Source organism: Hippoglossus stenolepis, chromosome 6 (assembly GCF_022539355.2).
Source record: "Hippoglossus stenolepis isolate QCI-W04-F060 chromosome 6, HSTE1.2, whole genome shotgun sequence".
In the NCBI taxonomy this organism is placed as follows: domain Eukaryota; kingdom Metazoa; phylum Chordata; class Actinopteri; order Pleuronectiformes; family Pleuronectidae; genus Hippoglossus; species Hippoglossus stenolepis.
Window position 1 is genome coordinate 2859656 of NC_061488.1, and position 53507 is coordinate 2913162.

A 53507-nucleotide genomic window follows, 5' to 3' on the forward strand; every position below is an offset into this window, starting at 1 on the left:
AATAACCAGAAAAGTCAAACAGAGGTTGTTGAAATGCAGGAATATTCAAATGTCACATGATCATGTGATCTTATGGTGAAATCTCCTGACAAATTACATTTGACAATTTAAAAAAAAAACCCAATAATATCATATTTGTCAGTGGATTTTACGCTTAATGTGGATTTTGGTCATGATGAAGATACTGAAGGTGTAAAAAAACATCTTGTTCTTCCCAATACCATTTTATAACGATATGGTTAAATGAATGAAGGTTTTGAACTTTGATCACAGCCTTATTGATTTACCACATAAACAAACACAGTGAAACCAAGCAGTAAAAGTTCCCTCGTTACAGGAACTGGATTCATCAACTGAAATAACAAGAGAACATCTGGTAATATACAAATTTATTCAAACAGCCGTTCAAATTTCAACAGTATTCGGTAAGATTTACTGAGGAGCTTTTAATCTGAAAGCTCCCAGAGAATACAGTAGAAAAGAGTTTATATATATTTATATAGTAATATCACAGATTTTTAAAAAAATATATGCATAGCCAGAGAGAAGACCCACGGAACCCCCGGCAGGAAAATGTCCTTGGCTTTGTGAGCACGGCTGCACACGCACACGACGTGACCCTTTGACCTGCAGCCTACGTGCAAGAGCAGGACGCCAGACAACCTGACCACACCCATGCAAATAAATGCATCCACTGCACCCCCCACACACACAACCACACGACACAGATATCAAGCTCCTTCCACTTGTCACGTACTCTGAAGTTATTTCATCGTCAGCAGAAGTGCTTGATAAAATCATAACGTTTGACCCATGGAAGCGCACGCACACACACACACACACACACACACATCGATCAGGTGCACAGACAGAAACGCTGCAGCAGCGCCGACATGATTTGAAGATTATCAGCGTGTAAACATCGGAGGAGTAGATTGCATCGTGGGAAAGATTAGTGCTGGTAGACGGTCGGGGATTCTGGCAAAAAAAAAACGAAAAGTGATTTTCTTCAAGAAAGGTGCAATCGTGGAAAATGGTCATGTTCAAAATGTACAACCCAGATAAGTTTACAGAAATACATGCACAGAAAAACATACCTGTAACGTAGAAGTTTTTCTAGAATATATTCATCTCATATCTTTACCGTCAGATGTTATTCAACCCATAAAAGTACCATGAACGATAAAATAATCTGGGTTATTTCCAAAGGAATAAATTATAAGGTGATATATATACACAAAAAAAACAAGATATTTACATTTAAGTTTCAAGAGGCCAATTCATTTGCTTTACATGCTGTTTATGGTCAGATGTGGTTTTGTCCCTGCAGGCTGGAGGAAGTTATGACCAGAAACATAAACAACATGTATCTCCAGTGTACGACTGCAAATCTTCATATTCAGAAACGTCAGAAATGAAAAAGGAGGCGTGAAAGAAGTTTTTAATTTCAATCCTCGAAGAAAAAACAAAATGAAACCACGCTGGAGAGCCAGCCGGTGCCGTGGACTTTCTGCAGACACGTCCCGGAATTTTCGTTGCAAGAAATGTTCAGAGTAGTAAAATACAATTAGTACAAAAGAGATTCTCATTGGCACAAAAAAAAAAAATCCTTGCAGCAAAACTCTTTGTGATCAGTAGCAAAAGTCACGTTTAGAAAATAGAGACGCAGCCTCGGCCTCTTCTTTGTGTCGAGCCGTTGGCTTGTTGGTCACAGCGACAGAAGGAATTTACCCGATTGGCGAGTTAGACGGGAATCAAGCGCGTCCGCCTCGGTCACAATCTCACAGCAGTCGAAGGATCTCCAACAACAACATTATCAAAAAAATAATCCTGGAAAATCTATTGTACATCCCAAACATCCCAAAGTGGCAAAACTGGAAGACGACAGCTCTAATTCATCCCATAAAATAATCCTGTAGCGGAGCCTCCAGCAGGACACTTGCATCCAAAGTCAGTTCGGCCCGTCTCTCAGTCTCTCGTGGCCGCCGCCATTCGCCAGTGTTGAAACCGGTGAAACTACAAGATCAGTCAGGTTCAGGTGATCATCAACTTACACACACACACACACACAGGAGAAGGTAGAAAGAGCTGCTCGGTTGTATAGAGTTGATTGACAAACAATGCACTGTATAAGAAAATCTAAATAATACCACAGTTTAGTCCCTTCCTTTGAAAACAGCCCCTCCTTTAGGTGACGTGCGGCGATGCAGGAAGTGAACGATGCTGATTGTTTGATAGATTGTTCCCTGACGTCTGTCGGCCTTCTGCACACACACACGTACACACTCACACATACAGTATTTGTCCATGCACTCCAAAGCAGATGCACATGCTCGGTTTTGCACATGCATGACACATGCACTCGTCCGTGTTGGGCCCCGGTTACAGGTTCTCCCCCGGCTGGTACTGAGGCTCCGTGGAGGTGAAGTAATCCTCCAGGAAGCCCTGCAGGTACTCGAAGGTGGGCCTCTCCTCCGCCTCTTTCCTCCAGCAGGTCAGCATCAGCTCGTGCATGGACTCGGGGCACTCGGCCGGGCACGGCATGCGGTAGCCACGCTCCACCTGGTCCAGCACCTCCCGGTTCACCATCCCTGGGAGGGCAGAGGGAAACACGCAGTCACAGTGTGAACCATGTGATTGCTTATATAGACTGATTCCTCTTTACGCTGTGAGACAAGAGAAAAGAAGTTCTCCTTGCCTGGGTAGGGCACTCGGCCTTTGGTGGCCAGTTCTGTCAGCAGGACGCCAAATGACCAGACGTCAGATTTGATGGTGAAGCGGCCGTAGAGAGCCGCCTCCGGGGCCGTCCACTTGATGGGAAACTTGGCGCCTGCGAGAGGACGAGTTCACCAGCAGGTTAAGATTAAATCATTGAAGCGGAGACTGAGACGAAACGTCACATCGACTGGATTCATCATAAAGTTTCCGGAGGTTACATATATTTATTCATATATCATATATGTTTTATCTATCCCCCCACAACACGAGTAAATACCTCGACTACACACACAAACAAACACACACGCTCACACACACTTATTAATTCGACAAATGGTCACAAACCACTGTGCTGCATTTATGTGTAACTAAAACAAACGCTGTAAGCTCCATAGCGCCCCCTCGTGGTCTTACCTTGCCTGGCGGTGTATTCATTGTCTTCAATGAGGCGAGCCAGACCAAAGTCGGCCACTTTACAAACCAGGTTATCTCCCACCAGGATGTTGGCAGCTCGGAGGTCCCTGTGCACGTAGTTCATCCTCTCCACGTAAGCCATTCCCGAAGCGATCTGAGGAGGAGGAGGCGTTTAATGACGACACAGAGCGAGGACACATGTTTTTAGCGGATTCACGTTTTTCTGCCACTGACCTGTGAGGCCATGTCCACCAGCTGGGGGAGGCGGAGCATCTTACCCATGTCGCCCTTCAGGAAATCCAGTAAGCTGCCTGTGAGCAATCAAAGGTTTCAAATGTTGGCACGTTTTGACATTTCTCAAATATCTTTCCAGACTTTAAAACACAGTAAAGCTCAAGTAACACAAACAAATCATTCCAGTCGTTCAGGTTTCTCAGTGTTTCTGGTAAACCTCCACCGAGCAGGTTCATCTCTGCACGTGTCGTCTTCCTTTCACTTCTCAATCAGTTTAACTATACACCCCGGTGGTTTGGCCGACGCTGACCTTGCACCATGTACTCGGTGACGATGTAGATGGGCTCCTCGGACACGACCGCGTAGAGCTGCACCAGCTTCTCGTGCCTCAGCTTCTTCATGACCTGAGCCTCCATGAGGAACGCCTCCGGGGACATGGTGCCGGTCTTCAAGGTCTTGATCGCCACACGTGTTGTGCCGTTCCACGTTCCTGATGTGAAATAAGAAAAACAAAACAGAGTCATCAGTTATGAGTGTGACATCTCAAACAACAGAGGAGAGATCAGCGGGGGCATTCCTTCACCGAGGTTCACGCCCCATCTCGCTAGTGTTAAAGATAATGAAGAAAATCCCGGCACTAAATTATAGTGCAGGCTGGAAAATGCTCCCCCACATGACACACCAGTTGTAATTAATTTGTTCTCTCTTATCTGATATCTTACAGAGACACAGCGTGTTTCTGCTGTGTCTGCAAATGTCGTAGAACGTGAAGGAAAGTGAAAGAAACTCCTGGATCTATCCCCTGATCCAGGATCTGCACCAACTTGTCTCTTGACTCATGTTCCACCCTTCCACAGAATTTCATGGAAATTGGTTTAGAAATTCTTGATCCTGCTTCATACACGACCTTCTTGGCAGAGGAATATTGTGAGGAAATACTTCAGAGTTTTATATGAAGCTGTTCAGTAGCTGCTTCCTTCCCTCATTGGTATTTTATAAAATTTGTTGAAAGCAAATAGTTCTGGGCCTTGACAGTGATGCAATGGGCTCAAGTTCCACCACGTCACAAAATCTGATTAAAACCGGTTCTAGAGTTTTTGTGTAATCATGCTAACAAACAAACAAACAAACAAACAAACAAACAAACAAACACAGACGAATACAAAACCTCCCTGACTGAGTAAATTAACCTTTAACATAAAGTCATGAACGCAAAACTAAATTAGTTAATATTCTATAGATCGACTGAAATCCCATTTCACAAAACACATCTACTGTAAGTGAAGTATTGAGGAATTTAACAGTTTGGCAAAGAATTTAAAACAAGGAACCTCTTCACTTTTAACAGTAATACTTTAAAAGAGCACATCGTGTGTTTTGAGCCTCAGGAGGAGGAACAGGAACCTCTGCTGCCGCCGTCCCTCGTCAGGCTGAAGACAGAAACACACTCACCCATCCACACCTCTCCGAAGCAGCCCTGTCCAAGCTTCAGGTCGAGATGGAGCGAATCTCTGGGGATCTCCCAGGCGTCCTTGGCCAGTCCCTGAGTCTGAGGCTTCAGCACGGGACAGATGTCCGACAGACTGTGACACAGCCCGTCGGCGTGCTCTGGGGGACACGAGAAGACGACGGGGTGGGTGGTTAAAATAACAGAAATCCAAGTGTCCAAGAAACAGAAAATCTACTCGTACAGACGGACAGACAGACACACGCGTGGCGGACTCACTGCGGTAGTGGTTGACGAGCTGCTGCAGGTTGCTGAACTGCGTGCGGGACGTGATGTAGTAGCCGCCGCTGTCCAGCTTCCGGATCTTGTAGTGCTTCACGTTCAGCCCTTTGGTGTTATCGTAGTCCAACACAGACAGACAGAAGGCCCCTGGGGAGGTTCACAGCAGATACAACACTGTGTGAGTTATCATGTGGCCTGGATGACAGTTATTGTTTTAGTGTCACAAAAGAAAATGTTCAAATCCCGGCTCAGTCGTGTGGAGTTTGCATGTTCCTCCCATGTTTGTGTTGTTTGTTTTCCAGCTTCCTCCCACAGTCCAACAACATGCAGGTTAATTGGAGACTCCTAATTGATCGTAGGTTTGAGTGTGAGATTAAACGGTTTGTTTTTATTACGTTGGTCCTTAGATTCAGCTCCAGCCCCCCCACCCCCTCTAAAACCCTCAAAGTGGAGACCAGGGACCCCCAAGTGTCCCAGAGAGGGTCCCCGGGAAAAGGGGAATCATTTATTAGACCATTAGTTTCATCCATTAGACATAATGTTTGACTCTTTTGCTCCTGACGACGCTCAATAAAACATCCCACAGTTAACATCTCGTTAGACGGGGGTCCGGGGTTTAAATGAATCCGCTCAGTGGTCCGTGACGTGCAGAAGCTTGAGAACCACTGGGGAATGAAATCATGATAAAAACCACTGGCCTGGATACAGAGAGAATGTCTTCAGGACGATTTGCTCGTCACGCCACCAGAGGGAGGCGTCAGTCAAGTGGAGAACCGCGGTGAACAGCAGCCGCGGGCATGGCCTCCCTACCCCCCCCCCCCCTCTTAATGTATAAACTGGGTGATTTGGCCTGTGGTTGTTCAGCCTCAGCTCCACACTGACCTAATTCTGTCTGCCTCACCCTGCCACTACCTCTCCTCCTCACCCAGCTCCTGCGTTTCCCTGCATCCATCTGCACCTTGTCCCTTTGTCTCGGTCCGTGCAGAGGTTAAATATAACATCTCCCCGCAATCCTGTAACGTGCACTTGGACGCACATCACACACACACACACACACACACACACACACACACAGACACACACACACACACACACACACACAGAGCCAGTGAATCCCACGTGGACTGTGTTTTTTCCGCAGCATTTGCAGAAGAAGAGTGGAACATCCAACCTTTCTGCATCTGCACGACACAGTGGGGACGACACTGAACAGCAGGGTGTTTGGTGAATTTTTAGTGAGACGTGTCAGGGAATTCAAACTGTGCTTCATGTTGAGATCTCAATATTTAATATCTAATATTTTTAAAAAAGCATCGGGAGTAAGTGCTGTATAAATAAAGTGTATTTTCTTTTGTTACACGTTTCCAGGACAAGATGTTCTTTAGTGGATCAGAGTGAATCTCAGCTCCTCCAGGTCCGGAGAGGTTTCACCATTACAAACACATTTTCTGTTTTAAAGACAAACAGTTTAAAAAAACCCTCATGGGTTATTGAGAGAAAATGTCAAAAGTCATAACACTCCTCAGATCCTGTTAAAGAATAGATTCACCTAACGAAAGAAATTTTGCGCAAATGTGCAAGTCAGTTGTTGTGAAGTTCCCCTCGTTCAAACTCTGGATAAAGTCCGGAAAATTTACCACAGACGCAAAACTGAAAAACAAAAAGAATACAAATATCTCAGGATGAGGAAGAGGAGTCGTACATGTAGAATAAGCTGATGAAGATGTTACGATTTTAGAGCTTTCTGTGATTTCGCCTGACGACCTGTGTTGATGTGATGTAAACAAAAACATGAGATTGGAATTGAACCGTCATGTTCTGCCTCCTGCTGCTCGACACTTCATCTGAACGCGTCTGACTTCTCCTGCTGCGTTCTGCGTATGTGAAAGACAAACTCCAGAGAAAGCCTGAACCCTATCGTCCGTGCATTTGCAGATGAACCTGAGCTGAGTGTCTCTGGATGTGAGAGGAAACCAGAGTACCTGGACATGGGGAATATGCAAACCCCACACAGAGAGAATCCAGATGTGAAGCAGCGATGCAAACCTTTACAGTCGAGGACCAACACATGCATGGACAGAGTTTGGTCAGAGCTTGATCTCAGGGTCTGCTCTCTTACCTTTGGTGGTCTCGCTCTCTCTCACCAGGAAGGTCCCTCTCCTGTTCTCTAGACTCAGCAGCAGGCGCTCCGAGTCGCGGCGGGTGATTTTGCCAAAGTACCACCTGGAAAAAACATGGCACACGCGGGAAACGGGATGGTGAAGGTACGAAGATGAAGACGAGGGGAGGAGGAGGGGACAGAGAAGAAGTGACGAAGAGAGGGTGAGCTGGTGAAGTTCAGTCTGAAGCCAATGCACATGCAGTTCATAGGCCTGCAGATCGGCAGCTGCTTACCTGGACTCGAGAGTGAGTCTGAGGTGACTGCGGCAGCAGGAGGAAACAGTGAGGAACGAACACGTGTAATAAAAACAGTTAGTTGGTGAGTTTGAGAGCAGGCGAGCGTGCAGAGACCAGTGCACGCCCCCCAGAAGCAGAGAGAAGTCAACAGCAGTACATTTCAGGGAATACTTCAGCTTTTTGGGAAAAATACTGTGCAGTACTTTGCTTTCTTGCTGAAACTTGGACGGTAGATATGATGCTACAGGGCAGGAGGTTGATATCTTAGTTTGGCATGTACATGTATGACCGGGCACTAGGGGGCGCTGTAAGGGCAGCTGCATGACTTTCTATATTACATCTATTGATTAGTTTTAACACTGTTTTCTGCTAAAAAATAAATTCTTTAATAGCATTAATATAACTATTATCATTATAATATGTAGGGTATTTGCTTGCTAAGCCTCACATTGTCGTTTTTTACTTCAGGTTTTGTGTTGATTAAAACAAATATAAGATATAATGTTTTTATGAGTGAGTTTCAACGGCTCCCTGTCTAAAGATCTATATTCAAATTGAGCTGTAATGATCTTCTGATACATGATGCATGTTTTCCGGCGTGTTATTAGACAGGGAATAAAACTGATTAGGAGCCAGAACAGAATAGATGTAGTCTAACTCTCAGCAAGAAAGCAAATTCACATGGCGACAAAAGGAAAAATTCACCAGAATCCAACATTTGAGCGTTAATTCCTTCATGCACTTGGTGAAAAAAAAAACAGATAAAAGTGACAGAGTCAGGGAGAAAATAAATGAAGGGCTTTACTCTTCTGCCTGGATGGAGTCGGACGGAGCCACGTAATTGCTGGGGATGTAACCGCTCTCTCCAGTGGTCAGGGAGCGCGCCAGCCACCAGTCGCCTTCTCTGCAACCATGAGACAACACACAGCTTCACCGAGGCTCGTCACACAGACACACACACACGCCCCAAACACAAATTAACACGGTGCTCACCAGTTTCTCAGGGCCGGTGTTTATCAAGTGTCTCCCGGTGAACGCAGAGTGATGTGAACCACTAAACAGCCACTTTGTGTTTGTGAGCGAAAACCACTACAACGACTCAAATGGAGTCGTGGCTCCTGGAGAAGCTTGATAAATATGAGCCCAAGTGTTGAAAACATATTGGAAGTTTTTGTAATTATACACAAAGACACACATTCATGTGGGTATGAGGCCGGGGAGGGATGGTGCTCGTATCCTAGGCTTCATCGGGAGGTGATGCAGCCGTGCAGCACTGAGAGTAAAGTTAGGATTTGTTTTAAGGTGAGTTGACCTGAATCGATTGCAGCGCTGCAGGGCTCCAAACCAGCTCCCCCACTGCACTATGGGATAATGGGGCCGGGGCAGAGTTACGGTGGATGTGTGCCTCTCGCTAGTGAAGTGGTGTTACAGTGCACAGGTAAATGCTTCAGGTGACGCAGCACAGACACACACACACACACACAAAAGCAGCACGTTCACAAAGAGGAGCTTCACAAACCTGCAGTTCACCTTCCTCCTGAAATTAACGGTTTGTGACGGAGAAATGGAAAAAGAGGAAGAAGATGAGGGGGAAGTGGTGAAAGAGAAGGTGGTTAATACAGAGAGCAAGTTGTGAGCAGTGACACAACAGCACACAGAGTCACACAATAAAAAACTACGAGTCCTGATTTATTCATTTCAAAGTTTAACCTCGAGTCGTAGTGGAAACCTTGTTTTTTTGTCACGTAGGTTTATTGAAGCTGTAATTAGTTGTAACGGCCGTGCGACATTTATTCTCCTTATTGACACATAAGGCTTAAGGAGACTGGAATTTATAATAAACAACTCGCAAATCCAGCTGAATAAAGGAAAACTAAAGCTTTTCACTATAAACCAGCACAGAAATGAAAATTACCCACATGGAAGATTAAACGTCTCTGCAGTGTCTCATGGGAAATGAGAGGCGCCACATTTATACTTATACTAAAATGTATATTCTTAATTCAGGTTCTATATATTTAGTTGTATTTCCTTTTTCATTGTAGTTGTTTGTAATAAAGTTTATGGTTAAACTGTCAAATCTCAAGCCTCAATCTAATTTCTTTGTCTTGACAATAATATAATAACAATGACATCTTAAGACTAATTGAAAATCTTTTTTAATATATCAAACAATATATCAGCTGATATTTCAGAATCTGAAATTTGTTAGTTTATCTTAATGTGGGATTTTCCCACCGTGTATGATTGGACACTAGGTGGCGCTTTTAGGGTTTTTGGCTTCTCAATTTAAATATACATATCTTGATTTGTTTTTTATATATAAAAAAATACATCAGCAGATATTAACGGTATCAGAAATATTTCTACTCCCTCTCGGTTCTGGCCCCCAGACTTTATGTCGGTCGGGCTCTACAGTGGAGGGACGATAATGAGGTAAATAGCAGGAGACACGATATTATCATAACAAAAGCCAATCAGGTCACTGCGCACGGCTTTATTCATACATTCAACTGGACCAATCAGAACTGTGATAACCTGCTAACTAATCAGAGCTGTTTCCTGGATTCTGGGTTCACGTGACCCAATAAGGATCCAGGTCTTGGGCCTGAGGGGCCTGAGGGGCCAGATGCAGCGATAATCCACTATTGTTCTCCGCTGCCTTCTAGGTCAGTAGTTTGTTAGTGGGCGAGCGGCTCTCGGGGTGCAGCGCCACATCGCACGGTCCACTGCACCCCCCATTGATTCACTGAGGAAAACAAGCATATCTGGGTTTGGTTTGTTTATTGAGGGACGGTCGTCCCGCGGTGAGCTGGACTTGCTGAGGTGAGACGGAGCAGTGAGACGTAAACTGTCTCAGGGAAGCTTTTTTGTGAATGAAGGAGGAAAATAGAGAGAAGTCAAGCTTTGCTGAGCCGTGACTGTCCAGGCAGCGGAGCAGTGATTCAGACAGCAGAACAAACAGTGTGTGTGGTCACCAGTGGTGGAGCGGAACACATTACATTTACTGTAATCATGTACTTTTCCTATTCATCTGTACTTTACTGAACTAGTTTTACTTCCCAGGTACTTTCCCCTTTTACTCCACAACACATATCTGCAAATATCTGTACTTTCTACTGCACTACTTCTTTTAAAAAGCATTGAGTCACATGTACATGTAACATGTTTTTTAAAGTAATCAGTAACAAGAGGGGAATTTATCCACTGACCCAATCAGAGCGAGTAGGTATCAGTAGACTCCGCCCCCTGCAGCAGTGGTATCACAGGTAATGAAGACGCACTCAACAAGTACTTTTACTTAAAATACTTTAAGTATATTTAAAAACAAGTACTTTTGCTGTATTATAAAAGTTAAAAGGTACTTTTACACTTATTTGAGTTCATTTTTGTCATCTGTCTCAACTACATTTATATTGAACAGAATATACAGTAGACACAGTTAATACTACTTACTTTTAGTACTTACTCCACCACTGGTAATAACTCTTCATCATCTGTGTGTGTGTGTGTGTGTGTGTGTGTGTGTGTGTGTGTGTGTAGGAAAAAAGTGATACTGAGCTAATTTGTTTGTGTTTCCATGAGTGTGAGACAAACGGCGGAGGGAGTAATACGGAGGGAATGTGTGATGGTTTTCAGTATTTTCCTTACGTGTTGTTGACGATCTGGAGACGCTCGCCCTTCTTGAACGACAGATCTGAGGCCGTTCGAGACTCGTAGTCGTACAACGCCACGAAGGTCGTCACACCTCCTGGAGGGAGGAAGAAGGAATCAGAGAACTGCCGACCACACGTGCAGAGCATGGAGTTCTAACAACAAACCAAGCGAACCTGCCAGTGTGATTCTGTTCGGAGCCGTGACGCTGTTATTGTCCACTCCGCCGAACAGGGCCATCTCTGCATTATTGGCCGTGGACGGATTGCCACTGAGACCTCCGTCCATCGCGGAGCCACGGTTGGGTGCCAGGGACGGTTGATTGGAGTTGGAGTGGTGGCCACCAGCGCCTCCTCCGCAGTTGAGGTTGCCATCGAGGCTGTGGGGCCGCTGGCCTGAAACCTTGGGCTTACTCTTGGATCCCCCCATGGCCAAGGCCTGTGGAATCGAGGACAGAGACAAAAAAGAAGACACATTCGATAAATGACATCATTGACATAAAATAGACTTGTTTTCTTATGTCATTTTATTACAATACATTCTCTGGAAAGATTCCCCCGGCTGCCACATGCCAGATGCAGAAACCAGAGACGGGCTGGAGACCGAGGCTCTAAATCCACGGAGACACACAGTTATGTCGCCCACATGAAGCCAAACGAGCCCAAAGACCGGGGAGCAGCTGCCGCTCTTTGGTTTCAACGCAAACATGAGATCAGCTTCACCACGCTGCCACCAGCAGAGCGCGCACACACACACACACACACACACACACACACACACACACACACACACACACACACACACACACACACACACACACACACACACACACACACACACACACACACACACACACACACACACACACACACACACACACATGGTCAGACACAGATGCACAGGCAGGGAAATGAAATGTCTCAGCATTCTGTGGTGTCGTAGTCGTTCTTTTGGCTTTATTCACACCGATCATTTAAAGATGAGTTAAGTGCCGTGAAGCTTCAAACCAAACCCAGTTCACAACCAACGTCCCTTCAGTCTTTATGCAGGAGCTGAACACTGTCATTTAGCCAAACTTCTCAAAATATGACATTTGGAAAATAATAACAAACTGAACTCAGTGCCTTCAAATCTGTGGAGATGCCACCTTTTTATAAAATAAACAAATAATCTATTAAAGCTGCTTTAATTGCTTGTTTTGACCACATGGGGGCGATGGAACAGGTAGTTGTGTTGAATGCATTAGGAAACGTTTGCTGAACTACAAAGGCACTCGGAGAACACGCCCCCCCCCCCCAGGGGTCGCTGATTATCCTCGATGCATTAATTGATCCTGGATCTCATAAATATCACACACACTCATTAATATCAGTCTCCTAAACACGCCTCATCAGGACCCGTGAGTTATTTTCTGGGAAATACACATAAATGAAAAAACGTCATTCTTGGATCAGCTCCCTGCTCCAGACTCATATTAAAATATAAAAACTGAAACCGCATCCTTCTCCCGAGTTTCATTATACTCCGTCAAGTAGTTAAACCTGTTTAATAACAAACAAACAAAACGCAGATGATAGCATAACCTCCTGGGCGTCGGTAACTAAAAAAGATTCAGACGTCACGTTACTGTAACAACATCACTGTTCATGTCTCTGCTCACAACGCTGAGAAACACGAGAGAGAACGAAAAACATTCACCTTCAAAATGTAAACAATGCAACTGCAAGATGCTCGAACGCTCCACGGAGCAGCGGAGTCGGGGGATAATTCCAAAACTCAACAGTGACTTCAACGGTCAGAAATAACCAATGGATTAATTGATAATGAATCGTTAATTGCGGCTCTATTTGGCAGCTGCTGATCCAGTTCCATGATCCTCGTGGAGCAATTAACCGCGAGGCCCGATGAGAGCAGAGCGAGGTGAAGAGGGCAGCTTCGGGTTGTTGTGGCCTCTTGATTTCAGAAGCTTCCCGGCCTGCTCAGGCTCGTGAAGTAGCTCTAATCACAGCTTAGTGCAGCAGAATCATTACACTAAGCCAAGGATAATTTAGGGAGTCCAGCCCGTGCTATCATCGGGGTGAGATATAGCCACAGGGAGTCCGCTGGAAATGCTAATTTACTGAAAACAGTAAGGCTGGGGCGGCCTGGAGGCCTCTGTGGTGAGCCCCGTGTCACAAGAGTCAAAGATCCTCAATAAGAGACGAGCTGCAACACACAGGCGTAATCACAGTCTGTGCAATGTGGTGACATATGGTGGAAAATGTGCGGCACAAGGCGGAGCACACTTCGGAAAAAAACGCACGGGGGAAATTAGCGGCGCTGTCACTGGTTCTTGTCATTTTTGGGATAATGCCTCAGTTCTTCCCCGATGCACAATGCAGCGAGGGATCGAGAGGAGGAGAGGAGGGGAACACGACACGAGGGTTCACATGGTTGGCATCATGAGCGAGTGAGTGTGGGGGGGGGAGGGGGAGGAAGTGAAGAGGGTCATTGGGGGCCTACGCACAGTCCATATTTCCCCTCGGGGCACGTCTGCATAAAGGGGGGTCGCATCCCAGTAAGTGCACCAGTGCAGGCAGGTTAACGCAGACACAAAGATGACGGGTGTCTCTCTCTCTCTCTCTCTCTTCTCCAGTCGTCGCTGCTGGGAAAGCTGCCCCCTGTAATCCACACAGATAATACTCTCACTTAAAGGGAGGTTGCCTCAGTGAGATAACAGATTAAATAACACATGAGGAGGACAGAACACACAGAAGCCGTTTCTGTGACATGATTTACCATTTCACCCTCTTTTACACGTTTGAATTCCGACATAGCGATGTTGTTTTGGCCCAGATTTGTCCCGTACAGCCTCCCTGTCATATGTGCGCTCCTGTTTGCCAGATGTGGGCCACTAGAAGGCCGGCTCTGAAGTGGCTCACATCTGGATTGGTCCTGATACTCAAACTCAAGACTTTGCACCCGGACAAAATACTGTGAAAAACTCCCGGAGAAGAGAAGAGACAGAGCCGAGCGAACATGAAACAGACTCTGGCTTTTTCTTCACACTCACTTTCCAACAAAGCCATCTTTTGTCAGCTCCCAGCAGGCGGCACAGACCAGACACAGAAGTGGCCTGTGGCTCGCTGGCTGCCAGCTCCTCGTGTTTTAGCTCCAACAGCCAGTAGGAAATATGGAAATCGAGTGAAGAAGCCAAACACTGTCATGCATTGCAGGAGTGAAAGTGGAATCATGTCTGTGTGTGTCTGTGTGTGTGTGTTGTGTTTGTGTATCATCTGCAGAAGCTAGTGATAATGAGAGCATGATTCTGGCCCAGTAGCACTGAGGTACTGTAACGAGCTGCGTGGAAATCCCTCAGGCGGGGCGGGGGTGTGGCTGGGTAGGTGGGTGGGGGATTTGCTTAATTATGCATAAGATCTGGCAATGAATTCCAAATCCTTTAAGTCTCCTGGGCCTTTGGTAAATGGGAATAGTCTTTTAATATTGCTGCCGGTGTTGTTGCCTCACCCCACAGGAAGCTGCGCCGCCCTGTGTTTTCTGCTTTCTTCGTTTAACGTGAAAAGAAAACAATCACGACCCCTGAAGAGAAACAACAGAACGGAGCCGGTGTCATTCACTCTTTTCTCGGGGCAGGATCCCGACTCGGGTCCATTTCCCTCCGACAACACCGGCTTTGTAATGAACTCTTCTGTGCTCCGGCTCATTTAAACATTTTTTTAAAAATCTCTTCATCTTTTGTGGATCAAGGATCAAACAGTGGTGAACATCAAACCGGAACCAGCTGGCCTCAGATGTTCTGTGTGCCGTGTTAATGAGAGATTCCCCAGAACGAGGCTGAAGCAAACCCGTGGTGATAGTGAGGGAGCCGGTGAAGCGCTGCTGCGTGAGCAGGCGAGTTCGGACTCGCACGGCGATGACAGTCGACCCTCTGCCTCCCCGTGCTCGCTGCTGCCGGCCCGTGGTCCAACACACGTCCTGACAATCCACCTTCACTCTAACCCCGGGGGCTGTGAACGCCTCAGGCTGCAGATTAAAGGTCACAATTAAGCTGTGGCTGTAATGCCATCAACGCAACAATGAGGCCGTTGTGTTAACACTGTGTATTTGCGTCACATGAGCGAGGTGTAATAACACAATGACAGAGTTTTCCTTTCTGTCAACGCACATGCAAATGAATGTTGAATAACCACCGAGTGCAAGCGACGTGGGATTAGTTTGGAAGTTGGTTTTCTGGGACGCCACCTGAGGAGATGAGCTGGAAACACATTGTACGATTTCAGCCCAGTTCTGACCTGATTCCTGAGACACACGACTCCATCAAGAAGCTTTAATCCCTGGTTATGAAGAGTTTTTATATTGTATTTGCAGAATTACACTTAATCTACTGGATGGATTACCAGGAAACTTAATGGAAAGATGCGTTATGGGCCATTACATCTTTTTTGGTGTGGATCCAGGAATTTGTCATCACTCTCTTCAACATTGTGAGATTTAGCTTTTTTAGATTTTGTTGATTTCTCTTAAAATAACAGGAAAACATGTTAAAAGGACTGATATCTGTCAGGGTGTGTAATTTGGTGCAGATCCAAATAAAAATGCAAATCAGAGACAGATAAATACCTCTTATACACCAAAAATACCGGGTATATATACATTTTTATATTATTTAACATATTCTGTCAATGTATTGTCATCTGCAGCTTCTTTATTCATGGGAAAAGAGTCTGAACTACACTTATACTGAACAGTTATTACAGTTAATACTATATCTGATTGTTAGTTATTTAAGTCTTTTCCCATTGCTAGTAGGGGAGTTTGTTCTGTTTTGAAACCTGGTGCGTCACGTTCGAAACCAAAAACTCAAGTTCTCTCACTTCGCTGTCTCGCCCAATCAGTGCGTTCACTCAGTTTCCATCACAGACATTGCCGATAAAGATCCGTGACGTGACTACTGCAGCGTTGTTTGACCCGGGAGTGACTGCCGCTTGATTCCATTCACATTGCAGACAGAAGCCTGATGTTAGCGGGTGTTGATGTATTTTTCGACCAGTGGAAAAGGGGCTTTAGTCCCAACAGGCCTCCCCTGCAAACCCTCTTACATGCAGCTGAGTGACCAACAGGTGGAGATAACATCCTGCTTTTATTGCTTTCGCATAAACAGGCATCAAATGTTTAAAATGGATATTATGTGTGTGTGTGTGTGTGTGTGTGTGTGTGTGTGTGTGTGTGTGTGTGTGTGTGTGTGTGTGTGTGTGTGTGGATAAATGGACGGGCTGTGCTCATAGTCTAAATCAGAATGATGCAAACAGACTCAACTGATCACAACCTCGTTCCAACGGCGTTTCACAATCAACAGCAACTGATTTAGCTCAGGGGATAGAAAGTTAGTGTGTGTGTGTGTGTGTGTGTGTGTGTGTGTGTTTACAATGCATGCACGTGCCTCTGCCTGTGTGAGTGAGTGCATGTGAGCCCGACATGAGCCCGGTGCATGTATTCCTTCATCTTAATGCTCTCTATGTAATTACTGCGGGGAGGGGGAAACGGGGCTTTGGCTCCTGCGTCAACAGCCGCCAGTCGCAGCATAATCCAGCCGCGCTTGTTCTGTCCAGATTATCATCATCATCTATTCTCTAATCGTATTCGCCAAACGCCGCGATGACATTCCATCTGGGGCCTGCGAACAACACGGTGCTGCGATGACAGGCCCGGACAGACCGGTCCGACCACTACGACTGCTGCTGCTGCTGCTGCTCGTCCGCCAAGCTCTGATCCTGTCTCAACAAATCCGTTTGTGGGAAAAATAATCTCCACCGAGAGCACAGAGAACATTTTACCGTTAGGTCCCACAGTTTGATTAGGTAACTCGATACTCAGCAGGTACCTCGTGAAGCTGGTTCCCTCAACGAGAGCAGGTCAATGACGTCTTCTTTCGATTCCTCTTCAACAGGCATGACTACGGGGGCCTGCTCAGGCTTCTATCCACACTTCCTCTTTCGTTAACCAGTCGGTTGGTCATTAAAAAAAGAAGTAACACAGCAGGGATGACGTCATAAAGCTGCTGGTACTTCCCCTACGTAGTGCACGTTAAATTAAAATACTCAGACTCAAGTTGCATCCAGGTTTTAGGTTTTCAAACTAAAACGGTCTCACAAGCGATTTGGCCCTGTATCAGTTTTAACCCCTGTTCATGTTAACACACATCACACGACCTTTCACGAGCACTGAGTGTACACGTGCCAGGTTGTATCATCGTTAAATTTTACAACAACAGCTGTTAGCAAAGACAACAGGGTCAGCAGCTGATTATCTGTGTTGCGTTCTTGCACTCAAGGCTAATGCAGGTTGTTTTCTTCCAGAGAGGTCATGTCATAGTGTGTTTGAAACGCAGCCTCGGAGTTTTCAAACTAAAACAGCGCCAACAGCGTTTCGTCTTCTCCTTTCTAGCGGCTCTGAATCTGTATCTGTAGCAGAGTTGAGGCAGTTTCCATGTGCAAATGCAGTGGATTGGCTGCGACCCCAGAGAGCTCCTCTGTGTTCGGAGCCTTGAAGGTAAACAGACGCCCCCCCGATGGGAGGACTTTGCTGAGTCCTGGATAAAGCGTGTGTGCCGATGCCCCCTCCAGAGCTCCTGTCGCGGACAGACACAGGGATGGGGAGGTGTTGAAGTCAATATTTACCACTCTGCACACACGCACACACACACACATAGACGGCGCCCGGCTGTTGCCATGGAGCCGATTCCGAGCATTCCACAAACCAACAAACTGCACAGATAGTTGCACACACACACTTTCTGGGCCAAAACTCTGGATGCCTATCTGATGAAGGAAAAGGCAAGATTAGCCGAGGCCTCAACCGCTCCGTGTGTGTCACTTCCTGAAAACATGTGAGATGGGGGAGGGTGGGGGGTGCGAGGGAGAGAGAAGGTGAGATCACCTGACAAAATAAAAAACATTCTTTCCATGATGATGTTTTTTTGGTTACAGTGCAGGAGGACTCCCACAAAAACATCATGTTCTCCCGTCTCTCAGGAGCCTGCACTGCTTCGGCGTCTATAATAGGATCAGAGGCTATGAGCCCTTTCACTGTGTGTGTGTCTGTGTGTGTGTGTGTGTGTGTGTGTGTGTGTTTCTCCACAACGGTATGTTTTGCTATAAAAAGCGACCTGCAGTGTGTTCACGCCACCTTTTTGTTTGCCAGAAGCGCCTCAGTGTTACAACCCAACTGTAAAATCATATAATATCTCCGGGCTCACGGCGCTGAGCAGCTGGCCGCTCCGTCTTAAACCCGGCGCTTAGAGAGGAATTTTTTATTTTTTTTTGTGTCCACTTCCAAACAACAAACACACGGCTGGCACCGACTGCAGGTTCATGGATTTTCTGTTATCCCCTGTTCCTAATCTGAGTATGACACACATGAAATTATTTTGGGATTGAGGCTCAGCAAGAACATATCTGGGCCATTTTAGATGAGGTGATCTGTGGCCACGTAACAGACGAGTCACCTCAGGGAGGTCGAGTTCTACATGTAGGGAAACAAACTTCTAGATTAGAGGGTTTTCTTTAGAGTGAGAGAAGACTGATCGGTTCAATTAAAGGCCGACACTTGATTTGCTTAGTTTAGCATAAACAAATTAGGGAAACGGCCAATCACCTGTTGTCTGGAGCCGTATATTAAAAAGGAAAGACAACACGCTGGTGTCCATCTTTTCTCATCTGGAACCAGCTCCACCCGCTCCACCCCCCCCCCAACATTACCTCAGAGAACCACAAGGAAACACTGGAGCCCAACGGCAGCACTGGGATTAAACCTGGAGGAGCCACGTCTCTGTGGAACTCATCATGTTACGTGAACGTTCACTGTCCAAACTGACACAGCTCAGACCTGTCAGACTAAATAACTGTGGAAACCATGTCAGAGCACAGACTGCAAGACTGTACCTGTACGTGTGTGAGTTTACTCACTGTGTCGGTGACTGAGTCACAGTTGTGTTTGTTAGTCAGCAGGATTACTCAAAAACGACTGAACCCTTTCCCATGAAAGAGCATGGAGTTAAGAACCCAGTACATTTGGAGCAGATCCAGATACATTTTTTTTCCCCACCTTCTTCTCAATTCACCGGCCGCGTCCTGTGGAGGACCGACGTCGACTGCATCCTCCAACACAATGAATCATGGGATATTTTGGGCTGGGAAGGATCCACCCGGGGGAGCCTCCGTCGCTCGGGGGTGGAAGGACACATTTGTAGGAGCCTTCGAATTGGGACAGTCCCGCCGCTGTGACGCAATCGGTCTAGAATTTATCATTTATTTATAATTTTATAGAATCTATGTTCTTGTAGAACATGGATTGTATATAAAAGTGGACGTGGACATGACAGCTCAGGTCATAAACCCTGCCTCCTCCATGTTAGCAGATAGGACATGGACCAAACTAATAAAGTCAAAATACACTTTAAATCATTTCCATAGATTGTTTCTTTAGTTTTAGGTCTTATCACACTGATGTATGTTCAGATGTTAATCTCCCCGTAACGTCATGATGTGATTGGTTTAGCACGTGTGTCGGTGTGAACCTCGCCACGAGGCTCCATCCCCCGATTGCTATACTGCAACGATGCCAGAATCTAACTATCAGTGACTCAAGGTGCCAGCGTTTGTATCCGGGATATTATGGTTTCATTTCTGGATAGTGGGAGCAAGTGGAGACACGTCGTCCATGTTTACGTACAGTCTGTGATGTAGAAGTGGAAAACAACCGTATTTAACTGAGACCTTCGACTAGCCTTCCTGGATCGGGCGTGACGGGGACGGATTTAGTGAGACACACACGGGGGGGGACTTCACCTCCTGTCTCGGCTCATTAGCTTTGTTACAAAACAGCGACACTAACCTCACCGTTGCACAATTAAACATTTTACCGATTCGTGTTTGAAAAAAGGAGGAGAGAGAGAGCGTGATGTCAAACGCTGCATTAACCAACTGTGATGAAACGAACCTTGTGTTGGAACACATGCCCTGGTTTTATGGCCCAGGGTCTCCCAGCTGTTCCTTGTCACTGTGATGGATACAGACACACGTCAAGCGGCAGCAGCAGCAGCAGCAGCAGCAGCAGCAGCCATGTCTCCTCCTGTAAAACGGAGATTTGAGGCATCTGAGGAATGCACAGTGCTGTGGCTGCGGCACAGGGACCCCCGGGTGTTCACCGGATTGTGAGGATAGTGTGAGAATCCGCGTATTGTTCCTCTGTGCTGCATTAAATACAGAGAATAGACAGAATGGTTTACTACTGTGTTGGGGTGGGGTGGGGGGATCTGCTCCACTGACTTATGTTGTGTTGCTTCTGGGCTTCACCGAGACGTCAGCCTCACATCCTCCTCTCTCTCTCTCTCTCTCTCTCGCTCTACCCCGGCTCGGCTGCTCTCATCTAAATATGGTCATTATGTTCAACTGAGACTGATGAGCTGTGGTCATGTGTTCAAACAAGAAATGGAAAAGAGGGAGAGCGGGCGAGATGGAGGGAGAAGGCAGAAGAAAAGATAATCCTCAAGAGCTTTGGCTCCCCCGTCTCCATTCCCTCCAAGTCTTACTCCCTCACACTCGCTCTATCCTCCCCTCCATCCGTGCTCTTTCCCCCATTCTTCCTCCAATCCTTTCAGGAGATTTCCAGAGGGAAACGGTGGAAATAAAGGATTTCCATTCCTCTGATGTGTCAGCCATAGGTCACGTGAGGAGGAGGAGAAACATCTTTTCCAAGCTGGTCGTCGCCCTCTCTCTGCTGCGAGAAGCATCTGACACAAGGAATATTTGATTGGTAACGCTACGACAAAGGATCCCAGACATGCAGCTTCAGACAAGCCTACGTTTTATTGCTTCCGAGCGCAGTGCAGTCGAGTGGCGTGATGGCGAACCCTCAAATTCACCTCTTCTCATCACGTTTCAAAGACTTGATCTGCACGAGGCCACACAGATTCCCATGAGCCCCGTGCCTCAGTAGCCTATAGGGCTTTCACCGTTTAACTTCTCATCAGCACAGTCAGGCAGCGAGAGAAATCCATGCAGCTCTGACATCTAAGGCCTGACCCACAGGGAACATATACTGTATATATTCAGTATGTAAGGAATGGAGGAGCAGTTCTGCAAACTAAATAAAACAGAGACACGACAGGTCAAATGTTGTAGCCCACCCCCACTGTCAAGCACTTAGTAATTGTGGCTGTTTGGGATATTTATAAAAAAATAAAGCGGTTCAAATTAATTTCAGAATAATACGATGTTCAGGGAGGAAGTAGTGGTTTAATCTGCAGCTTTTCTGCAGCAGTGCAGTGAATTAAATCCCTGACAGTTGTGATGCAAACTGTTCCTGCAGGTGTCACCTACAAACACTATGTACTGTACGTGTCTGTACAAAGGCAGCGCAGTAAACTCTGAAGAATTGCTGGGGCAATACTGCACCGCGGGAAGTAGTGCTGCATATTTCTAATATTTTGGTAAGACAGAAAAAGCAACTGACAAAAGGAAGAGTTGTTCAGAAGCTCATGCAAAAAGCTAAATAAATAACATCAGATGAAAAGAACGAGGCAAACTTGAATTCCAACGAGCTTTGGTTTGTAAAAGTGTTGGGATGAACTTTCTGAGAGAACAAGTGTGTTTGGCTGCAGCAAAGAGATTCCTTGATTTCTTTTGCTTTTCAAACATCCAGTTGTTAACCATCCAGCAGTTATCTATACTGCTTATCCCTGGGAGGGTTGTGGGGGGGGGGCTGGAGCCAATCCCAGCTGTGCAAGAGGCAGGGCCTGGACAAGTCGGCAGCTCCTCAGGGCCGTCGTGTAGAGACAATTCACACCAATTTACAGTCTCCAATTAACCCAAGCTGCATGTGTTTGGACCGCGGCACAGAGAGAACACGCAAACAGACACGTTCTGGCTTATTTGTTCTTTTGCTGTAAGTTCAGAGTAAACTGAGAAATCATTTCAAAAACAACTGGAGAACCTGAGGCGATGCGAAGCTTTTGAGCAGTTGAGCAGCGCGACACTGAACATACAACCCCGTAAACATGTTCCGATGTGAGAAAGTGAGCCAGGTGTGTGTACTGTGGCATTCCCAGGTTTGTTGCAACAGTGCGACTGAGCCGAGTCATGGCTGAGGAATGCAGAGTGGAGGGCAAGGCGAGTTTCAACTCCTCTCCTGCTCACACAGCCCAAAGCAGGAATGTGCGGGGAGCAGGTAGAGACACCGTCGGCCCGGGACGTTCAGATGCCCCGAGCAACACCCCGGCACATTCCCATCAGCGCCTCTCAGAGAAAGGGAACGCGGCGTCAAAGTAGCCACACGGTGTAAGAACAAGAAACCAAGTCAAGGTCGCAACACACACACACAGACACACACAGACACACACACACACTGTGGCAGCTCGTGCTCTTGAAAATGCTCTCGACCAGATTGTGTTTATCGTCGACGCAAAATGAAATGCACGCTGAGAGCGTCATATGCTGCAGCTGATTATCAGTTGTCCTCAAACAACGACAGAGGACTAAACACAACAAGGAAAGTGTGTTAAGGAAAATTTTACAACCACACTCAAAGAGCAGGGGAACAGCGTGGCCTCCACATCTCTGTAGCTCCAATTCAAACTGAGGAGAACAAGACACAAACATCCCAGTGTCGGGCTCCGGCTTCCTCCGAGATAGACAAATAAGAGCAGCAGATAGAGGCACCACCGGGGTTTGCTATTCAAATTTTACAACTGTGCAGATCAAATGTGTCACGCTTCATCATCAAAAACATAACAGCTCCCTGCCAGGACATTTCCATAACAGATTGGAGGACAAGGCCCCTTCAAACATGGGAGTGATTTCCTCCATCTCCTCTAAACCAGCCCTTTGTTCAGAAGGTCCTGATTTTAATATTCAAATGCTTCTCAGTGGGGCGGAGAAGCTGTGAACGAGTCGCCGGCTGCGAAGCAATCAGCGGCGAGCAGAGAGGACTCGGCTGGTTTGGTTGGAGCTTTCATAAGATCACGGAACTGCCACAGCTGAGATAGAGGAGGACGACCCTGCTCCGTATCTTCTCCGTACTCACACCAGGAAAGAGACACCAGGGTGAAGGTTTGCAGGGCACCAGGTAAAAGTCATTGTCTGATTAAAGATCAGTGAGGTAACTGAGACTAAAGCTACAGAGAAGAAGTGATATATCCTGATAAAACTATAAATTCATAATAAATCAGGTGTTCGCTGCAGCTAAACATCCTCTGGGAGGAAAGAGCTTGTGTCTGATGAAGCACCAGTGACTCCAGACGAGGCTCTGAGCTGTGAAGCCAAATGTAAAAGTGAGAAATCACTTGGAAAAGTACATTTTTTAGCAGCCTCCATTTGACGTTTTCAGACATGACCTGCGGGAAAAATCTGCAGAATTGGCTACGGAGTTCACGCAGAGTTTTCCTTTCAACACGTGCACAACACAGCGGGAGGTTTTTCTGCACAGACGCGTTCACAACAGCAACAAATCCTCCACGTTCTTCAGGCGAGAGGTGGAGCAGCCGGGTGCAGCAGGCAGAGACAGGAAGTGACGTATTAAAACACAGACACTGTCATCAGCTCTGATCCCCACAAACTCTCCAGACGTCTTCGTCAGTGTCTCCTACGTGTGTGTCACCGATTATTCACCGGGAGATCCGTGTTTTCTTTAAGTTTTTTAAAGAAAACCAGGAGGACAGGCAGATAAAGTAAGTACGTGTGTGTACGAACTGCAAATAATGATTAATGTCATTATCGAACTGAACTACTAGTTATTTTCCTCAATTAATCGTTTGCTTTAAAAGGCATCTTGATTCTCGAACCCCAGACGCATGTTCAAATTGCTTGTTTGTAGCCTCCAGACAATAAAAACATTCAGTTTATCAAACATATAATAGAGGAATACTGACAATCTGGGGGCGGGGGGGAGCGTCATATTGTGTGTCCACACACATTAATGCAGATTTTGTCGAGGAAATCCCACGTAAACACATTTGTTTTATCTGGTTGGGTTTAGTTTATAAGTCTGCCGGGTCAGAGGTTGGATTGTGTTTCATCTCTGCCAGTAAATGATCTGCATAAAAACTCCCATGTCAACACACACGGGAGTGATTCTCCGAGGATGGAGAGCCTCGCGTGTTTCCGAGCAGCATGTGCTCTTCCCAGCATCTCATCATCCCGAGCGGGGCTCGCACAGCTGCGCCTACACAAAGCCGCACATAGAGGCATCTCTCTAAATGCCACAGACGCTTTTCCTGTCACCAGCGATGTGCACGGAGCGATGGGAATGAGGGTGTGAGAGTGATCGCCTTTCCACACAGGCAACAGTGGGTGGATTGAGCGGAGATGCGTGGCCTGTGTCACCCTGGCCCGTTCCCAGAGCACAGGGACAGGAAGTGGCCGGGGATCCTGGGAGGATACAAGCCCTCCTCTGTGTGTCTCTATCAAACCACCATCAGATGCTTCATTCAAACGGCCCCCGTGCATAGAGCCTGGAGTGATATGTCAGAGCGCTGCGGTTCTGCATCCACGGCCATTCAACTTCCTTTACTGGAACGGCTTTGTGGTTTCAATGTCTGAACCGTATATACTTCCAGTTCTCTCCTGTGGTCACCAGCAAAGACAGTGATACCACACAGCGTCGGCTTTAAAGTGGAATTTGCACGGAAGAGAAACACAGAACTAGGCCACTGACACATAAACCAAACGCAGAGGACAGGAGAGAGAAGGAAAGAAAGAAAGAACGAGTGAGAGAACAGGTGGCATCGACGTTCCCGTGCTCGAATGTGCCCTCGCACGTGGCCGGGCACTAATTAGAACCAAATCTGGGCCAAATCGACAGAAGTTTAGTATCTGCCACATAAAAAATTCAAAAGGCATTTGTCAGCGGGAAGCCATCACAAATCTCATGCCCCGCTTTCGTGAACACAATCCCCCTCTCTCTCTCTCTCTCCGTCTCTCTCTCCCTTTGGAGCATATCGCACATCTCATTTGCTCAGTGAAGAGGCCGACGCTGGCATCAGACAGGTGTTTTGTTTGTTAAGTACTGCAAAGCCAAAAGGGAATAGTGGGTTATTTCAACAAAGAAGCGACACACTACTACTATTACTACTGCCACTACTAGAGCATCATCCTGTCATCCCCCATCAGGGAGTTGGTTCAGCCTTTTATTTTGACTTCTCTTCATCCGGCCAATAAGCTGCTTCCTCTTTATTATATCACAAACAATTACAGCATGTCCTCGGAGCTCGATGCCAATTAGTCCTCATCTGACCTAAAGGAAAGTGGGACACTCGCTCCATCAAATGATGAACTCAGTCTCTCTCCAGCTCAACGCTTCCGATCCATCTTCCTCAATGAGGTGCACAAAGGCAATTTTTTTGGGAGGGGGGGGAAGTGGAAGCGATTTTTTGTCTTAAAGCCGCTGATTCTCCGAGGGGCTGTGGAAACAAGCGGCTCATTGATGCCAGGCCCAGTGCATCACCCTGACAGACAGACCACTCCACTATAAGGGCGAACAAAGCCAGGGGGGGGGGGCAATGAGTCCACAGCCACGTTGCCAATTAGCAGGAATTCTGTCCTCGAGAGCCACTTCTCCAGCGATCTCACAGGGGCTGACATAAACATCCCCAGCTTTCACTGGGAGTTGCATTCATGGGATTCCAAGGAGCATTAGGTTCCCTCTCCGCGGAGCCTGAAAAGCCGGCAGTCCAGAAAAGTACAATCGAGCATCTCGCACCAACACATTCACCCGCTGGTTTGCTGCAGAGTGCATGCTAATGGTCCGGGGGAAACTTGGCAGCAGTTGTCCTTCGGCTTTACAGCGTTTTATCGCCCAACCATAAATCTCCCTGAGAACATTTTGCTGCGTGAACTGAGCAGGAGGGAAACGTACGATTTACAGACAAACAAAGCTCACACACGCCCTTCATCCTCGATCTGCATCAGTTCCTGTGTCACTGGCTCAATATTACATTTAAGGATATTGAGGATAATGTGTTTTTTTTTTGCCTGTGTGCTACCAAACATCCTAATTCCTTCAGGGAAAACAGGCAGAATCTGTGGAGGATTATGTCTCATGCACGAAACTGACAATCAACTGCTACAGCAAATTGTGTTTTCATTCAGAAGCAGTGAAGTGTGTCTCTGGAAGGATCACAGAGACGGAAGAAAACAAGTTTTGCACAATGTTAAAGCAAACACTTGTGTGTGTGTGTGTGTGTGTGTGTGTGTGTGCGAAGGGTCACATCTCCACTACTGATCCTGGACCAGCAGTCAGGACGGATGTGTACAGTGTATACAGGCCAATGAATGAGACACAGACAACATGGGTGGAGATGGACTGAACGTGTGTGTGTTCAAGGACAAGTACACACTCTACACAACGCAGGCCAGGTCTTTTCTATCAGACTGTCAACACTTGGGCCTGTGAGTCACGTTGAGTGGGAGAGACTGAGTCTGGCAGCCATGTCCTCAACGTGAGGGGGTTCAGGCAAAGAGAAAGTAATGTTCTGTCCATGTCCTGAAAACAAAGGTGTGCAGCAGGTAGCCAGTGACAAAGTTCAGGTTCCACTTTGTTCTGTGAAGGCTCAGACCTCAGGGAAGCGTTTCTCCACAATCTGAGGTGTGTGTTTGTTGCCTGTGAAGTCCAGTGTGTGCACGAGTGTGTGTTTCACCAAAGCTTTGACTTTACTGGTGGAGATACTGGGAATGTTCTTAAGAGAAGGTGAAAAGTGAGAAACCCCCCCAGAGGAGCAGGTATATGTGCACATGTGTGTGTGTGTGAGACCCAGAGCAGGAGGACCAGTGAGGTTTAACCCTGAACCCTCAGAGAGATGCTCAGCTGATATGAAACATCACACAGCTCCTGCATGTCTGTCGCCGAGGAGCTGGAACAAGTTGGACTCACTCACCCTGACGCGCGGGTTCCAGGAGGTTCCTCTGGCGTCGTCTCTTCTCTGCGGATCGGGTCCCCGAAACAAATGTGCAGGACTCGGGATCAAACCGTGAAATGAGGCGGTCGCAGAGTTAAAAGCTCACAGGTCCTGGAGGAGTCAGAGCCCGGCGGTTCCGAACCGAGCCACCGAGGCGCAGAGATCCCATTCAGCTGGAGGAGGAGCGGCCCGGCGAGGACATGACGCACAGAGAGAGAGAGAGGGAGAGAGAGAGAGGGAGAGGAGAGAGAGAGAGGGGAGAGAGAGAGAGAGAGAGAGAGAGAGAGAGAGAGAGAGATTCACATGTGAGACAAGTCAGCTGGAGTCACAGGTCCGAGAGCCGGAGGGTGAGACAGGAGAGAGAGGGAGACACAGGAGGAGAGAGAGAGAGAGAGAGAGAGAGAGAGAGAGAGAGACGGGCAAGGGGCGGGGCCTGCGCATCGTTCCCAGCCTCTCATTGGTTGGATCGTTTCGTGCATAATCGACCTGTGATTTAGTTGAATGGCGTTTTCACCGGAGCCCCGCCCACCCAGAGAGAGAGAGGGGGGGTTATAAAGCCCAAAGATTATAGAAGAAGGAATAATTAGGAAGTTGTTAAGGAGGGATGGAAGTAAGGAGAGAGAATGAAACACAAAAAGGAAATAGGGAAATTGGGAAGGAAATAAGAAAAGAGAAGGAGGAGAGGAAATGATGGAAATAAGGAAGCAAGGAAACTTGGCAGGAGGTAAGAAAGGAAGGAAGGAATGAAGGAAGCGAGGAAGGAAATAAAGAAAAAAGAGGGAACTTAGAAAGGTGATAAGGACAAATGGAAGTAAGGACAGAGAATGAAGCACAAAAGGAAATAGGGAGGAAATAAGGAAATTAGGAAGGAAATAAACAAAAAAAGAGGGAAGGAAATAAGGAAGCAAGGAAACATGGGAGGAAGAAAGAAAGGAAGGAATAAATTAAGGAAGTGGGAATTGGGAATTGGAGAGGAAATAAGGTTGAAACATGGAAGGACAAAGGAAGGAAGTGAATTAGGGACAAGAGTAAGGAAAGATGGAAATGTGGAAGGAATGAAATAAAGGAGGAAGGAAAGAAGGAAAGAAGGAAGGAAGGATCATCTCAAATAGGACCCTTCTAATGTTGCCATAATGTAGAGACATCAAGATAAATCAAACACCTGATATTAAAATAATCAATAATGTTTTTATAATAATTTTCTCTATCAATGAAGTTCAGAACAAAATAAACAGTTTTTCCACCGATTTGTGATAAAAACAAAGAATTTGAGTGACAAGCTTCTTCTTCTCTGTTCTCCACACGATGACACGAGGCTGCCACCTACTGTTCAGAGGAGGCAGCGTGTCCCTGGCACACGCGCATGCGTGGCAGCGTGCGTTTTGGACATGAAATCTACAGCGGCACTTAGTGGCCGAAGAAGTAATTACACCCTTTACCTATCAAGCGCCACAATGCAACGACACAATGTTAAAAGTATTTACATTTAAAATAGTTTTAAATGGGCTTAAAGATCAAAAATATCAATATTAATATAAAGTTATTTTATGTTTTGTGTGAAGAATATTAATCTGAAAAAATAACTTTTAATGAATGTAAAGTTAGAAACAGAGGCACAGCTTGGAAAATGACAAAAAAATCTATTTTATTGTGCAGCAGACAGAATATGTAGCTACAGCGCCACCCTGAGGTCAGAGGTGTTATTTTTTCAGGTTGACATATCTCAAGAGCACCTCCAGGGAATTTGTTCAAATTTGATTTGAGTTTAACCAAGTTTCCACCAGTCGTTACTTGGACTTGAAGATTAATGTCTAGACTTCAGTGGTCAAAGGTCAAAGGTCAAAGGCCGTGGTGACCTCATAGGAGTCTGGAGACAAAATGTACGAGACTGAAACTGCGGCAACCGCACTGTGGTAATTCTACTTCTGTAATGATGAGTATTTGAGGAACAAGCGGTAAGATAACCTATATTCACAGCAGTTTCTGCAGTGAGCTGCTGTGTAGTGTGTAGTGTTGTGTCACGTTTACTGCTGAACTGTCTCTGACCCCACGCGTGTCGTCACTCGCGTTGTTGTACAGTTTAAAAAACGAGAGAAACAAGAGACAACAGTGAAACAATGAGATGCACGAAAATACAGATTTCAGTTTAAATCCACTTTAAGGAGAGATAAATTATAAACAGCTATATGCACAGCAACTGCAGTAATTACAAGCGCGGTAATAATGCAATCTTCAAACTGTCCAAAAGTGTTTAAAAACTGCATAATGTGAAAACCTCAAGGAGACGGAGGAGGACAATTAGCTCGTGATAATTAATGTGTGGACGCTGGCAGTGCCGGAGAGAGGGGGGGGGATAGAAACTCAAGCAGGGAACGTTTCCATGAGGCGACGATGTTCAACTCCCAGGAGCACACGATAAATCAACAACTCCAGTACAACATCTAATCAGGGAACACAGCACGATGTCGTTGGGTCAGAACCACGCTTGTGCTCTTCTTATTTATTATGTCAATCCACATATTTCACATCTGAATCACAATGAATTTCAACCTATGACTATTAAATAAGGATCTTAATGCTTTAATAGTTCTCGTGAGGTTTACGTGTCATTTTTGTAAATTTGACTTAAGATTCTGTGACTGTGAAGCAGAGATAACAATTTTATTTTTATCCGCTCCTCTTCCTCTTTTCCTCTTTTTGTGGATTCTTCACGTTGAATCAAAGCTACACAGCAAGGCTGCATTTCTGGGAAGAAAAATAAACCTTGTACACTTTACACTTGTTGTTCTTAAAGGGATGGTTCACCCAAAAAGGAAAATTCACTCGTTATCTACTCACTAAACACTTCAGGAGTCTCAGGGGTAAACAGGGTCGCAGCCAAATCCAATACAATTGAAGTTAATGTGTAAGAACTTGGTGTAAATGAAAACATTTAAGGCTTAAGGACACTTGGATGACACCACAGGAGCAGTTTGGAGGCATGTTGTGTTTTTTTCTGTTGTTTTATTACGTTTGAGGAAGTGGTCGCCATTTACTTCAATTGTATCGGATTTGGCTGCAACGCTGTTTACCCCTGGGACTCCTAAAGTTCATCGGCACAGTGGTGAGTAGATAACGAGTGAATTCCCATTTTTCAGTGAACTATCCCTTAAAGACACTTTGACTCCCTCTTCTCGTTCTGTCCACCAGTCTCAGTCGTCCATGTCTCTGGGGTCAGACCCTATGGGGAGAGCATGTCGCTCTCTAAGGAGAGGCTGCTGCCCAGGCCGGCCATGCGGCTCCGCAGCAGGAAGTGTGTCCTCCTCTGCAGCAGCCTCTGCTGCTCCTGCTTCAGCTCCACGTAGGAGCGCGAGAAGGTGTGGAAGATGGAGGTGACGGGGAAGGCCATGAGCAGGATCCCGCTCAGGATGCTGCTCAGAGCCACCACCTGCCCCGGGATGCTCCTCGGCACCATGTCCCCGTAGCCCACTGTCGTCATGGTGATGACAGCCCACCAGTAGGTGGCAGGGATGCTGGTGAACTCCTGCGTGGCGGCCATTTCGTTCTCGATCAAGTACAGCAAAGGGGAGTACAGTGCGATGGCCACGCACAGGAAGAGGAGGAGCAGTCCAAACTCCCGTGTGCAGCGGCGTGCTGTCAGGCCCAGAGTCTGCAGGCCCAGCGAGTGGCGAGCCAGCCTCATCACGTAGAGGATGCGCAGGGCCCTCAGGACCCGCAGCACCAGGCCCACTTTGTCCAAGTAGCTGCTGCCTGAGCCCGGGCGCTTCTCCTCTTTGGAGGTGATGTCCACCACCAGGGTGATGTAGTACGGCAGGATGGCCACCACGTCGATCAGGTTCAGCGGCTGCCGCAGGAAGGTCAGCTTGCTGCGATCCTGGATGAAGCGCAGGGTGAACTCCAGGGAGAACCAGGCCACGCACACCGTCTCCACGATGAAGATGTTGTAGCACATCCGGGAGCAGGTGCCCTTGTGAGGGAAGGAACAGAGCGGGTGTAAGTGGTCACGGTGATCACTAGAGGGAGCCACTTAAATGTGAAGCACAGTGGAAGGCTGCAGAATCAACTTCAAAATTATTTATATATCAGGACAGAGAAAATATTTGGGCCTGCACCCAAACTGTGCTTTTAAATTTTCCAAACAAATCTCAATCATTACGTGAATGCACGACGTGTCATTGCCATAAAAACATCATCACCTATGTTTACTTGCTTTTTTTAGTGACTTATGTTTGAGGACGTTTTGTCATAAGACAGAAATGAGGCTGATTCAGAGTTTTAAAGCCTCTCAAAGCTCACAGTTCGTGGCCCAGAGCCTTTGAGACCATTGCAGGGGAGAATATATTTAAACCTGTGCTCAGTCTGACACTTGCACACTTTCCCTGCAACACTTTTTTTGTCTGGGCGTAAAGAAACAAGAGGTGAGGAGCTGTTAGAATGAGAATATCAACACTTTTAATGAGACAGAGAAGAGTGTGAAAGCTTCTCGGGTCAAATATGTATATTTCTGCATGTGACTTCCTCTGAAATCACTGTTCCACCAAGGAGATGATGTTCTCATCTACTTTGTTTAGTTAGTTAGTTAGTTTTAGCAGAATTGTGCAAAAACTACTGGACAGAAGCTTGAATTTCTTTTCACGTATTAAGGGGACTGATGTGTTGCAGATCAGAATAAAAATCTGGATCTTTTATTTCCTGTTTGCTTTTTCTTGACCCATTTATTTGTGTTTGGTCTGATGATGTTTTTTGACAAAACGAGACACAGATTTAAAAAAAATGTCTGAAACTTAAACACTTGATGTGGTTAGAAGTTACTTTCAAACAAAAATAGTTGAGATCTTGTTTTTCTCTTGCTGCAGCAGTGACTCTTCATTTCTTTTCCAAAGCAGGATTTCTTTCTGCAAAAACATCTAAAAGAAATTCATTAAAACCCTGTTTGCATATATACGCAAGAGAAATTAAGTGAGTGGATCAAATATTCCATTTCCCCCCGACGTGACAGGACCAGGCTGCTAATTACGGTGGTGATTGAATTCAGACGTAATAATGAAAGCGTTTCATGAAAGCTGACTGAAGACTTCAAATATGTTTTTTTTCTAATCAGGCCAATCGTCTAAAAGGACTTGACAGACGAGATGTGCCACGACGAGGAATTTTAATAACTGCTTTTGAAAATAACACATCACTTTACCTCCGTTTTTGCTTTTGAACGCAGCTCAATTTAAAAGCCGCTGCAGCAACACAGACTAATCCAATCTTTCCACCATGTCGGGTATCAAAGGTTCGTTGTATAAATACTTTAGTGTCTTTATGTTTTTACAACAGTTTGAAATAAGGAACACAAGATCCTTTCCCAGCAGGCGATGGAGTTTGGATCTTTGTTTTAACTTTTCCTTTGACATGAACAAGTTTCTTTACTTTTTCCCTAGAACTTTGTGTTCATCCTACCTGGTTTATCTGCACTGAAGAGTTTATAGTTAATGTTTTACACACACGATCGTGTAGTTTATTCGAGGACGTAGAGGAAGACATGTTCAACTGGTCCACACACCAAAGACACATTGGCTATGAGCCTGTTTATTGAATTTCTATTCATATTGAAAGTATCACGTGTCCAAATCGCACAAAATTCGTCTCTGAACTTTCTCTGGCAATTTACAATACACATACCAAGTGTGAAGCCAATAATATGAAGGGTTCCTACGATATATGCTTCACATACAGACAAACGTGAAGTGTCATTCTACTCACTGCCTCCTCCTCCTTCCTCATGGCAGGCATGGTACTGATGGAGAGGTTGACGGCAGTGATGGTGACGAACAACACCGACAAGCAAGCGAAGATCTTCCCCGGCAGGCCCGAGTGCGGCCTCTCCACCATGTCCCTCAGCTTGCCCATGCAGCGGCTGGCTCTGGACTCTCCTGCGTCCTCCCTGTGGCCACTGTCTGAATCCAACAGGTCCTCCAGGAGCTCCTCCTCCTCCTCCGCCCTCTCCATCGCCTCGAACTCCTCCACGCACTGCAGCAGACGCCGGCGACAGCACCACTCCAGGTTCTCCTCGGGCACCCCCCAGTAGAGCAGCTCCTCCCTGAAGGAGAGGGCGCACATGGCCCGGAGGGACCGCAGCTTGCCCGCCCGCAGGAACGTCAGGATGGTGCGAAAGGCACAAGGGCTGCGGTCGAAGAAGAACTCGTTGTGTGTAACGTCGTAGTCATCGCAGATACCCATGATCTCGTCGAAGCTGCTGCAGAGGTGCAGCTGGCCCAGACGGGACAGGGGGAAGTCCTCCAAGGTGGTCCAGGGCAGCTGGTAACGCAGGCCGCCCACATTGATGATGGCGTGCAGCTTACGGCTGCTGGACAGTTGGGTGTCGTCGTGGAGCTCTGGAGCGCGCTGGGCCCTCTTGTAGAAAACTCCCTTCTGGGCCTCTTCCTCTTGTAGGGGCGGTGGGTTGAAGGAGGTGTCGGAGTCGCAGCTCAGGGCGCTGTAGTCATAGTCAGAGCCATCACCCGCCAACAGGGTCATCTTTACTGGTCCGCTCACATCCCGGAGCTCAAGCTAGCACCGGCACATCTCGACCTTCAGAGAGAAAACACAGAGAACAGACTGAGACAGTTTCAAGCTGCACCAGTTTCCTAAATGTGCCGGATTTGTTTTATCAGCATCCTTGAATTATTCTTCGGGAAAATAGTGAAAATGTTGAAAAACACATTCCAAGATCCGCACCAAGATGTAGCAGCTTCCATCTCTGACACATACCAAATCTGTTCAGTTGGTTTCGCTTAGAAACAAACAAACCAACAAACAAATGAACAGGGGTGAAAACATGAAATGAAAATATCTGATGTAAAACTGCACAAATTATGTACAGACCTAAATTTCTACACAACTGGATCCAAACAAAACAAAATAATCTCATATGAAGAAATGAAACCATGTCACACTGATGACATTTAGACTTTCAGATGAGAGACTTGTGTTGTTGTAGTTTGTATTTGTTCTGAGTGTGAATCTGCGACACCGGCGGCAGATTGTTGAGTTCTCACGTTTACGACAAAGCTTATTGTTGAAGAAAGAAAACAGTTTTTCTTCCTACTCAGATTGAGCATCTGAATTTCTTACACCGGGATTTTATATTTGTCTGTCTTGTTTTCTTGCTTGTACATAAAATATGTTTCTGTTCTTCAGACCGTGTTCTTCTGGAGAAAGATCTCAGACGTTGTTCCTGGAATCTGCCGGATTCACTCTGATAACCACTGTTACCTTCACTTTCCACATCTTCTCCACCTCCTTGTTCAGCCCTCTGTGGTTTTCCAGCTTCTCCTGATCCTTCTGCTTGATGTTGTCGACACTTCACTACTGTCTATCTGTCCCCTCTGCCTTCTGCCTGCACCCCTTCAATCTCTGGTCGTGACAGCAGCTCACATCGGAAAACATGAGCGGGCTGTTGTTTCTTTGACAGATGTTGTTTCATATCTCACGTCTCACTGTAGCATCCCAACAATTCCCATATTCCCAGCCCTCGTGTAGTCAGCATTTTGAAGACATTTCTAATTAAATTGATGAAATTGAAAAAGATAAATGATAAAAATCTAATTGGTTTTTATATCCTATTTTTCAAAGTAACAATTAATTTGAAAGGACGTTAATGGCCTTGTAGAGAAGCTTCCTGTGAAGCTGGAACACTAACATTGTTCAACGTTATTCCACTTGTGCTTCACCACTGAAAACATGGAGCGGTTCCATCCTCTTCCCAGAGTGAGCCACTCCACAGTGCAGCGCTGCAGCAGCGGGAGGCACTTACAGCGCATTGATTTTAATTATCTCCTGTCTGAATGTGAAGCCCCGTGGAAACGGAATTGTTGCAACAAGGAAATACGAGTAATAAATGTGCAAATGTCATTCGGAGATCAGACTTCTCCTCCAAGGCCCCACAGCCTCCTGATGACACCACGTTTACATATAGATCCGGATCCTTATCTGGGTCTGCACCAAATTGCACAGACTCATAAATATCACTCCGCTAAACATGCCTGGTTTTATCGATACATAATTATCTGAAAAATCAATGAAAATGTTGCCCCCTGATCCAGATCCACACCAGAATTTATGGATTCCACCCGTCTCCACCTGTCTTCTTTGACATTGTGTTTTTGACATTTTCATCAATGTCCCAGGGAATAATTCTCTGGATCCAGATGACAGAAATCAGGCACATTTAGGGGACGGACATGTAAGAATGCTCAGTCTGCGAGCTGCTATCACAGCTAGAGATCGATGAGGTGACAGATGAGACGATCCCATCGAGCAGGAGGATCACGAGAAGAAGTCTCCTCTTTCATCAATGTCCCAGGGAATAATCTATGGATCTGGATGAAAAGAATCAGGCACATTTAGTGGACGGATATCCTAGAGTGTGTACAGATGAATGTAAGGAGACTGTTGGGTCTTAGCGGAGGTGTGAACTCTACTGAGTGTCACTAAGTGGTTTGGAACCTGTCACCTGTAAAGAACTTACAGCTAATACCCATTTTCTTGTTTAAACGATCCGAGTGGGTTCAGGATTGAATCCAAATGCAGTTCACAAACTTTGCTGGTTGCTCGACACTGAATAAGAGAAGGGACACATTATAAATGGGTTGATAATGAGTTCGTCACTCCTCCCAATGGAATGTAAATCAAACATGTTGGACTCTTTTCCCTTGAAATATAAGAAATGTTATGTAATATTATTAATTGAATTCCGCATTTTATTATTTACTATGTTTACAATTGCACTGGTTCAGTGTAACACAAATTACGGTAAAACCTATTGTCTGGCATCGTGTTTTCATGTTGGCAGTGGAAGCTGTGTTTCCTGCTTTGGAGACTTTGGGGCGACAGTCCTCCTTTGAGCCTGGAGGTTAATGGCTGCATTGAACGCACCACTTCTCTTTTCACAACAACCACTCAGAGCGCTTTTACACCACAAGTCACATTTGACACCACAAGTCACTTTCACCCCTTTCAAAACACACATGGGTCAGTGCCGCTCCATCGATCACGTACCCTGACAGGTGGACATGTCCGCGCGGAGCTGTTGTTGATGCTTTTAACTTGACACGCACGTTACATGCACACAATCGCTGCCCTGTGTGAGTAACGTCACGACACACAAACTGGGACTGAAGTGATTCGATGAAACTATGGCGACCGTTAGGTTCCTGCTGCACGGACGTGTAACCTCCATGAAGCCGAAGTTCTTTTGGTTTGCGCTTGATTTTAGTTATTCAGGCTTTTTTCTTCCAAACTACAGCCCACGTTCACATCCAACAAAAAATATATACAAGTGTCCCCTTAACAAATGTATAATCACTAGATCCAGTTCTTCTCCATAAACAAAAATATCTCGTTCCTGAAGCAGAAGTAGCAAGTAAATAAGAAAAGTTACGTTTTCTTATTAATCACCTTGGTCCACAGGTATGACATTTTCTTTTTCTGCAAAGATCTGCAAGTTTGAGAGGTTCGAGACGCCATATTCAATTAATGGTGAATATCTTGAAGATTAGAAAAGAAGAGTGGATGTTTCTCCTCTGTTCTGCACTTTTTTTTTTTGTTCAAATGAATAATCTCGATGCTTGTTGATCCAGGACGAAGGGCAGGGGGGTGAGGACGTCCAGGCAGAGATCAGGGAAGACGAGACGAGACAAGTCACGATACATCACGACTGTAGCTGCATCATTACTGCTCTGACTGGGGATCTGCTCATCTCGGTCTCGAAAACATCAGTCCAACAACTCCCAGGAAAGCACAGAGGGGAAATCACATCAAGCTTCTGTACATTACATCACAAACATGCCTGTGTGCGTTATCTGAGCAGTATGAAGATCTCATTTACGCCTCATTAAACCTGGTCACTGATCTCTGGATACATCGGGGAACGAGGGATAACAGCCCCCCCCCCACAGAGCGTGTGGACATCTGTTCACCGCAGCAGACTGGGAATCATAAATCATGATCCTGATGTTGGATCCTTCACTGATGTCACGGTTCTGGATGCTTTATTTCATCTCTCTCGCTGGTTGGATTAAAACACAGGGATTCCACCGGGTGTTAGATGAGGTGCAGTCACACTGTGAGTTTCACTGAGAGCAACATCTCTACTGTTTGTTCTCTGCAGGGACGTATATATATGTGGATAGATAGAGAGAGAGATAGAGATAAAGAGAGATAGATAGAGACAGATAAAGATAAAAATAGATAGATAAAGAAAGATAGAGATACACAGAGAGATGGAGATAAAGAGAGTGAGAGAGAGAGAGAGAGACAGGAAGATATATATTGAGAGAGAGAATAGAGAGAGAGCGATGAAGAGAAAGAGAAAGAGATATATAATATAGATAGAGATACAGAGAGGGATAGAGATAGAGAGAGTTAGATACACAGAGATATAGAAAGAGAGAGAGAGATAAAGATAGTGAGAGAGAGAGATAGAAAGATATAGATTGAGAGAGAATAGAGAGATAGAGATAAAGACAGAGATAGAGATGAAGAGAAAGAGAGAGGGTGAGAGAGATATATGATAGAGAGATATACATTTATAATATAGATAGAGATAAAGACAGGGATAGAGATAAAGAGAAAGAGAAAGAGAAAGAGAAAGAGAAAGAGAAAGAGAAAGAGAAAGAGAAAGAGAAAGAGAAAGAGATATAGATAGAGATAGAGATAGAGATAGAGATATATAATATAGAAAGAGATAGAGATAAAGAGAGAGAGAGATGAGATACAGAGATAGAGATAGATGGAGATATATAATAGAGATAGGGATAAAGAGAGAGGGTAGAGAGATAGATATATATGATGGAGAGATAGATAAAGAGAAGGATAGAGAGATAGAGAGATGGAGCAGCCTTCGTGCATCACGACAGAGACACAGATTTCTGTTTGTCTCTGATGCAGAGACGAGTTTGTGGCTCGTGTCCAAACTAATTGAATCAATTACATTAATTTAGGAGGAGGCCGGTTCGCCGCTCAGGAATCAAAATGTCAGAGCCTGGATCTGCAGCTCCACCAGCTCTGGGTCGGGAAGGAGGCTCGGGCGTCTCAACCGGGGACGTGACTGTGTGACTGAACGCTTATTAGGCACCTGCACTGTCAGTGGGAGCCACTGATTACACCCAGCACCCCCCTCCACCCATGAAATTAGAGAGAACCCCCTGAGCTCGACTCTCTGCCTGCTGGTGTGAACCTACGTGATCCGTCCTGAGGCTGTGTCACTGTTTCTCTCTTCAGTCGCTGACATGTGGAACCTCGGATCATCAGTTTCCATTTTAGAACATCGAGGCTCACGATTTAGGAATTTAGAAAAGAGAAGATAATAAATAAATAGTATATAAAGCAATGATACTTTAAAAAGAGGCAGATGAACAGACAACAGGAGGACTGAAAAAGCCATCGTTCAAAAATACAACCTGGACAAAATCCACATTCACAGACAAACGCCGTCTATCAAATCAGAAGCAGAACGACGGTGTAGAATTCCTCCTCTTATGCTGCCACGAATCCGTAAGTTCTCACCCCCCCCTCCATCATGTGGCGGAGGTTATCGATACGCCTACAGTGCACCAGCAGTGTGGACGTGCACGGGCCTACACCGCTCTCCTGCTAGATTAAATCACACTTAACCCCTCGAGGCTTTTTGATTTCTCACTTTGCCTTTAGAGCCGATTGTGCTTTTTCGCTTTTTGCCACAGTCACAGGGGCATTTCTTTTTAAAAACTCGTCCTCCTCCGGGGGACAGAGTCTATCTCGGAAGCAGAGGGATGAAACATGGCGGCGGCTGCTCTCCCCCACCAGATCGGCTGAGGTCTGGCCTCTCTCTGTGCCAGCGTGATCGCAGCTCAGCCACAGGGCATGTTCTCCAGATTGCCTGGTGAGTCACTGGGTTGTGAGTCCCCGTTGCCTGACTGCACTGTGCATGCGTTTCCCACTGTGCCCTCCCCTCGAGAGTCCCTGGAGAGCCTCACCACCGCCAGTATCGATCAAGATGACTTTAATGTGACGGTTACGAGAATCGCTGCAAGGCCCCGGTGGAGCAACTTTGCCGTAATGAATTCCAAACCCTTTTTAGAAGTTAGATCGTTAACTGAGATGTTATCGTCCTGCAGGAAAAAGACTTTCTGCCCCGTGATGCCTCCGATTGGTGGGAATCTACTTTTTGAGGTGAACACGTGCAGAGCGGCGAGGAATCCTCCAGAAATGACTTGAGCAGCTCATTCATTAACGATTCCTATTAACGGCGACATTGAAGCGTGGGAATGTTGGACAGATCTTTTCCAATCTGTCTCCGGATGAGGGATTTGCAATTCAACTTGACTCAGACTGTGAAACACAAACACATGGTAATTTAATGAGTGATCAGTGTTTCTGATGAGAATCCAGCCCTCGGAGTCAAAGTGACGTTTATTTAACAGCTGCTCACTTATTGGATTCTCCTCATCATATTAAATTCCTCCCGACGTGGCAGTAACGTGTCCTCGTGAAGTCTTTATCAGGATGCTCTCAGAAACGTGGATGTCTGTCCTGTTCTTTCTCTCTCCGGCGTAATAACCATTCGTATGATGTCCCCTTTGTTCTCCCCCAACAAACGACTCACATCCTATTCCCTTAACGGCTCACTGTTCTCTAATGGACTATAAGAGCCCGCTGTTTCCAGAAATGGACTTGAAACCACAAAAAGCTGCAAAGAACCAACTCCCTCTCTCTCTCTCTCTCTCTCTTTCTGCTTCTCTTTCCCTCTGTCTCTCCGTCTCTCGCTGTGAAATCTGGTTAGACACAGAAACAATCGGCGCTGCCAGAAGCAGTTGCACCCCAGAACAGACCTTTCCTTACAGTACTCCCAGCAGGAGCAGTTGTAAACAAAACAGTTTCTTCTTTGTTGGGACGTGGGCGGCGTGAATGCATGTGGAAAAACCCTGGACGCAGCCGTACTGTACCTGCAGGGCATGTGGTCGTCTCCCTAACTCTGACAATGTGCTGCAGTCTGTTCCCGAGGTGCAGAGAACTACACTGTGCTGCACGTAACACACTTCAATGTTGAGCTTCATTTGCAGTAATGGCTGTTTATCGTCTATCTCTTCTTGACCATTTGATTTCAAAACCTCACATGCAACCCAACGACTCTTCTTTACTGAGATAACCCCATTGTCATATTCTAAATGTTAGAGAGAATCTAACCTTTTAAAAATGCCATTTAAATATATTTTCCCCCATCTTGCTCTTTTGAGTTAAATGTCTCCCGAACGAAGAGCATCACACCTCCGTCATTTTCTGTCTGCAGTTTATCTCCCAGCTCGTCCCCTGTCTGTCCGTCCTCCTAACCCCCGTCCTCCTAACCCCCGACAGGCCGGGGTCTGAGCCGACCCACCTAATATCCACGTTTCTGCCTCACTGCTCCACATTATGCCTCCGCTCTCCTCGTCCGCTCGGCCCCCAAACAAACTGTGACAAACAATATTTACTAAACCCACAGCTTCCCATCAACTTCACACCTGTACAAACTGGTTCAGTTTCCCTCGCAGGCGTTTCTGTGAGTGGATGATTGTACACTCGACTAACTGGATTATGTAAAGATTGCCTGGCAGTAAGTTGTCTGCGTTTGCATCTGTGTGTTAACCAAATATTCACTCTTCATCTTTCAAAGGCCTCTTCCTGCAGAGCTGCAGCCGTTCCAGCACCGTGTCGCCCTCGGCTACGTAAACAACTTCTTTTCTTTTTACAGGCAGCTGATGAAAGTGCGCCTGCAGCTCTGACCTCATGCCGGTGAAGACCTGTGACCGTCCGTCACTCCGGTGTTTCAAAGCCTCTCTGCACCAGCACCCAGTGCCGGACCCCGTGGGCTGAGGTGACAGGAAGTACGAGCAATGATCGATTCAAGAAAAAAAACACTTTTAACACTATTCAATGTTCTGTGAGTGGACAAGTGCTTGAGCTGATGAGATGGAATGAATTCAGCAGACAAACAACCACTCAGGGCTCTTTTTGTCTGATGGATGTGAAGCGAGGTTCCACGAAGACGAAGGAAACAAGATCGCTTGATGGTCGGCGCTTAAATTGTTTGGTGGTTGAGTGCAGAGAATTACAGCTTTCCTGTCACTGGCTGTAACAGACCGAGCCTCACACACACAACACAAAGGTGACCACAGGAATTTGGTGTGTCCTGAAATTGCTTTTGCACAGCGTGTGGTGGTAAAAGCTCAGTTGAGCAGCAAGAGGCACAATCTCATTCAAGCGTGGACAAAAGATTCCAGCCTCCACGGTCTTTACAAAACAAGAACTTTATCCCACTTCCACTTTCAGAGCACATCCGTCACTCGGCTTGTGTCGAGTCTGAGCCCTCGCCGGAGATGACGAGACTGCGACTCTTCGATCTGCTTTAATGACGCTTCAGGATATCTACCTTACACATATAGACTCATGGGGGGGATGGCAGATTATAATTACTTCTTTGCAGAGGAGAATCGGACAGGGAAAAAGTCATTAGTTCATCTCATTACAGTCACGATTACCTGGAGGAGGGAGAGAGGATGATGTATCACAGTATCATATATCACCGATCCAAACTCGTATCGTGGGCAATCACATCACGGGCCATAATCTAGCATCACCTTCAGAGCGAGGCCACGTGCTGTTTGGTAAATCAGCTCTTACGCATTCACCGAAAAACACAACATCGGCCATGATTCACCGCTCGAGGACTTCTATAAGTGGCTCTCGGATTCAGAAAGTTTCTCCGACCGCGATTTGCATTTTAAAATTAGAATTTGAGAGGTGGTTGTTGATCCTTGAAGCCAACGTGTGTGCTGTGTTTATATATCGCTGCCTGCAGAGCACGACAGAGAAACTTGTCTCTGCAACACTGGACCTTGTCTCTGCAGAGATCTGGGTAAATGTTGACAGACCATAACACACTGTACCGTGGCTGCAGCGTGGTTACCATGGTGTGCACGCAGGGTCTCCAGTATGCAAAACACCGGCATCTGTGCAGGACATGTTGAGGAGGTGGTCGATATTAAATCAACTCAATCTGGTTGGAACCGACCTCCCTGATGCACCCGAGGCTTAAATAAAAATACTACACGGCATATTTTCACAGATCTGATTCTTTTTCTACGTCGTCGTGCTGAGATCTACTGAAACACAGAGTAAATCTGACAAACCTCCTGCAGGGAAATCGGTCAAACTCTCAAAGTGTGACTTACAACTGGAGGGTGTCTCACTCCAACCTCAAGTTTGGGCGCATGATTATTGATAAAAGAACAAATTCTGAATACTCACTGCGCTCCCGAGTCACTTCCTCTGCAGCTGGTGGTTCGCTGAAGGCGCTGAGATGCACATGGGCAAGAAAAATATGAAATGCTTGTGCTGCCGCCTGGTTTAACTCTGCTGCCTCTGTGCACCAGCACCAGGCTCGTGGAGTACGGAGGTTATTTGATGATGAGCAACAGGCTGCCTCCCCTCCCCTCCTCGCCCTCCCTCCCCTCCCTCGCCCTCCCTCCCTAGCTCCCTCCTTCCCTTCCCTTTGCCCTCGTCTCTCTCTCTCTCTCTCCCTCTCCATCTCAACTCCTTCCTCCCTCTGGCTCGAGCACTGACATCAGAAGTGGGATGTGCCATTAAACCAAAAGCTTTTGAGAGAAATCCATGGCAACCACCATCTAGAAAGCCGTGCCCCCCCCCTTCATCAAACCACCACCACCACCACCTTTAAATGAGAATAATCACTGTGATTGTGTGGAGTCACAAAAAGAAGGTTTATATTTGTCTGGTGGGTTGCCCGGCGGAGGGGGTGGGCAATCTCACCAGGGTGTCCAATTTTAGACAAGTGGTGGGAAATGCTACCATGAGGTATGATGAGGAGGAGGAGGAGGAGGAGGAGGAAGGCTTCGGCGCCGACAGAGAATCTTCATCACCAGGAGCACAAACGCTGCCGTCGTCTCTTCCTCTGATCATTTGTTCTCAGATTCACCAAACACAGTGTTTCCATTAGAAAAGGAAACGACTCCCTCTCTGTCATTTTCTCCTCAGTGCAGGTCTCAGACATCATGAGTCCAATTTTCTTTCCCATTCACCTGCGTGTGATAAGTGGGTTTAAAAAAAATACTGTTATTATTCCCTGGCTGAGCTCTGAGCTTTAAAAAAAAAAAACAGATATAAAAAAGCTGATAATTCCTGTGAGAGCTGCTACAGAGCAGAGCTGGTTTTCAACTGGGACACAGAAGAGTTAGAATAAGAATAAACAATCATTTACTTTCAATAAAAGTGGTTACAAAATTTTATAAATCTTCCTAATGACCCTGTCTGGAAGTTTGAGTTCTACATTGACAGATACGACATAAGATGATAATGTTAGACATGTACAGTATATAAGTATTATGGTTTTCACACTAAACACAAAGAACAGCTGAGAGGGATGAAGATTAGTTGACGGACATCCACAGCTTCAGTCATATTTTCTCTGGACCTTCAATATGTCAGAATAACAAATTATTATATATATTATAATATAATATAATATTTTTGGGACATTTCGTCTTTATTGACAGGCAGTAAAAGAAAAAGAAAAATCAGACGATCATCAAATTCAACAGGATACATCCTCTGAGGGCCATGAATGTCATACTTGTTGAGGTTTTCTTCTTCTGTTTGAACCAACATGAAAAACAGCTTGTTTATGTTCATTACTCCTAATATTTGCTCATTCTGACTCATTTTTCACGGACTATTGCACAAACAATGGATCTATAATTATATTCAGAAATCAAATCAGTAACAATATACGTAAATCACAGCAGCATTCAGATTCAAGAGCTGAAATTTAAGAGCTGGATGTTTTATGACTGTTTGCTAAAAGGTTTTTCAGCAGCAGTGATTGTACCAACATGTGTTCACCTGCTGACTGTTGATTGTTAATTATTAATAAGGATTAAACCTGTTTCTGATGCAGACTCAAACTCCAGCTCGTGTATTAGCGGTGAATTTAAGCCGTTTTACTCTCTGACTGTTGAAAAAAGGCCAAATGTTCAAAGCTCTCTCAAGGTTCTCAGATCCTCACGGGTCTTAAGCATAAAAACACAGATTTCAAAGACACCTTTTATCTGTGAAACTCCACAGATGATAAAAAGAGACGTTTTCCTTTTTTTTAAATGTCAGTCGAGCTTCTGTTTTCCTCACAGCCGGGAAACTCCCTCCGGCTTTTCAAGGTTACACTTCAAGAATTCACAATTCACTTCATCATCTTCACATCGTCTGTACAAACATGTCAAGTCTTCATTGATTTTATTTTCCGGATCACATGTTTTGTACGTGTGATTTGCCACAAGGCTTGATTAATATTGATTATTGATCTTTATCTGATTCCTAACTTTACCTTTGCAGTCAATGTGCAATATTTGATGCTGCTGTAACACAATCTTTTCCAAATCTATCTATCTTTGTTTTGTTTTTACATTTTATTTTCCATACAGAAATAGAGATGATTTCCATAAATGATTTAGGTTGTTTGGATTCTTTCAGGTCATTTACTGGAGGTTTGTTTGTCGTCTCTTCCTCATTGTAACTTCGCAAACTAGATATTGACTTTTCATTGTTTATTTATGTAGATATTACATATTTCCACACTGGTGCATAAACAGTGTCGGATATCTTTCCACTGTTTATTCATTTTGTCTCAGATTTCTTATTTCACGTCCCCTCATTCTGAGAAAATGAGACTTGGGGCAAACAACAGTGACGGAGTTGAATGAATCTCTCAGAGGTGAAGAAGGTCTGCAGAGAACCTGAGGAGATCACTTGTTCTCTCCTGGTCGAGGTGACGGATTCAAAACCACAAGTACACGAGCTTATAAGATAAGAGAAACTCACAAGATGCCAGAGAGTAACTGGAGCCGTCCAGTTTTCTGTTCATTTCAGATTTTATACATGATCTCATTATTCACACAGTATAAGGTCGTGACCTCACAAATTCACCGAGAGACAACAAACAATGAGCGAGGACCTCGATTGGTTGGGTTGAAAAACAACTGATTTGTATTTAAACACCATCACACTGTTATTATCTGAATGTGATAATATAATTGATGATGACAGCAGTAAACGAAGCAGCGCCAATTAATAATCAGAGCAATGCTACTGACGCTGTGTCATTAGTGCATATAACAGTTATATTAAATCATATATTATAATAATATAAAAGTGTCGGGATCCTGCGGCCCTGGAGTCAAACACACCTGCAGAATGAGGAAGATGAGGATGACGAGGTGTCGGAGGCGTTAAATTAAAAACGTTCTTTATTTCCACACAAACAAGCCGGAGTCACAGAAACACATTTCCGTGTTATCTGCCGCTCCTGCTCCGTCGCTGTCGCTCGTGCAGCAGCGCTGATGAAATGAATTAGAAAAATGTCATCCGCAGCAGAACCGTGACAAAACCCTCGAAGTTAATGAAGCTAAAGTTTTCATCAGACAGCAACGTGCTCTAGGAATTCTCCCTGTGTGTTGTCACGACGAGGCTCGACGGGCCCCGTCCAGACCGAGGAGTCAAGAGAGTGAAGGAGTGAGTTGGCGGCACAGAGGAGATTGATCAGCTAATTTTCTCATTAGCCGACATGTTGTGGCAGGAAAAGAACGTAACTCTGCCAGGAGCAGGACGGAGGTCGATGCAGCAGCAAGGGGACGTGCCACCTGCAGCAGTGAGTACGTACGACCAGTATCACAGTGGTCATGATGTGTTATTTCCACACGTGTTGGAGGAAAAGTTAGAATTATATCAGTGGTAATAGATCCAATAAAACACAGTCAAAAGACTTTAAAGGATTACGGCAGTGAAATGAAAAGTTCTGTCTGCAAAGTTCACCCAAGATATTAAAAGTAAACAGAAAGTCTGCTGCTGAGATTGATTCATTAAACTAAACGTGTTGATACCATATAGACTATAAATATGAATGACATTAAAGCCCCCAAGTGAAGCCATATCACTTTGATCACCGCCTGGTGGTTGGATGCAGTATAGGTCATAGATCTGAAGAGTTTAACCTCTGACGATCACCAGACACGGCACATTTCTCTGTCCCACATTATAAAGCCGGGGATGAAGCAACGCAAATATCTGGATTAGAGATAAGAAACTGATGCATGGTTTTCCAGAGTCCGAACCAAGATGAGGTTCTGAGGTTCAGGTGCCAGAGAGGAGCAGCTGTGATCAGGATCAGTGATAATCTCAGCGCCAGCCTCCAGAAACCCACCGTGGCGAGTGTCAATATTGTAACTTGTATGATAAAGATAAACTCTGTTTGTGGTGGAATCAAACAGGATACAGGAGAGAGGGGGACCTGCTGCTGCTGCCACACAGCAGAAGAACTCAACGTGTGACAGTGTGCAAACGTGTGGGAGGCGTCTGTGACCTCAGCCTATTTCCGACCGACGCCAGGTCGCGGCGTGTTTTTCAAACAACGCGCCGATCACGTTATTCACACGTGAGAAACACTGAATACACACAACACTGAATGCTTCAGCTGAGTATTGATTACGAAGGTAGAGATGACGAGAGGACGAGTGGGTTGTGGATCGTCTGATTTCTGAGAGGATAACGTGTTTATTATCATAATTTACTGATGAATGTTTCCTGCGTCATTAAAACGTTTCAACAGCGATGAAGTCACTCTCACCTACTCACTAAATGTTAAGTCGTCCACCTGGATGCTCTGAAAACTGCATTTTTCCAGAATTAGAGCCGGGATCTATTCCAAAAGCCTTTTTCTGGCCCGTGTGTCGGACCATCTGTCGCGTTTGGAGAGATTCTGAACTACAAGCTCATTTTGCACATCCTCTCTTTGAAATAACGGGTTATTAAGCAGCATTACAGGGACGGAGGTGAGTGCGTGGTGGGCTCAACACGAGGCCTAAAAGCAGCTACATCCCACTGGATGAAGAGGTCGATGGAGAGCTGCCACCATCCGTCTGGTTCGAGTGTGGGTTTTTCTAAAAGGAGCTCGATCAGCGGTAAAGTTGTGTGTCACGTTGGAAAAGCACAGATCCACGTCTCCAGACTTTACACCTTTGATTTAAAACATCTGAAATGTATTAGTCGTATTATTTCAGTCCAGATTTAACATCCAGCGACACTCACAGTCTTTGAAATAGAGATCAGAGTGAAACCTGAGCATCTTCATGTGAAGAGAGATTAATCACATTGTAGCGTGAAAACAGGTTTTAATATTTAATCACTAGACATTCATCGTATTAGGAACATTTCAGATATTCAGAAATCCACGATTATTTATATGAATTCTTACTTGGAAAACAACATTTCAGGTTTCTAAAATCCAGTTGTTTTATTTTAATTTAGAAAACTATTCCATAATTTAATTTGGAATATCCCAAATCCTATGTAGGGGGGTGGGGGTGGGATACAACACATGGTCTCACCCGCTTCAACATCGAAAAACGGTCTTAGCACCAAACAGACTCATTTATATCATATTAATTTCTTCTCTTATTGTTCATGGCAATACATGTTGAACTATAGACTATAATTCTATAAGAAGACAGTGTGTTCACCACCAGGAGAAGAGAAATACAATTTTAAAGAACATTTGAATGACTCTTCTATTACCTTCTAATATCTTTTTGCATCATGTATTTTATATTGTTTGTTTAAGATAACAATCTAAAAACCATTTGCCGACATGCGAGGATGTTCCCCCTGAGATCTGCAGCGGTTGAAGAGAGAATGTAAAATACGAATCCCTGCCTGACATTAAACAAAGTGCACAGCAGTCATGGTATAATCATATCCTCGGTCTGTGGAGCTGCAGTATCACACACTCATATGTCAGGAGTTCACATGACTTGATTCCAGAAATAGCGCAGGGTCTTGGCCCAGTGTTCAGGTTTTGTAAAGCCGGTGCCGCTGCAGCAGAATAATGATTTCTGTGTTCATCACTGTGTTATTAGTTGTGTTGTTGCCATGGACCAAACGTGTTATTTTCCTGCTGCACGGCTTCCTCCCTGCAGACCGTGTGTTTGGGTCTGACCTGCTCGACTCCAGCAGAAACTCCCTCTGCAGCTATTAAAGCTCAAAGGAGGCTGGAGATCAGCTTCATCCAGTCACATCCAGGTTCCATCACGAGGAAATGATGGCGTCTGGAGTTGGATGATAAACAAACAAATGATGAGATATCGTGATTCTTCTTTTACACTTTAAATGGAAATATCAGAAGTCTGGAACAATTAGAAACTTGGATTCATTATCAAGTTGTTCTTTTATTATGAGGGAACCTGGAAAACAACAGAAAGTTAATTTTACAGATAAATTAAATCACATTTTCTCTGTTTCTTGAGCTCAGCACGTCTCCACATGTCTCCTCATGTAGAGTTTGACTCGTCAGTGCAGGAGCAGCTCAGGTTGAACTAATAACGTCAGCTGATCCCTGCAGGAGCCGACAGAGCTAATGAGATTATTCATGTTAATTGTTTCTGCATTTGAAATGTCAGAACTTCTGTCTTTTTAAAAGGTCAAACAGTTAGACTCCGCTTTCAACCTTCACTCGAACTGGAAGAACGGGTCGGCCACTAACAAGAAACTCCAGTTAAGAATCTGCCTCACGCAGGAAAGTGAGGATTCCAGCTGTGCAGCTCTCAGGGTTTTCATGGTGTTGAGCTTCGGCAGGACTGATCCCCGTGCACGTGACGTCATGTGATCGCTGGGGGAAAGTTAGAAAAACTAACTTTAAACATCCTCTTGAAAATGGCCTGATGGGTGAGAGTCAGTAAAAACACTTAGAGTTCATACGAAGCTCCAGTTGTACTTCTCCGTCTCTATTAGAGCAACATAATAAGAGCTGCAGCGTCTGAATGACATAATTATGAGACTTTATTTTGGAGGTAATCATGCAAATGCTGCTCTTTATGTGCCTGATCCACGCAGGTCGTGGATTGGAGCGGCGGCCTCCAGGACTTCCGATCCCCGCCGACCTTCATTCCAAACGACTAATCACTTCACACCCAGGATGCAAAGTGGAGATAATCACGGAGCTGATTGGACAGAAAACAGCTGTATCCTGAATCCCGAGGATCAGAGCCGCGGTTCAGGGAACTTCATTTATTCAGATTAATGTGCCTGCGTGAGGGAACGATCGCAGGCGGTCGACGGTCAGATTCATTTTCAGTAATGAACCTTCGGGTTCTGAGCATCAAGGCGAGAAGCTGCCGGAATCGATACTTTCTGCAGCGATTCATTAAACGATGATGATTAAACGATGACGTGTAAATGGATCGTTGGCTCGCTGGGATGAGGCGGCAGATAATTATCACATGAAGTCAGCTCATTGTTTGTCCGTCCAGCCCAAACTCTACTGGCCCCTGGAGGCCAAGGCCGTCTGGAGCAAATTATCAGCTACACCACCACCGACCACATTTCCACAAGAGGGAGAGAGTCGTCATTACATTCACACTCACCACTTATTACATCTGCTTCGTCAGTTTATCGTCTCTGATTGTTATTTATCCACTCGGCTGATTTTACTCTGTGTGAAATTCTTGGATCTTCGTTAAAAAAACCAGGCACATGTAGGAGACCAGATATCTGAGTGTGAATCTGTATCCAGCAGATTGAAAAGTACTGTAATAAGGGGACAGTTGGACCCTGGCAGAGGATGAACTCCACTGAGAGACATTGTCTGTCTGTGTGTCCGTCAGCAGGATTACTCAGAAACAATGAAGAACATGGAGAAAAGGCCTTGGCCGAGGCTGAAGGAACCGACTGTACACGGACAGATTCAACAGATACATTTCCCTCTGGAGTTTGGAGACATCAGTAAACCTCAAAGAACTGAATTCTGACCTCGAACATTCATTTCAGAACAATGTCGGAATGAACGATAATGTCGCAGGATGTGTAAATATATAAATAAACGTGCAACTGCCGGATGTGTCAGCTAACGAGTTCGGCACATCAAGTCAAATGACTGTTATTACAGGTTTACACGCGGAGCTGACGGTAATTTGAACGTCGTTGTCCATGACGACTGATGAACCGAGGACGAGGGTGAGAGCGGCGGGACAGATGCTGAACAGCTGGACCTCGTGGTTGCCGTCACTTAGTCGACTGCTGCTTCCGCCGATTGGTCTCCTCCTCGTTGGATTCTTATCACGACCTCTTCTCATGAAACTCAGGCGCTCTGAGGCAGATCCGTGCAAAAGACAAACACGAGGAATTAGCTTTTTTGCGCTCGTCCTATTTGGAGAAATTCTCTCCCAGACGACGAGATATAAATATCCTTTATTTTAAGTTTAATTCAGTTGCCGTGGCTACCACATTGTTGCTATGTGACGGAGTTGAAAGACGAGTTGGAGAGAGTGTATGTTAGAGACATGTGATATGAAGACGTATAGAGATATATCCATGTATGACAAAGGGGGGGGGGATCATTACTTTTTCCATATACAGGACAATAGGGAAATTCACTAGCGAATTTAATTTACTGTTAAACTGGGGATTTAATGTTCAATCAGTGCATCCAGGTCGTTTCAGTGAAACCTTACAGACCAAATGCTAATCTGGATCCTTTATAATGCAAATACTCTACAACCTCAGAACTGATATTTCTAATTAGACAGAATTCAGTTGTGAGGGTGAAATATTCCCTTTAGGCAGAATATGACTCTTTTGTTGAGGGGCTTAGATTCATTTAATTCCCAATTAGTCGGAGTTCATCACCTCAGTGAAGCCACGTCCCAGTTTCCTCTGGTTTTCAGCGTCATGTTGGAGCCTTTTTGTTTTTGCGATTAAGCTTCACAGAAACACACAGAGATTAAAAAAGTTGAATTACAGGTGAAATAAACATGTTTATGCCAAGTAACTCAATTTTCTCTGTTTGGATTCTGCCTGTTTTCTTTGTGGATGCACAGGAACTAGCACCTGACAGAAAATATTACTAACACATGATAATAACGGAGGTGATAAAAACTCTTCTACTTGATTTGGATCCGCACCAAAATGTGTTATTGCACACGAACCAAAAAGAAAAACACCAACCCGCCCTGTAAAAAACTAATTTAAATCCACCAGATACTGATTTGTGTCTGGATCTGCACCAAATTGCCCATATTCATGATATGAGTCTGTGTTTCAGGCCTTGATTCTGCCTGAATGTGTCTGATCCATGAATTATCCCCCTGGGAAAGTGAAAATGTCCAAAATATACAGTGAATGCTGCGAGTTCCAACAATAAATAAACAGATTTACCAACAAACAAAGACAGAGGCAGAATAAACTGCCGCTTAATGGTGCTGCAGAAAACTAGCTGTGATCATTAATCATTCTAAAGTCGTTAAATTGAATTCTAAATGAGTTTGTTCCTGAGATCTGATCATTAGAAGTGACCCAGAAGCTACTTGTGCTCTTTCCAAACTCTTCTCTGTCATTAGACTGTGAAAAAGTTCCTCTTGTCCAAGGTCACTCACACGACTCAGACTCTGCTGGAGGTGAATCCGGTTCTGGACTCGACGTTCGAGTGAGACGAAGGAACAGGAGGCCGCTGGTGTCTGGTCACAACTCGGCAGATGGACTTTGTTTTTCAGCCTTTTTCTCAAAGACAATATGGACGTTCAGGAAAAAGGATTCATAGTGAGAGAAGTTTTAAATATGACACAGAAGGAAACACTGAAAGTTTCCACCACTATAAAGTCATCAGTTCTCAGTTTAAGCCCAAATAGTTTTTATTTCCTAACTATTACACACAGCAAAGTGTCTTCAAATGAAACTACAGCCCATATTGATTCTTATTTTAAACTTATCTGTTTACAAATTAAGCTGCAAACTGTTTGGTGTCGTCGGTCGATTTCTTTTGTTATAATAAATGTAAACGTCTTTTTATCTATATTCTATGTAAAGCACTTTGAGCTGCATTCCTCGTGCTATACAAGTTTATTATCATTCTTATAAATGCTTTGTAATATGACGAAATATTATCAGAATATTCCAAAATCTCAGTTTAGTTTTCACTGATAAAGACAAAGCAGCAAATCCTCACAAAGGAGAAACTGGATCAAGGGAACGTTTTGGCCGTTTTCTTGAAATAAATCTTAAGAAATAAACTCAATCGTCAAGAGTTGCTTTGATCAACAAATAGATGGTTCAGGAAATAGTTTCAGGTTTAACTTGGCCATGAAGTAAATTATTAAACTCAAATCTCAAATATCAACCTGATGGTGGTGCCAGCGGTTGTGTGTGTGGGGGGGAGGGGGGACAGTCAGTCGATCTCATCCAATATTTTTGGATAAAGTTTCATGCCGATCCGTTGAGTGGCTGTTGGGATATTTTGGTCCGGATCAAAGTGGTGAACCGAGCGGTCGACATGACCTCGCTGCTGCGGGGGGGGGATTACAAAGGTCTGAAGGATCTGGGTTTTATATTCTACCAGATTATTTTCTGTTTGACGCAACCTGAAAACCCGTCAGCGTTCAGAGTGAAGAGGGCGAATCGAACGAGGAGATTCTTGGACTCAATTAACTGATTTGATTTTTTGGAAGCCAAAGGTCAAAGGTCAAAGTGCCTCACAAAGTACGATTATGTTTTTCTTTGAACATGATTCTTAAGATCAGGTTGAGCGAATGTTTCCAATAAGCACGATGTTGGCTCCAGCAGGACGAGGGCCTCACAGAGACCGGAGCCTAAAAGCCCAGTGTTTGAGACAGAGGCTGAAGAGAGGAGCTGCAGCAGCGATGAGGTGTTTTCTCAACATTCGAGCATTTAAACCTTTTCCAGTGTTAACACTAAATAAAATGTTCAACCTGAACACGAGCAGAATGTGTCTCCTTTAAAAATCACAGACTTCATCTTGTTATACACGTTTTTATTAGGTGGAAAATAAGTGACAAACTGTCTGCAGCTCATATGCAGTCATCTTTTTATATTTGAAATATGACTGTGTGTGGTGAGTGTGTGTGTGTGTGTGTGTGTGTATGGTGTGTGTGTGTGGTCAGTGTGTGTGTGTGTCTGTGTGTGTGTGTTGACGCTGTGTGGTGAGTGTGTGCACGAGGCAGAGAGAAGCACCGCCGCCGGTCTGCAGGATGGAACAAAGTAGCTGGTAAATGGTTTTATTTTGTGAGACGAAACCACCGATGGCACTTTGATTCTCCTCCGAGACGCCCCGGCAGCTGAGTGCACATGAAATGTGAGAAGTTCCACGTGTCTTACTGGCAGCGCTTCATGATACCACACGGGAAAACCGCCCGTGTCAGCGATTACGGACGATAAACACACGTCAACGCAGCAAACGACCTCACACCAGTAAATCGCTGCTAATTCTCTGATGTCCAGAAACCATTTGAGATTAGTAAATAAACACAATTAACACACTGACACACACAACCACTGAAA

At 45.3% G+C, this 53507-nt stretch overlaps 2 protein-coding genes across 5 annotated transcripts; both read right to left on the reverse strand.

Annotated features, from left to right (window-relative positions):
- Positions 1-372: 372 nt before the first annotated feature.
- Positions 373-27471, reverse strand: src (v-src avian sarcoma (Schmidt-Ruppin A-2) viral oncogene homolog). Of its 4 annotated transcripts, XM_035158772.2 has the most exons (14): positions 27075-27471; positions 11323-11584; positions 11144-11243; positions 9012-9029; positions 8298-8396; positions 7490-7516; positions 7215-7318; positions 5093-5242; positions 4819-4974; positions 3677-3856; positions 3367-3443; positions 3133-3286; positions 2699-2830; positions 373-2591 (listed from the first exon to the last, which is right to left on the reverse strand). In XM_035158772.2, exons 2-14 carry the CDS (start codon positions 11573-11575, stop codon positions 2383-2385), a joined length of 1659 nt encoding a protein of 552 aa, XP_035014663.1. In that variant the 5' UTR covers positions 11576-11584; positions 27075-27471; the 3' UTR covers positions 373-2382. The 4 variants fall into 4 exon arrangements, with proteins under 4 accessions (XP_035014663.1, XP_035014666.1, XP_035014667.1 ...); XM_035158775.2 differs by lacking the exon at positions 7490-7516 and having other exon boundaries at positions 27075-27470; XM_035158776.2 differs by lacking the exons at positions 7490-7516; positions 9012-9029 and having other exon boundaries at positions 27075-27470.
- Positions 27472-30171: 2700 nt separating this feature from the next.
- Positions 30172-42560, reverse strand: kcng1 (potassium voltage-gated channel, subfamily G, member 1). The gene is made up of 3 exons (XM_035159644.2): positions 42408-42560; positions 32844-33671; positions 30172-31062 (listed from the first exon to the last, which is right to left on the reverse strand). The coding sequence occupies exons 2-3, from the start codon at positions 33615-33617 to the stop codon at positions 30316-30318; spliced, it is 1521 nt and encodes a 506-aa protein (XP_035015535.1). The 5' UTR covers positions 33618-33671; positions 42408-42560; the 3' UTR covers positions 30172-30315.
- Positions 42561-53507: the final 10947 nt, after the last annotated feature.

What these genes read in the sequence shown, in the direction of transcription:
- kcng1 (XM_035159644.2), bottom strand. Translation starts at nt 33,617, where the DNA reads ATGACCCTGTTGGCGGGTGATGGCTCTGACTATGACTACAGCGCCCTG. An exon ending in TGAGGAAGGAGGAGGAGGCA is followed by an intron (nt 31,063 to 32,843) that starts GTGAGTAGAATG and finishes TTCCCTCACAAG; the next exon opens with GGCACCTGCTCCCGGATGTG.
- src (XM_035158772.2), bottom strand. Translation starts at nt 11,575, where the DNA reads ATGGGGGGATCCAAGAGTAAGCCCAAGGTTTCAGGCCAGCGGCCCCAC. An exon ending in TGGTGGACATGGCCTCACAG is followed by an intron (nt 3,287 to 3,366) that starts GTCAGTGGCAGA and finishes CCTCCTCCTCAG; the next exon opens with ATCGCTTCGGGAATGGCTTA. An exon ending in AGGCCGAGTGCCCTACCCAG is followed by an intron (nt 2,592 to 2,698) that starts GCAAGGAGAACT and finishes CTGCCCTCCCAG; the next exon opens with GGATGGTGAACCGGGAGGTG.